The 72,089-nt window shown below is 22.8% G+C and overlaps 14 protein-coding genes and 4 pseudogenes across 14 annotated transcripts, besides 4 other annotated features; 6 read left to right on the forward strand and 12 right to left on the reverse strand.

The window, feature by feature from the left end:
* Positions 1 to 12,316: 12,316 nt before the first annotated feature.
* PF3D7_0100100 (erythrocyte membrane protein 1, PfEMP1) lies at positions 12,317 to 19,933 on the forward strand (the record flags this gene model as incomplete). Its single annotated transcript, XM_001350900.1, has 2 exons — positions 12,317 to 17,569; positions 18,695 to 19,933. 2 exons carry the CDS (start codon positions 12,317 to 12,319, stop codon positions 19,931 to 19,933), a joined length of 6,492 nt encoding a protein of 2,163 aa, XP_001350936.1.
* A 1,855-nt stretch (positions 19,934 to 21,788) lies between these two features.
* Positions 21,789 to 23,014, reverse strand: PF3D7_0100200 (rifin; the record flags this gene model as incomplete). Its single annotated transcript, XM_001350901.1, has 2 exons — positions 21,789 to 22,730; positions 22,961 to 23,014. 2 exons carry the CDS (start codon positions 23,012 to 23,014, stop codon positions 21,789 to 21,791), a joined length of 996 nt encoding a protein of 331 aa, XP_001350937.1.
* A 2,159-nt stretch (positions 23,015 to 25,173) lies between these two features.
* On the reverse strand, positions 25,174 to 29,314 carry PF3D7_0100300 (erythrocyte membrane protein 1, PfEMP1; the record flags this gene model as incomplete). The annotated part of the gene is made up of 2 exons (XM_001350902.1): positions 25,174 to 26,424; positions 26,582 to 29,314. The coding sequence occupies 2 exons, from the start codon at positions 29,312 to 29,314 to the stop codon at positions 25,174 to 25,176; spliced, it is 3,984 nt and encodes a 1,327-aa protein (XP_001350938.1).
* Positions 29,315 to 33,169: 3,855 nt separating this feature from the next.
* On the forward strand, positions 33,170 to 34,443 carry PF3D7_0100400 (rifin; the record flags this gene model as incomplete). The annotated part of the gene is made up of 2 exons (XM_001350903.1): positions 33,170 to 33,223; positions 33,379 to 34,443. 2 exons carry the CDS (start codon positions 33,170 to 33,172, stop codon positions 34,441 to 34,443), a joined length of 1,119 nt encoding a protein of 372 aa, XP_001350939.1.
* Positions 34,444 to 35,975: 1,532 nt separating this feature from the next.
* Positions 35,976 to 36,087, reverse strand: PF3D7_0100500 (annotated as a pseudogene).
* Positions 35,976 to 36,087: a sequence feature (erythrocyte membrane protein 1 (PfEMP1), exon 1, pseudogene).
* Positions 36,088 to 36,584: 497 nt separating this feature from the next.
* Positions 36,585 to 37,813, reverse strand: PF3D7_0100600 (rifin; the record flags this gene model as incomplete). The annotated part of the gene is made up of 2 exons (XM_001350904.1): positions 36,585 to 37,595; positions 37,745 to 37,813. The coding sequence occupies 2 exons, from the start codon at positions 37,811 to 37,813 to the stop codon at positions 36,585 to 36,587; spliced, it is 1,080 nt and encodes a 359-aa protein (XP_001350940.1).
* A 1,683-nt stretch (positions 37,814 to 39,496) lies between these two features.
* On the reverse strand, positions 39,497 to 39,700 carry PF3D7_0100700 (Plasmodium exported protein, unknown function, fragment; the record flags this gene model as incomplete). Its single annotated transcript, XM_024473424.1, has 1 exon — positions 39,497 to 39,700. One exon carries the CDS (start codon positions 39,698 to 39,700, stop codon positions 39,497 to 39,499), a length of 204 nt encoding a protein of 67 aa, XP_024328877.1.
* A 2,878-nt stretch (positions 39,701 to 42,578) lies between these two features.
* Positions 42,579 to 43,810, forward strand: PF3D7_0100800 (rifin; the record flags this gene model as incomplete). The annotated part of the gene is made up of 2 exons (XM_001350906.1): positions 42,579 to 42,632; positions 42,830 to 43,810. The coding sequence occupies 2 exons, from the start codon at positions 42,579 to 42,581 to the stop codon at positions 43,808 to 43,810; spliced, it is 1,035 nt and encodes a 344-aa protein (XP_001350942.1).
* Positions 43,811 to 44,993: 1,183 nt separating this feature from the next.
* Positions 44,994 to 46,207, reverse strand: PF3D7_0100900 (rifin; the record flags this gene model as incomplete). Its single annotated transcript, XM_001350907.1, has 2 exons — positions 44,994 to 45,992; positions 46,154 to 46,207. 2 exons carry the CDS (start codon positions 46,205 to 46,207, stop codon positions 44,994 to 44,996), a joined length of 1,053 nt encoding a protein of 350 aa, XP_001350943.1.
* A 2,416-nt stretch (positions 46,208 to 48,623) lies between these two features.
* On the reverse strand, positions 48,624 to 49,796 carry PF3D7_0101000 (rifin; the record flags this gene model as incomplete). The annotated part of the gene is made up of 2 exons (XM_002808552.1): positions 48,624 to 49,628; positions 49,725 to 49,796. The coding sequence occupies 2 exons, from the start codon at positions 49,794 to 49,796 to the stop codon at positions 48,624 to 48,626; spliced, it is 1,077 nt and encodes a 358-aa protein (XP_002808598.1).
* Positions 49,797 to 52,110: 2,314 nt separating this feature from the next.
* On the reverse strand, positions 52,111 to 53,224 carry PF3D7_0101100 (exported protein family 4; the record flags this gene model as incomplete). Its single annotated transcript, XM_001350910.1, has 2 exons — positions 52,111 to 52,971; positions 53,156 to 53,224. The coding sequence occupies 2 exons, from the start codon at positions 53,222 to 53,224 to the stop codon at positions 52,111 to 52,113; spliced, it is 930 nt and encodes a 309-aa protein (XP_001350946.1).
* A 1,206-nt stretch (positions 53,225 to 54,430) lies between these two features.
* Positions 54,431 to 55,233, forward strand: PF3D7_0101200 (exported protein family 3; the record flags this gene model as incomplete). The annotated part of the gene is made up of 2 exons (XM_001350911.1): positions 54,431 to 54,499; positions 54,610 to 55,233. The coding sequence occupies 2 exons, from the start codon at positions 54,431 to 54,433 to the stop codon at positions 55,231 to 55,233; spliced, it is 693 nt and encodes a 230-aa protein (XP_001350947.1).
* Positions 55,234 to 57,369: 2,136 nt separating this feature from the next.
* On the forward strand, positions 57,370 to 58,173 carry PF3D7_0101300 (Pfmc-2TM Maurer's cleft two transmembrane protein; the record flags this gene model as incomplete). Its single annotated transcript, XM_002808553.1, has 2 exons — positions 57,370 to 57,438; positions 57,535 to 58,173. The coding sequence occupies 2 exons, from the start codon at positions 57,370 to 57,372 to the stop codon at positions 58,171 to 58,173; spliced, it is 708 nt and encodes a 235-aa protein (XP_002808599.1).
* Positions 58,174 to 58,788: 615 nt separating this feature from the next.
* On the reverse strand, positions 58,789 to 59,616 carry PF3D7_0101400 (annotated as a pseudogene).
* Positions 58,789 to 59,616: a sequence feature (exported protein family 1, pseudogene).
* Positions 59,617 to 61,047: 1,431 nt separating this feature from the next.
* Positions 61,048 to 62,698, forward strand: PF3D7_0101500 (annotated as a pseudogene).
* Positions 61,048 to 62,698: a sequence feature (erythrocyte membrane protein 1 (PfEMP1), exon 2, pseudogene).
* Positions 62,699 to 64,571: 1,873 nt separating this feature from the next.
* Positions 64,572 to 65,913, reverse strand: PF3D7_0101600 (rifin; the record flags this gene model as incomplete). The annotated part of the gene is made up of 2 exons (XM_001350913.1): positions 64,572 to 65,627; positions 65,860 to 65,913. 2 exons carry the CDS (start codon positions 65,911 to 65,913, stop codon positions 64,572 to 64,574), a joined length of 1,110 nt encoding a protein of 369 aa, XP_001350949.1.
* A 1,684-nt stretch (positions 65,914 to 67,597) lies between these two features.
* PF3D7_0101700 lies at positions 67,598 to 68,959 on the reverse strand (annotated as a pseudogene).
* Positions 67,598 to 68,959: a sequence feature (erythrocyte membrane protein 1 (PfEMP1), exon 2, pseudogene).
* Positions 68,960 to 70,009: 1,050 nt separating this feature from the next.
* Positions 70,010 to 70,984, reverse strand: PF3D7_0101800 (stevor; the record flags this gene model as incomplete). The annotated part of the gene is made up of 2 exons (XM_001350914.1): positions 70,010 to 70,810; positions 70,916 to 70,984. 2 exons carry the CDS (start codon positions 70,982 to 70,984, stop codon positions 70,010 to 70,012), a joined length of 870 nt encoding a protein of 289 aa, XP_001350950.1.
* Positions 70,985 to 72,089: the final 1,105 nt, after the last annotated feature.

Raw genomic sequence — 72,089 nt, forward strand, 5'->3', positions numbered from 1 at the left:
CTTAGGTCTTGACTGGAGTAATGTAGGTCCTAACATTACTAGCTTTCGTCTTTGGGTTACTAACTTAGGTCTTACTTTCACTAACTAAGGTCATACTTCTACTAACTAAGGTCTTAACTTAACTAACTTAGGTCTTACTTTTACTAACTTAGGTCTTAAATTGAGTAACTAAGGTCATACTTCGACTAACCTAGGTCTTACATTAACTAACATAGGTCCTAACTTCACTAACATAGGTCCTAACATTAGTAATGTAGGTCTTACTTTCACTCATATAGGTTTTATGGTAACTAACTCAGGTCCTAACTTAACTAATATAGGTCCTAACTACAGCAACATAGGTCTATAGGTAAGTAATATAGGTCTTACCTGCACTAACATAGGTCTTAACTTGACTAACATAGGTCTTAACTTAACTAACTTAGCTCTTAACTTGACTAACATATGTCTTAATTTCAACTAACTTAGGTCTTAACTTAGCTAACATAGGTCCTAACTTGACTAACATAGGTCTTAGGATAACTAACTAAGGTCATACTTCTACTAACTAAGGTCTTAACTTAACTAACATAGGTCTTAACGTCAGTAACTAAGGTCTTAACGTAACTAACTAAGGTCATACAATTACTAACCTAAGTCATTAAGGTACTAACTTAGGTCTTAACTTAACTAACTCAGACCTTACTTTCACTATTATTGTTCTTAATTCATCTAACTTAGGTCTTAAGTTGACTAACTAATGTCTTAACATGACTAACATAGGTCTTAACTTCAGTAACTAAGGTCTTAACTTAACTAAATTAGGTCTTAACTCAACTAACTGAGGTCCTACTTCGACTAATGTAGGTCTTACTTTCACTAACTGAGGTCATACTTCTTCTAACTTAGGTCTTAACTTGACTAACATAGGTCTTAACGTAACTAACTAACGTCATACAATTACTAACCTAAGTCATTAAGGTACTAACTTAGGTCTTAACTTAGCTAAAATAGGTCCTAATTTGACTAACATAGGTCATACTTCGACTAACTAAGGTCTTACTCTCACTGATATAGGTCTTATGGTTAGTAACCTAAGTCATTAAGGTACTAACTTAGGTCTTAACTTGAATAACATAAGGTCTTATGATTACTAACTAAGGTCCTAACTTAACTAATATAGGTCATAAGGTTACTAACTTAGGTCATTAAGGTACTAACTTGGGTCTTACATTCACTGATATAGGTCTTAACTTAACTAACTTGGGTCTTATCTTCACTGATATAAGTCTTACCTTTACTAATATAGGTCTTCATTTAACTAAACTGAGACCTTACATTCACTAATATAGATCTTAAGATTACTAACATACGTCTTAACTTCAGTAAGTTAGGTCTTAACATGACTAACATAGGTCTTAACTTCAGTAACTAAGGTCTTAAGTTAACTAACTAAGGTCTTAACTTGACTAACATAGGTCTTAACATTACTCACTTAAGTTATTATGGTACTAACTTAAGTACTAACTTAACTAATATAGGTCTTAACGTTACTAACATAAGTCATTAAGGTACTAACTTAGGTCCTAAGGTAACTAATATAGGTCTTAACTACAGAAACGTAAGTCTTAAGTTCACTAACTTAGGTCCTAAGGTAACTAATAGAGGTCCTAACTACAGCAACATAGGCCTATAGGTAAGTAATATAGGTCCTAACATTACATACTTAGGTCTATAGGTAAGTAATATAGGTCCTGACATTACATACTTAGGTCTTAAGGTAAGTAATATAGGTCTTAAGGTTACTCACATAAGTCATTAAGGTACTAACTTAAGTCCTAACTTAACTAATATAGGTCTTACTCTCACTGATATAGGTCTTACTTTCACAAACATAGCCCTTAAGTTAACTAACTTAGGTCCTAACTTAACTAATATAGGTCACAAGTTTACTAACCTAAGTCTTACTTTTACTAACTTAGGTCTTACTTTCACTAACATAGTTCATAACTTAACTAATCTAGGTCTTAAATTGAATAACTAAGGTCTTACTTTTACTAACATAGATCTTACTTTCATTAATTGAGGTCTTGACTTAGCTAACATAGGTCTTACTTTCATTCATATAGGTCTTATGGTAACTAACTAAGGTCTTACGTTCACTAAGTGAGGTCCTTCTGTTACTAACATAGGTCTTAACTTGACTAACTAAGGTCTTAACATGACTAACATAGGTCTTAACTTGACTAACTAAGGTCATACTTCGACTAATGTAGGTCTTACTTTCACTAACATAGTACATAACTTAACTAAGGTCTTACTTTTACTAACTTAGGTCTTACTTTTACTAACTAAGGTCTTAACTTAACTAATATAGGTCATAAAATTACTAAGCTAAGTCATTAAGGTACTAACTTAGGTCTTACATTCACTGATATAGGTCTTACTTTCAGTAAAATAGGTCTTACCTTTACTAACTTAGGTCTTAACTCAACTAACTCAGACATTACTTTCACTAATATAGGTCCTATCATAACTAACATAGGACTTATCTTAACTAACTCTGGTCCTACTATTACTAACATAGGTCTTACTTTCACTAACTTAAGTCTTACTTTTACTAACATAGATCTTACTTTCACTAACTTAGGTCTTACTTTTGCTAACATAGGTCTTACTTTCACTAACCTAAGTTTTACTTTACTAACTTAGGTCTTACATTCACTGATATAGGTCTTAACTTGACTAACATAGGTCCTAACATTAGTAATGTAGGTCTTACTCTCACTGATATAGGTCTTATGGTAACTAACTAAGGTCTCACTCTCACTGATATAGGTCTTACTTTCACTAACATAGTACATAACTTAACTAAGGTCTTACTTTTACTAACGTAGGCCTCAAGTTAACTAACTTAGGTCTTACTTTTACTAACTAAGGTCTTAACATGACTAACTAAGGTCTTAAATTGACTAACTAAGGTCTTAACATGACTAACTAAGGTCTTAACATGACTAACTAAGGTCTTAACATGACTAACTAAGGTCTTAACATGACTAACTAAGGTCATACTTTTACTAACTTAGGTCTTACTTTCATTCATATAGGTCTTATGGTAACTAACTAAGGTCCTAACTTAACTAATATACGTCATAAGTTTAATAACCTAAGTCATTAAGGTACTAACTTAGGTCTTACATTCACTGATATAGGTCTTATGATTACTAACTAAGGTCCTAACTTAACTAATATAGGTCATAAGGTTACTAACTTAGGTCATTAAGGTACTAACTTGGGTCTTACATTCACTGATATAGGTCTTATTTTCAGTAAAATAGGTCTTACCTTTACTAACTTAGGTCTTAACTCAACTAACTGAGACATTACTTTCACTAATATGCGTCTTAGCTTAACTAACTTAGGTCTTACGTTCACTAATCTAGGTCCTAAGTTCACTAACTGAGGTCATACTTCTACTAACATAGGTCTTAATTTCACTAACACAAGTCTTAACTTAACTAACTAAGGTCTTACTCTCACTCATATAGGTCTTATGTTTAGTAACTTAGGTCCTAACTGAACTAATATAGGTCTTACTCTCATTGATATAGGTCTTACTTTCACAAACATAGCCCTTAAGTTAACTAACTAAGGTCCTAACTTAACTAACTCTGGTTCTGCGATTACTAACTTAGGTCATACTTCGACTAACTAAGGTCTTACGTTTACTAACATAGGTCTTAACTTGACTAACATAGGTCCTAACATTAGTAATGTAGGTCTTACTTTCACTAACTAAGGTCATACTTCGACTAACCTAGGTCCTATCTTAACTAACATAGGTCTTAGGTTTTCTAACTTTCGTCTTAACTTAACTAAACTTTGACCTTACTTTTACTAATATAGGTCCTATCTTAACTAACATAGGTCCTATCTTGACTAACATAGGTCTTAACTTCACTAACGTAGGTCTTAGGTTTTCTAACTTTCGTCTTAACTTAACTAAACTTTGACCTTACTTTTACTAATATAGGTCCTATCTTAACTAACATAGGTCCTATCTTAACTAACATAGGTCTTAACTTAACTAACTAAGGTCTTAACTTAACTAACTTAGGTCTTAACTTAGCTAACATAGGTCTTCATTTAACTAAACTGAGACCTTACATTCACTAATATAGGTCTTAAGTCATCTAACTTAGACCTTACATTCACTAATATAGGTCTTAAGTCATCTAACTTAGACCTTAATTTCACTAATATAGTTCTTAACTTCAGTAACTTAGGTCTTAACTTGACTAACATATGTCCTAACATTAGTAATGTAGGTCTTAACTTCAGTAAGTTAGGTCTTACTTTTACTAACTTAGGTCTTACTTTTACTAACTCAGGTCATACGTTTAAAAACATAGGTCTTACTTTCACAGATATAGGTCTTATGGTTACTAAGTTAGGTCTTAAGATCACTAACATAAGTCATTAGGGTACTATGTTTGGTCTTAACTTAGCAAATATAGGTCCTAGCTACAGTAACTTAGGTCTTAAGGTAACTAACATAGGTCTTAAGTTGACTAACTAAGGTCATACTTCAACTAACATAGGTCTTAACTTGACTAACATAGGTCTTATTTTCACTAACTGAGGTCTTACTTTCACTCATATAGGTCTTAATATTACTCACTTAAGTCATTAAAATACTAACTTAGGTCCTAACGTAGATGCTAACATAACCAATATAGGTCCTAACATTACTACCTTAGGTCTTAATGTAACTAACGTAGGTCTTACTTTTACTAACATAGGTCTTACTTTCATTAATTGAGGTCCTAACATTACATACTTAGGTCTTACGTTGACTAACTTAGGTCTTAACTTAACTAACTTAGGTCCTAACTTAACTAACATAGGTCTTACATTCATTAATTGAGGTCTTAACTTAACTAACTTAGGTCCTAACTTAACTAACTCAGACCTTACTTTCACTAATATAGGTCTTAACTTAACTAACTTGGGTCTTATCTTCACTGATATAGGTCTTACCTTTACTAACTTAGGTCTTAACTTAACTAATCTAGGTATGAACTTCAATAACTAAGGTCTTACATTCTCTGATATAGGTCTTAACTTGACTAACATAGGTCTTAACTTAACTAACTAAGGTCATAATTTTACTAACTTAGGTCTTATCTTCATTCATATAAGTTTTACTTTTACTAACATAGGTCATACTTCGACTAACATAGGTCTTAACGTAACTAACTTAGGTCTTACTTCTACTAACTTAGGTCTTAACTTGACTAACATAGGTCTTAACTTAAATAACTTAGGTCTTAACTCAACTAACTGAGGTCATACTTCGACTAATGTAGGTCTTACATTCACTGATATAGGTCTTATGATTACTAACTAAGGTCCTAACTTAACTAATATAGGTCATAAAATTACTAAGCTAAGTCATTAAGGTACTAACTTAGGTCTTAAATTCAGTAACTAAGGTCTTAACTTAACTAAGTAAGGTCTTACCTTAACTAACTTAGGTCTTAACTTCACTAACATAGGTCCTAACATTAGTAATGTAGGTCTTACCTTTACTAACATAGGTCTTACTTTCATTAATTGAGGTCTTAACGTGACTAACAGAGGTCTTAACATGACTAACTAAGGTCTTACGTTCACTAACATGGGTCCTAACTTGACTAACTAAGGTCTTACTTTCACTAACTTAGGTCTTACTTTTACTAACATAGGAGTTACATTCACTAACTTAGGTCTTATCTTAGTTAACATAGGTCTTAACTTCACTAACATAGGTCTTACTTTCACTAACTTAGGTCTTCACTTAGCTAACTTAGGTCTTAACTTAACTAACTAAGGTCTTAACTTAGCTAACATAGGTCTTAACTTCAGTAAGTTAGGTCTTACTTCGACTAACATAGGTCTTACTTGAACTAACTAAAGTCTTACTTTTACTAACTTAGGTCATACTTCTTCTAACTTAGGTCTTACGTTTACTAACTTAGGTCTTAAGTTAACTAACTCTGGTCCTACTATTACTAAGTTAGGTCTTAAATTGACTAACTAAGGTCATACTTCAACTAACATAGGTGTTAAGTTAACTAACTAAGGTCACACTTCGACTAATGTAGGTCTTACTTTCACTAATATAGGTCTTAAGTCATCTAACTTAGGTCTTACTTTTACTAATATAGGTCTTAAGTCATCTAACTTAGGTCTTACTTTTACTAACTCAGGTCATACGTTTAAAAACATAGGTCTTACTTTCACAGATATAGGTCTTATGGTTACTAAGTTAGGTCTTAAGATCACTAACATAAGTCATTAGGGTACTATGTTTGGTCTTAACTTAACAAATATAGGTCCTAACTTCACTAACTTAGGTCTTAAGGTAACTAACATAGGTCTTAAGTTGACTAACTAAGGTCATACTTCAACTAACATAGGTCTTAACTTGACTAACATAGGTCTTATTTTCACTAACTGAGGTCTTACTTTCACTCATATAGGTCTTAATATTACTCACTTAAGTCATTAAAATACTAACTTAGGTCCTAACGTAGATGCTAACATAACCAATATAGGTCCTAACATTACTACCTTAGGTCTTAATGTAACTAACGTAGGTCTTACTTTTACTAACATAGGTCTTACTTTCATTAATTGAGGTCCTAACATTACATACTTAGGTCTTACGTTGACTAACTTAGGTCTTAACTTAACTAATCTAGGTATGAACTTCAATAACTAAGGTCTTACTTTCACTAACTTAGGTCCTAACTTGACTAGCATAGGTCTTAAGGTAACTAACTAAGGTGTTAACATAACTAACTAAGGTGTTAACATAACTAACTAAGGTCATGCTTTTACTGACATAGGTCTTACTTTATCTAAAATAGGTCTTACTTTCACTAACATAGGTCTTACTTTCACTAACATAGGTCTTACTTTCACTAACACAGGTCTTAACTTGACTAACTAAGTTCTTACTTTAACGAACTAAGGTCGTACTTTTACTAACTAAGGTCATACTTCGACTAACATAGGTCTTAACGTAACTAACTTAGGTCTTACTTCTACTAACTTAGGTCTTAACTTGACTAACATAGGTCTTAACTTAAATAACTTAGGTCTTAACTTAACTAACTTAGGTCTTAACATGACTAACTTAGGTCTTACATTCACTGATATAGGTCTTATGATTACTAACTAAGGTCCTAACTTAACTAATATAGGTCATAAAATTACTAAGCTAAGTCATTAAGGTACTAACTTAGGTCTTACATTCACTGATATAGGTCTTATGGTTACTAACTGAGGTCTTACTGTTACTAATATTGGTCTTAAGCTTACTAATTTAGGTCATGTAGGTACTAACATAGGTCTTAATTGTACTAATGTAGCTCTTACTTTCACAAAAGTAAGCCTTGAAATGATTAATATAACACTTAGTATAAGTAAACTAGGTCTTACTATTACTAATATAGGTCTTAATAAACTAACCTAGGTCTTAGGTTAACTAATCTAGGTCCTAACATAACTAATATAGGTCCTAACATAACTAATATAGGTCTTAATAAACTAACCTAGGTCTTAAGCTTACTAATCTAGGTCCTAAGATCATGAAAGTAGGTCCAAAGTTACCTAATGTAGGTCCTAATGTAGGTAATATAGGTCCTAACATAAATAGTATAGGTCTTAATAAACTAACCTAGGTCCTAACATAAATAGTATAGGTCTTAATAAACTAACCTAGGTCCTAAGCTTACTAATATAGGTCTTAAGCTTACTAATTTAGGTCATAAAGGTACTAATATAGGTCTTAATAAACTAACATAGGTCCTAAAATCATGAAAGTAGATCCAGAGATACCTAATGTAGGTCCTAATGTAGGTAATATAGGTCTTAAGTTAACTAATCTAGGTCCTAAGGTAATGAAAGTAGGTCCAGAGATACCTAATGTAGGTAATATAGGTCTTAACATAACTAGTATAGGTCCTAAGATCATGAAAGTATGTCCAAAGATACCAAATATAGGTCCTAATGTAGGTAATATAGGTCTTAAATTAACTAATATAGGTCCTAAGATCATGAAAGTACATCCAGAGATACCTAATGTACGTCCTAATGTAGGTAATATAGGTCTTAAGTTAACTAATATAGGTCCAGAGATACCTAATATAGGTCCTAATATCATGAAAGTAGGTCCTAACATAACTAATATAGGTCTTAATAAACTAACCTAGGTCTTACCTTAACTAAACTAGGTCTTAAGCTCACTAATTTATGTCATAATGGTGCTAATATAGGTCTTAATAAACTAACCTAGGTGTTAGGTTAACTAATATAGGTCCTAAGATCATGAAAGTAGATCCAGAGATACCTAATATAGGTCCTAATGTAGGTAATATAGGTCCTAAGATCATGAAAGTAGGTCCAGAGATACCTAATGTAGGTCCTAAGGTAATGAAAGTAGGTCCAAGGTTACCTAATATAGGTCCTAACATAACTAATATAGGTGTTAATTGTGCTAACATAGGTCTTAGGTTAACTAATATAGGTCCTAAGATCATGAAAGTAGGTCCAAGGTTACCTAATGTAGGTCCTAACATAACTAATATAGGTCTTAGTAAACTAACCTAGGTCTTACCTTAACTAAACTAGGTCTTAAGCTCACTAATTTATGTCATAATGGTGCTAATATAGATCTTAATAAACTAACCTAGGTCTTAGGTTAACTAATATAGGTCCTAAGATCATGAAAGTAGATCCAGAGATACCTAATATAGGTCCTAATATCATGAAAGTAGGTCCTAACATAACTAATATAGGTCTTAAGCTTACTAATTTAGGTTATAGAGGTACTAATATAGGTCTTAAGCTTACTAATTTAGGTCTTCAAAGTACTAATATAGCTCCTAAGATCATGAAAGTAGATCCACAGAAACCTAATGTAGGTAACATAGTTCTTAGGTTAACTAATCTAGGTCCTAATATCATGAAAGTAGGTCCACAGAGACCTAATGTATGTCCTAATGTAGGTAATATAGATCTTAGATTAACTAATATAGGTCTTAAGTTAACTAATATAGGTCCAAAGATACCTAATGTAGGTCCTAATGTAGGTAATATAGGTCGTAAGATCATGAAAGTAGGTCCAGAGATACCTAATGTACGTCCTAATGTAGGTAATATAGGTCTTAGGTTAAGCAATATAGGTCCTAAGATCATGAAAGTAGGTCCAGAGATACCTAATGTAGGTCCTAATGTAGGTAATATAGGTCTTAAGAAACTAACCTAGGTCTTAAGGTAACTAATATAGGTCTTAATAAACTAACCTAGGTCTTAGGTTAACTAATCTAGGTCCTAAGATCATGAAAGTAGGTACAGAGATACCTAATGTAGGTAACATAGTTCTTAGGTTAACTAATATAGGTCCTAAGATCATGTAAGTAGATCCAGAGATACCTAATGTAGGTAATATAGGTCTTAATAAACTAACCTAGGTCTTAAGATCATGAAAGTAGATCCAGAGATACCTAATATAGGTCTTAATAAACTAACCTAGGTCTTAGGTTAACTAATATAGGTCCTAAGATCATGAAAGTAGATCCAGAGATACCTAATATAGGTCCTAATGTAGGTAATATAGGTCTTAAGTTAACTAATATAGGTCCAAAGATACCTAATGTAGGTCCTAAGGTAATGAAAGTAGGTCCAAAGATACCTAATGTAGGTAACATAGTTCTTAGGTTAACTAATATAGGTCCTAAGATCATGAAAGTAGGTCGAGAGATACCTAATGTACGTCCTAATGTAGGTAATATAGGTCTTAAAGTAACTAACGTAGGCCCTAATATACCTAATATAGGTCCTAAGCTTACTAATTTATGTCCTATAGGTACGAATATAGGTCTTAAAAAGTAGTGCACCTATGGTGCACCTTCAAAAAAATAGTGGATCTAAACCAAGTGTTCAAAAATAGTGCACCTATGGTGCACTTTAAAAATAGTATCTGTAAACGAAGTGTTAGATAAACACGGCTTCGTGGTAATACCACATATATAGTGATACCACACATGTGATGTGACCCCACATTTACTGCATAGTGGTGCAACTTATTATATTGTGCATGGTGGTGCGACTTATTGTGCATATTGGTGCGAATTTCTATTTTCGTGCATATTGGTGCGCTTTATAAAAAATTTTAGGATCTAGGTCTTGTCTCAAAAAAAAAAAAAAAAAAAAAAAAAAAAAATTTTTTTTTAAATCTTAAAAATAGGAAAAACAAATGTACGTTTTAAAAAAAAGAAAAAAAAAAGAAAAAAAAAAAAAAATTTTTTTTTCTATGTCTTAAAAAGAGAAAAAGGAAATGTACATTTTAAAAAAAAAAAAAAAAAAAAAAAAAAAAAAATTTTTTTTGTCTCAAAAAAAAAAAATAGTGGATCTAGGTCCGGCTTAAAAAAAAAAAAATAAGGACCTAGTCTTAAAAAAAGAGGACCTAGTATTAAAATAAAAGGATCTAGTCTTAAAAAAAAGAGGACCTAGTCTTAAAATAAAAGGATCTAGTCTTTAGGGTTTAGGGTTCCCATGTACCAGGGTTAAGGATATACTTTTTTGGGTTTAAGAATTTTTGGGGTTCCCATATACCAGGGTTAAGGGTATACATTTAGGGGTTAGGGTTTATATATGGATTATATCTATAATTATTGATTAGTTATATATTTTGTTTATATATTTATGTATGTTTTGTATCTCATATGGTTTTATTGTTATATATGTAAAGGATCTATAGCTACTATATAAAGATCTGTATTCTCATAGAACGTGAGGATCTATATGTTGTACCTAATTATATATGATAAAGATATATACATCCACCATGCAAGTATAAATATATATATGTATATGTATGTGGAAGTATATTGTTAAGGAACATATCTGTTCATCAAGGTAATTTCATACATATGTGATATTCATATTGCAGTGTCATAAAGATGAACAAATAATAATAAGAAGAACAATTAGGTGAAAAACCCTATACTAAAATATGGAAGTAACGAAAAGTATAGAAAAATGTAAGTACAAAAAATATGAAAATCGAAATGGAAGATACCATAAAATCGAAATCGTGCACGGACACATGCAGTAGCCGAGAATTATTATATATATATATATATATATGTATATTTTTGGTTTAAGAATACGTATGCCTTTATGTATATATTTATGTTGAGAGAATACGTATGCCTTTATATATATATATATGTTGAGAGAATACGTATGCCTATATGTATATATATATGTTGAGAGAATACGTATGCGCCTATATATTTTTATGTTCGAGAATACGTATGCTCTTATATATATACATTTAAGTTAGTATTTAGTAATATATAAAACATAAAATAAATATATATTTTAAAATTATTATAATTAATAATATAATATTTTTTTTTATCTCTTTGTTATTAAAATTCTTTTTCTTTTTTTATTTCGATACCCTTTTGTTCTCGATCTTATATATACGTTGTACTACAGGATATGTCATATATTATATAGTATATTATAAATTATAATATATAAAAAAAATAAGAATAAAAAATATTATATTTATAATGTATTATTTTTAATATAATGAAAAATATATATATACCTATACATATATATTTTTTTATGTAGATATATGATAGATAATATAGATAGAGAGAAACGGAAGAAGATATTTGCCTCTGTTGTTATCTCTAAAATATATATATAATTAATTAAAATAAGGCGAAAAAAAAAAAAAATATATTAAGGTTTATTATTAAATATATAAACATGTTGTATTCTTTTATATGTATGTATTTTCGTATTTTTTTTTTTTCTCATTTATAATTTTACAAAATATATAAAACATAAAAAAATAATATATATAATTAAATATAAAAATAAAAGAATACATGAAATATAATATTTTTCATAAAATGTAATTGTTGTTTTTTTTTTTTGTTAGAATATTTAAATTTATTATAAAAGTATTAATATATATTTTTTTAAAAATATATAAAACTAATAAGTATTATTATATACATATTAAATATTATTTATTAATATATATTATATATATATTATAATATTACTACTATTATAATTACTATATATATATAAATATATATATAATACTTATATATATATATTCCAACAAATATAATATAATTATTCTACGATATTACAATACTCCCATAACATACATACATACATACACCAAACCAAACCATGTATGCCACGATATAAACCACGTACCACGTATGACATAATGTAGTCATGAATAACCAAAATGGTGACGCAAAGTAGTGGTGGGGGTGCTGCTGGTAGTAGTGGTGAGGAAGATGCCAAACATGTATTGGATGAATTTGGGCAACAAGTGTACAATGAAAAAGTGGAAAAGTATGCTAATTCTAAAATATATAAAGAGGCGTTGAAAGGAGATTTGTCACAAGCATCAATTTTGAGCGAATTAGCTGGCACCTATAAACCATGTGCCCTTGAATATGAATATTATAAGCATACTAATGGCGGTGGTAAGGGTAAAAGGTATCCGTGTACAGAGTTAGGTGAAAAAGTAGAACCACGTTTTTCGGATACACTTGGTGGTCAGTGTACTAACAAAAAAATAGAAGGTAATAAATATATTAAAGGTAAGGATGTTGGTGCTTGTGCACCATACCGACGTCTACATCTATGTAGTCATAATTTGGAAAGTATACAAACAAATAATTATAATAGTGGTAATGCTAAACATAATTTATTGGTAGATGTGTGTATGGCAGCCAAATACGAAGGGGACTCAATAAAAAACTATTATCCAAAGTATCAAAGAACATATCCTGATACTAATTCTCAATTATGTACCGTGTTGGCACGAAGTTTTGCTGATATAGGAGATATCGTACGCGGTAAAGATCTGTATCTCGGTAATCCACAAGAAAGTACACAAAGAATAATATTAGAAAATAATTTGAAAGATATTTTCGCGAAAATACATAGTGACGTGATGTCAACGAGCGGGAGTAATGGGAGGGCGCTACAAAAACGCTACAAAGATACTGATAATTATTATGAATTGAGAGAAGATTGGTGGGCACTTAATAGAGACCAAGTATGGAAAGCTATCACATGCAATGCTGGGGGTGGTAATAGATATTTTCGACAAACATGTGGTTCAGGAGAATGGGCTAAAGACAAATGCCGGTGTAAGGACGACAAGGTCCCCACATATTTTGACTATGTGCCACAGTATCTTCGCTGGTTCGAGGAATGGGCCGAAGATTTTTGTAGATTAAGGAAACATAAATTAAAAGATGCTAAAAACAAATGTCGTGGAGATAGTGGTAACGATAGATATTGTGATCTTAATAGGTATGATTGCACACAAACTATTAGAGGAAATGAACATTTTGTTGAAAAGGATGATTGTAAAGGTTGTCAGTATTCGTGCGCTCATTTTGTGAACTGGATAGATAACCAAAAACTAGAATTTGAAAAACAAAAAGAAAAATATACAAAAGAAATTAAAAAAAAGCATCCAACAACCATAATAATAAAAACTGCAAATCGAAAAACAACTATTAATAACTTATATGTAAAAGAATTTTATAAAAAACTTCAAGAGAAATATGGAGATGTCGAAAATTTTTTACAAAAATTAAATGAAGAACAAATATGCAAAAATCAACCGTACAATGATGAAAGTAGTATTGATATTAATTTCAAAAGTATTAAAGATATTGACATATTTTCTCATACGGAATACTGTCAAGCATGTCCATGGTGCGGGGCCAAACGTAAAGGTAAAGGATGGGAACCTAAAGAAAAAACCTGTGGAAAAACAAAGACATACGATCCTAAGAAAACAACGAATATACCAATACTTACCCCTTATATATCACAGCAAAGTATACTAAAAAAATATAATAAATTTTGTAATGGTAATGGTGGAAATGGTGCACCTGCTACTGCAACTGGTGGTGGTCAAATTAAAAATTGGCAATGTCATTATGAAGGTGATAATAATGATAATTGTGTAGAAGGAGAATGGAAAGAGTTTAAAGAGGGTAAAAACGTTATGTCCTATAATGCTTTTTTTTGGAAGTGGGTTCATGATATGTTAATCGACTCTATGCAATGGAGAAATGAACATGGAAATTGTATAAATAAAGATAATGACAACACATGTAAAAATTCATGCAAAAGACCATGTGAATGTTTTAAAAGATGGGTAGATCAAAAAAAAAAAAACGAATGGGAGGCAATAAAAGACCATTTTAAAAAGCAAAATATTGCAGCTGAAACACAATGTGATCCTGGCGTAACTCTTCAATGGGTTTTGATATTAGACTTTTTGAAAGACGAATCCACAGAAGATAAGGAAAATAAGGTGAGTGCAGAGGAGGCAAAGGAAATAAAACACCTTCGCCAAATGTTGCAACAAGCAGGCGTTGATGATCCTGCTGCTTTTGCTCGTCCGTGTACTGAAGATGGTGTCGCTGAACAGGACACTATAATGGATAAATTGCTCAATCGCGAAGAAAACGATGCCACTGAATGCAAAAAATGCGACAAACCACCACCAGCACCCACTGCAGGAGATCGTGGCCCTGGAGCCCGCGCCGACCCCCACGACGTCCAACAGCCACGACCTCCTGGTAGTGGCCCCGGCACGGACGCCAACGACGAAGACGATGATGACGATGATGACGATGATGACGAAGAAGACGGTGAAGCCAAAGAAGAAGAAGAAGACGAGGAAAAACAAGAGGACGTCCACCAGGAGGAAAAGGCAAAGAAGGAAGAACCACAAAAAGAGGAGGTGGCACGAACACCAAAAGACGATGTAAATGTGTGCAATATAGTGAACAATGTGTTTACAGACGGCAGTAGTCTCCAAGCAGCGTGCTCTCTCAAATATGGCAAAAACGCACCCACAAGTTGGAAGTGTGTCACACCAAGTGGTAACACGAGTGACACCACTGTCAAAAGTGGTGACACCACCGGTGGTAGTATTTGTGTGCCACCCAGGAGACGACGATTATATGTCACACCACTAACGAGATTGACAGGTGGTGACAGTACCACACAGGCGTCACAGGCGAGTGAGGTACAGACACAAGCACGTGGTAGTAACACGGATAAGTCACCAGGTAGTAGTGAGGCAGCACAAGGTGACGGCGTGTCGAAAGACCCACAAAAGGCACTACTCAAAGCTTTTGTTGAGTCTGCAGCAGTTGAAACCTTCTTCCTATGGGATAGATATAAAAAAATAAAAGAGAAGGAGAAAAAGGAAAAAAAGAAAACATATGAACAAATATATGAATCAACCGACTATGACGATGAAGAAAAAGATCCACAAGAAGAATTAAAAAAAGGAATAATCCCTGATGAGTTTAAGCGTCAAATGTTTTATACGTTAGGTGACTACAAAGATATATTATACAGTGGTGATACGGTGAATGGTGGTAATGAGGACAAAATAAAAAAAGCTATAAATAACTATTTTCAAAAAATTCGTGAACAATCTTCTAGTGATAACAACCCATCTCCTCGTAGTGTCAAAACCCCTTCAACTAGTGACAAGGACCCTCAAACCTGGTGGAATGCACACGCCCCTTCCATCTGGAATGCTATGGTATGTGCTTTAACATATGATACAAACAGTGGCGGAGAGGGCAAAACCACAACTATTACGCAGGATCCTAATTTGAAAACTGCACTTTGGGACGAAAACGGCAAAAAACCCCTCAAAACCAAATACCAATATGATAGTGTCACAATTGGTGCTAGTGGTGCCAAACCCCAAACCAAAGCCAAACCCACTGGTGGTGACACCCCCCTCACCCAATTTGTGTTACGCCCCACCTACTTCCGATACCTTGAAGAATGGGGTCAAAATTTTTGTAAAAAACGAACAGAGATGTTGGAGAAAATAAAATATGAGTGTAAAGTAGGACAAGGTCGTGGTGGTCGTAAACAAAAAACCCCACAATGTAGTTGTTATGGGGAAAATTGTGACGATCAGCTTGACGACAATCCTAGTACTGATGCGGATTTAAAATGTCCTGGTTGTGGAAGAGAATGTAGAAAATATAAAAAATGGATAGAAAAAAAAAAAGAGGAATTTACTAAACAATCAAATGTATATGAAGAACAAAAAACAAAATGCCAAAAGGAAAGTAAGAGTGCTAAAGGTAATAACCACGGTAATGAATTTTGTGGAACACAAGGAACGTGCGATACAGCTGGAGACTTTTTAAATAGGTTAAAAAGTGGACCATGTAAAAAGGAGAATGGAAAGGATAATCAAGAGGATGAAATAAATTTTAAGGATGAAGATAAAACATTTGGACATGAAAATTATTGTGCTCCATGTCCTGTATTTAAAGATATATGTAAAAAAAAGGATTGCCGTAATGCTTCTAACAATATGTGCAATGGAAAAGATTTTATTACTGCAGAAGATATTAAAATAATGGACAGCAGTAGTGAAGAAGTTAATATGCTTGTGAGTGATAACGATACAAATAAATTTGATGGTGGTTTAGACGCTTGTAAAGATGCCCATATCTTTAAAGGTATTAAAGAAAATAAATGGTCATGTGGTAACGTATGTGGTTATAATGTGTGTAAACCGAAAAAAGTTAATGGGGAAAAAGGTAGTGGGGAAAACAATGATCAAATTATAACAATTAGAGGTTTGGTTACACATTGGGTACAAAATTTTTTAGACGATTATAATAAAATTAGAACAAAATTAAAGCCATGTAGGAATAATGGTGAGGTATCCAAATGTATAAAAGATTGTGTGAAAAAATGGGTAGAAAAAAAAACTGAAGAATGGCCAAAAATACGAGATCGTTACTTGGAACCATATAAAAGTGATGATGGCTATAACAAAAAATCTTTGGTTAGAAGTTTTATGGAGACCTTGATACCTCTAATGGATCTTACAAATGGTAAGGAAAAGATTCAAGAATTAAATAAGTTCCTTAGGTCATATGAATGTAATTGCGCTGATAACTCACAACAAAAAGGTGATACACCAAAAGACATCGTAGAATGTTTGCTTGAAAAGCTTGAAGATAAAGCAAACAAGTGTAAAACCCAAACTAGTGGTACCGACTGTCACCCCTCCACCCCCCTTGAAGATGACGATGAACCCCTTGAAGAAACAGAAGAAAATACTGTGGAACAACCGAACATTTGTCCAACAAAACAACCACAACCAGAGAAAGAAGACGGTTGTGAAGCAGCACCAACAACAGCAGAAGAAACGTCACCAACAGCAACTAGTGAAGGCACAGAGAACCAATCCCCTCCACCTCCTCCTCCAGCACCAGCACCAGCACCAGCACCGGCACCAGAAAAATCACAACCAAAAGAAGACAAAAAAGTGGAACCACAACCCAAACCACAACCAACAAACCCCCCCCCAAATTTGTTCAACAACCCCGCTGTTATACCCGCCCTCATGTCTTCTACCATCATGTGGAGTATTGGCATCGGTTTTGCTGCATTCACTTATTTTCTTCTAAAGGTATTATATATATATATGTATATGTGGGGATGTGTTTTTTTTATATGTATTTGTGGGGTGTGTTTGGATATATATATATGTATATGTGTTTCTGTATATGTGTTTTCTGTATATGTATGTGTTCGTATGTTTGGATATATATTTGTGTATATGTATGTGTTTTATATATATTTTATATATATGTATTTATATTGATAAAGAAAAAAATGAAAAAAAGAAAAAAAAAAATTTATTAAAATAAAAAAAAAAAAAAAAAAAAGGAGAAAAATATTTTAAAAATAATAAAAATTAAAATAAAAATATAAATTTTGATAAAATAAAAAATGAAAAATATTATCAAAAAGAAATTAAAAAAAATTTTATATATAAAAAAAATGATTATAAAAAAAATTTATTAGAAATAAAATAAAAAAAAATTTATTAAATAAAAACAAAAAAAAAAAAAAAGGAGAAAAATATTTTAAAAATAATAAAAATTAAAATAAAAATATAAATTTTGATAAAATGAAAAATGAAAAATATTATCAAAAAGAAATTAAAAAAAATTTTATATATAAAAAAAATGATTATAAAAAAAATTTATTAGAAATAAAATAAAAACAAATTTATTAAATAAAAAAAAAAAATGTTAAAAAAAAATATATATATCATAAAATAAAAAAAAAAGAAAAAAATATATTAAAAAAAAAATATATATCATAAAATAAAAAGAAAAGGGAAAAAATGTTTAAAAAAAAAATAAAAATAAAAAAAAAAAAAAAAAAAAAAAAAAAATTAAAAAAAAAAAATAAAATTAAAATAAAAAAAAATAAAAAAAATTTAATTAAATAAAAAAAAAAAAATTTAATTAAATAAAAAAAAAAAAATTAAATTAAATACATGCACATATACATATACGCATACATATACATATACACATAAATATATATATTATATATATATACCCATAACTACATTCACATATACACATACATATATATATTATATATATATATACCCATAACTACATACATATATACATTAACAAACACATAGATATACATAAATACATATATACATTAACAAACACATATATATACCTAAATACATATATACATACACATATATGTTCATTTTTTTTTTTAGAAAAAAACCAAATCATCTGTTGGAAATTTATTCCAAATACTGCAAATACCCCAAAACGATTATGGAATACCAACATTGAAATCCAAAAATAGGTACATACCATATAGAAGTGGTACATATAAAGGCAAAACATATATTTATATGGAAGGAGATAGCAGTGGAGATGAAAAATATGCATTTATGTCTGATACTACTGATGTAACTTCCTCAGAAAGTGAGTATGAAGAATTGGATATTAATGATATATATGTACCGCATGCTCCTAAATATAAAACATTAATTGAAGTAGTACTTGAACCTAGTGGTAACAACACAACAGCTAGTGGTAAAAACACACCTAGTGATACACAAAATGATATACCAACTAGTGATACACCACCACCCATTACTGATAATGAGTGGAATACATTGAAAGATGAATTTATATCACAATATCTACAAAGTGAACAACCAAAGGATGTACCAAATGATTATAAAAGTGGTGATATTCCATTGAATACACAACCGAATACTTTATATTTTAATAAACCTGAAGAAAAACCTTTTATTACTTCTATTCATGATAGGGATTTATATACTGGAGAACAAATTAGTTATAATATTCATATGAGTACTAATACTATGGATGATCCAAAATATGTATCAAATAATGTATATTCTGGTATAGATTTAATTAATGACGCACTAAATGGTGATTATGACATTTACGATGAAATATTGAAACGAAAAGAAAATGAATTATTTGGAACAAATCATGTGAAACAAACAAGTATACATAGTGTTGCCAAACTAACAAATAGTGACCCCATCCACAACCAACTGGAACTATTCCATAAATGGTTAGATAGACATAGAAATATGTGTGAAAAGTGGAAAAATGATAATGAGCGGTTAGCCAAATTAAAAGAAGAGTGGGAAAATGAGACACATAGTGGTAACACTCACCCTAGTGATAGTAACAAAACGTTAAATACTGATGTTTCTATACAGATAGATATGGATCATGAAAAACGAATGAAGGAATTTACTAATATGGATACTATCTTGGATGATTTGAAAACATATAATGAACCTTATTATGATGTGCAAGATGATATTTATTATGATGTAAATGATCATGATGCATCAACTGTGGATAGTAATAATATGGATGTTCCCAGTAGAGTACAAATTGAAATGGATGTAAATACGAAATTGGTGAAAGAGAAATATCCTATAGCCGATGTATGGGATATATAATATTTATGTAATGTTTGATTTTTTTTTTATGTGTGCATTATATTAAATTTTTTATTTGTTGATGTTATATTATATTTGATTTGTGTATTATATTATATTTTATATTTGTGTATTATGTTATATTTTTTAATTGTTCATGTTATATTATATTTTTTGTTTGTGTATTTTTTTTTTTTTTTGTATTTAATTTTTAGTGTTACAAATTATATTATATATATGTACATATATATATCATAATTATATTGTATTATATATATATATTTAATATGATAACAATAATAGTTAAAATTATTTAAATTAAAAAACATAAACTATTGGAAACGCATTGAATATAATAATATATTACTATTTGTATTATTGTTATTAATACTACTATTAATAGTAATATTATTAGAAGTAGTAATTAACAGTATAACTATTAATTTTATTAGTGATAACAGTACTTTAAAAATTTAATATTTTTATTTTTTATTTTATAATTTTTACTTTTTATTATATTAAAAAAAAAAAAAAAAAAATATATATATATATAAAAATTATTATTATAATTTTTTTTTCCTAAATGTGTTTACATATAAAATAATAAAAAAAAAAAAAAAAAAAAAGAAAAATTTGAAATATATCATATAAATTTCATATATATAAAAAATAACAAAAAAAAAAAAAAAAAAAAAAATTTTAAATATATCATACAACTTTCATATATATAAAAAATAACAAAAAAAAAAAAAAAAAAAAAAAAATATATAAATATAAATATAAACAAAAATGGAAAACATTTTACAGAAGAAAAAATATTTAATAAACAAATTTTTTTTTTTTTTTTCTTTTTTTGCCACTTAATATATATAAAAATATAATGATAATAAATCAATGCATACCGTAATATAGAAACAAATAACACTTAAAAAAAAATTAAAAAGAACAATATAAATTATGAAATATATATGAAATTATATCTCATAAATATATACATATTATCAAATAAATATATATATATAAAAACAAAAAATATCTACATATTATACTAAATAAAACAACATAATAAAAATTACAAAGGCAAAATAAAGAAAAAGTGTATTATTATATTAAAATAAAAAATATACATTATTCTTTTTTTTATTGTGTTTTATTTTTATTTATTTCATGCATTTTTTATATTTTTATTATTTTTTTTATGTATTGTATCTATTTGTTATATTACGTATAATTATTATATTTTGTTATATGTTGACTATTTTTTGAATTCATTGTATTAGTAGTATTTCTAATAAAAAATAATTAAAATAATAAAATATATTATGAAATAAATATAAATAACATAATATATAATATGATAGGTTTTTTAAGGATGATAATTCTGAATTGAAATAATATACTTATTGGTTTTAATTTAAATTATATAAATATAGATATAATATTTTGAATAATATGTTTCTTAAAATATTTATAATAATAGTAATCATAATAATCATAATCATAATAATCATAATTATAATAATCATAAGTTTTATTGTTTTTTTTGATATATATTCCTTTGAAAAACATATGAGGTATTTAAAAAATATACGTTACATTATGTTTTAAAAAAATAATATATTATAATACGTATAAGTATTTTATATAAATTAAAAATTACATTGTTTATTAATTAAAAGAGTTTTAGAAAATAAATAAATAAATAAATAAATAAAATTATAGAAAAATAAATTATATATAAAAGCGCAATACATATAAAAATATATAGTTATTTATAATGGAGAAAAAAAAAAAAAAAACACACGGTACATTCAAAGAAAAATACTACGTGTACCATACATCCTACCAACATCGAAAAATACCAAATACATCACATCTATTCTTCTAATAATTTTATATACTGTAATTTTTTCTTCATTTTTTTTTTTCGTCGATAACGTAAAATTAAATAAATAATTATCATAACCAAGACTATAACTACTATTGCAACAACGGACGCTGTTATAGCATTGGAATAAGTAGTAAGACCAGGTGTTGCTGCGTCTAATACTCCTCTTTCAGTAATTTTAGCCATATCTGCAGCATATTCTGCAATACCGGCAGCTCGCTTGGATAATGCATTTTCATTCGAAATATATGTGGAAAAGCAAAAACTGTGTTCTTTAACAGCACACTTTGTACTATTAACACTTTTAACAAATGTAATATATGTCTTTGCAATGTCATAATTTGTATGATTAATCAAATTTTGTATAACAGAAATAGGAATTAATTTACCCAGACCAGAAAAATCTCTTAATCCTTCAATCCCTGCTTTAACACCTGCTTCAATACCCTTTTGCAGAGCCGTTTGTGTAACATAATTTGTCCACACCGCATAACCTAAACCGCTGACCAGACTCCAACCTGGGGCAATACCACCTCCCAATACACCTGCACATCGCAAACATCCTTTTTCCACTTTGTCCTCCAAGGATTTTTCGCAAATGCAGGTAGGAATGGAGTCACTTTGTATATCAGTTTGTAATGTGGCAAATTTGTCCATTAATTCTTTTTCTAATTTGTCTTTTAAAATAATTTTTTGAATTTCTTTATCGCATTGTTCTTTACATTTTTGGCGTGTAGTTTTCATCCTTTCGTCATATTCGTGAAATCGTTGTGTTGTACGATCCTCAAATTGTTGCATCACCCTTTTCATTTCTGCATCATTATCATTATTGGCCGGTGAATATAATTCACATTCGCATAATAACCTGGTGGTTTGTGTATGATTTGGTGTATGTGGTGTGGTGCTTTTATGGTTCCTTTGATTATATATCTATACAAAATGGTCACATATATATGTATATTATAATTAGTTCTTTTTTATTTTATATATATATGTTATAAATATGTATGTTTTTATGTTTATATATATATGTATATTTGGACTATATATATATAAAAATTATATATACGATATCGTAATATATTTATATATAAATATATATATTATATTATAATATGATTATATTAATCCTCTTTAATATATATGTGACATGGAATTACCAATATATTTAATGGAAGCTCAAACAATAATATATTAATATAATGGATTTTCATTTTTTATTGTGATACGTATATTATTTTTTGATAAATATTATAACTAAAAAAATCACATAAAATACTTTATTTTATATTATAAATAAATTAAATAAAAATGTTTAACATAAAATATGATTATAATTTATTTAATATAATTAACAATTATTTTCCCATTATGTAAATATATTTTTTTTTTTATAGTGGATCCACATTTGCCATTTTATTTATTACAAAAAAAAAAAAACAAAAACGTAAAAAAATTAATATTAAAATAATTTATCAAAACATTCTGCATTTTTTATAATTTTTTTTAATTTTTAATTTTTAATGAAATTTAATTTTAAATCAACACAATAAATTATTATGGTTATTTTTGGTTTATTTTTTTTTTATTTTTTTCATTTTTCTCAATAATATCTAACGATATAGTAATAATACAACATATTTCTGTGTTGTAAATTATTTACAAATGTGCAAAACCAACGTTTTGGAAATTGTGTATGACATATATATAATACCAATTTATAATATATATATATGAAATACTTATGAAATAGTTATTAAAACATATAATTTCGTAACATTGTTGTTATAAAAACAATTAACAACAAATATTTTATAACATAATAAATGATATAAAATCTTCTTCAAATAATAATATATACATATATATTAATAAATAAATTTTCATATATTATGTTATTTGTTTTGTTCTAAAATTTATTGTATGTTATAAAATTCCCTCTAATTTATCTATGTTGTTACTAAGATTAATATTATTTTTTTTTTTTTATAAAAATATTACAAATAAATTAAAACGTTAATTTATCATTAAAGTAGTAAATTATATAATTATCGCAAAAAATATAAATATTTATTATTATTAAAAAAAAAACAAATAACAAAATAAGATATTATACGTACTATTACATAATACATTCTATTGTTTTATGTTATTCAAATATATTATAATCATAACGTGTATTATTATATATATATTTCTTAAAATAGAAGTTATGGTATTTTACAACTTATGATACATTAATTTTATTATTACATGTTGTAACAAAATAATTAATTACTACATATTTTAATAAATATATTATTATACAATAAACAAATAACGCGACATTATATATACTATGGAAAAACAAGGAATCATTTATTTTTATTTTATACGTAATTAGAAGCGTTAAAAAAAAATTCTTCATATTTCTTAAAAAGAATTTATTTCCTATATTGATGATGATAGTACGTATGAATACAAAAAAAAAAAAAAAAAAAAAAAGGATATCATATAAATATTGTTATTCCAATACAATTATTATATTTGATATATTATATTCTTACTATTTTATAATAATACTTATTGTAAGATTAGGTTAATTCATTATTGTTATATTATAATTTGTTCATATATCGGTATATGGTGTTGAAAACATTTTTGTGGTTAGTATATTAAAATATATATATATATAATAAGAAATATTTTAGTGTATTATATTAGTTTATTTTAATATGGAACCATATAATATACTACTATGAATATAATTTATATGGTATGGTATATTTTTCTATTTTTTTTTCTTTTTTTTTCTATTTAATCACATACATATTATACAAATAAAACAAATTTATATATACAAATATCCAAAAACAAATAATTAAAATAAATTCGAACAAAATATATATACAAATAATCAAATGTGTCAAATAAACACAAAATAAAACATATATATATATTATACAAATAAAACAAATTTATATATACAAATAATCAAATGTGTCAAAACAAAATAAAACATATATATATTATACAAATAAAATAAAAATTATATATTGAATTATGTACAATGACATTTAAAAAAAATTCAAAAAAATAAATAAAATAAAAATATTACTCAATAAATTTTGAATCCAATATATTTACAAATATTATACAAAAACAAATAAACAAATTATATATATATATATATATATTTACAAATATTATATAAAAGCCAAAAAAACAAATTATATATATATATATACAAATATTATTATACAAATATATCAAAATAAAAATATATATATACTATGAATATATATATTTATATTATACAAATGAATATACAAATAAAATATAACAAAAAAAAAAAAAAAAAAAATAAACAAGTAAAATAATATATTTTTTTTTTTTATATATTCCATACATCCGATATAGGAAATTGTTGTTCCAACGATCCATTAGATGTATTATTAAGGATTTTCATTTCAATATGTACTTTCTTAGGTACATCTACATCTACTTTATTATGATCCATAGATATATCATACACAGATGGTTGATCATTATCATCATCATTATCATTTACATCATAATATATATCATCTTCCATATCATCCAAGATAGTATCCATATTACTTAAATCCTTCTTTCCTTTATTTTCATCTATATCTATTTGTATAGAAACATCCGTATTCAACATTTTGTTATCATTTGGTATATCACCACCAACATTATTATCTTTATTCCATTGTTCATTCAATTTATTCAAAATATCCTCCTTGGTATTCCATTTATCGCACATATCTCTATGTCTATCTAACCATTTATGTAACAAATCTAATTGGTTCATAATTGGATCACTATTTGTTAATTTAGCTACACTATTGTTTGATGTATTTTTCGGATGATTAGTTCCAAATAATTCATTTTCTTTTCTTTTTAGCACTTCATCATATATATCAATATGTTGATTACCACTTAATGTGTCATTAATTAAATCGATACCAGAATATACATTATTTGATACATATTTTGGATCATCCATACTATTAGTACTCATATGAATATTATAACTAATTTCTTCCCCAGTATATAAATCCCTATCATGAATAGATGTAATAAAAGGTTTTTCTTGATTATTATCAAAATATAAAGTATTCGGTTGTGTATTGAATGGAATATCTCCACTTTTATAATCATTTGGTACATCATTTGGTTGATTTTGTAACATATTAGATATAAAATCATGTTTCAGTTCACTCCATTCCTCATCTGTAAATGTATTAGTGGTAGGTACCATATCATCACCTACTGTGTTACCATCACCCTTACTTGGTGTGTTACCATTACTTTTGGATGGTTCTAGTACCACTTCGATCAATGTTTTATATTTAGGTGACGTGTAGGGGTATATATCATTTATATCCATTTCTTCATACTCACTTTCGGACGAAGTAATATCAGATGAAGATATGTTTCCAATATATTTATCTTCATCTCCACTATCACCCTCCATATATATATATGTTTTGCCTTTATATCGTTGACTCGCATATGGGATATATTTGTTTGGTGATTTGGTTGTCGGGATACCATATTTGTTTTGTGACATTTGTAATATCCGTATCATATCTACTTCATGTTTTGGTTTTGTTCTCATCTATAAAAGAATATATATTTACGTATATATACGTATATATTGTGTGAAATATTAATATATATATATATATATATATATATATATATTTCTTTATTTCATATTTATATTGTGAGTAATTTTATTTAATTTATATATATCTATATATTTATATAATTACCTTAAATAATAACAATCCTAGAGTTAAGGCGACACCAATACCAGCAGGAACCATAATGTTGGGGTCTTCGTAGATATTAAGATTTTTAGATGATGTATCTAATTTTTTTTCAACAGGTTTCATAAATTCATTGTACAAATCTTGAATTTTTTTTCCAAGAAAATCTCCTGCTTGTAATCCAATTGCTGCAACTCCCATAGTACCGGCCAATCCATATGAAACTATATCTTTCGTAGTATCTACTGCTGTTTTTACACTTTTTGTATTTATTTCCATAGAATTTGATATATTTTGTAATTGAGTTCTATATTGATCAGTATCAAATTTAATTATATTAATCATTTCCTTCATTAATTCATTTTGGTTATTAATGTTTTTATGTATATCCTCCATATCTCTCAAATTACAAATACATCCATTGCAATGTTTTGTTACGTATGATGCAGCACATTCCTCAGAGGGTATATTCACTCCAGAATTTTTGCTCTTCTTAATCTTAATGTATTTTTCAGATAATCCCTTCCATTGATTATATCGGTAACGAAACCATTCTTCATAATCAATAAATAATCGTTTACATTCTACATCTGTTATATCAACCATACTTTTATGTTTTCTCCCTTCAACGATATCTTTACATTTTGTATTTATTATATGTGCTTTAATTAATTTTTCTTTACAATATTGTTGGGCCCATTCAGTTAACCATCTCAAAAATTGATCAATATTATCATCATCAGGTACATTACACCACGATGAATTCAATTGTTGATTTTCATTTTCGGTTTTATAGCCACATAACATAGCATTCCATACAACATTTTTATTATCATCCCACCATGTTTTACGATCCACAGATATATCTCCTTTTTCAGTTTCTTTAAGAAGTGTATTTAGTTCTTTATTTAATTTTTTTAAATCATTCATCATGTCGGTACCTTTCACGATATCACTGTAATCAGCATAACTGAACTTCATAGCCTCATATGCTTCATTACTGTAGTTACTATATTTCTTTCCTAACAATTTTCCTTGACTAAAAGCAGCATTAAGTAGATCCTCTTTGAAATCGTTTTCATCTTTCATTTTATAATCTTTTTTTGAAAACAAATTTATGCATAAATTTCGTCTTCTAGGAGGAACTAACACACCATTATTGTCATTTTCTTTATTTTTTACTCCTGAATTATTCCATTCGCTCAGGTCATTTTTAAAAGAAAGTGATGTACATGAATAAACCTTATCGAATCTTGTGCATACATTTTTGTTTTCTTCATTAGGACATTTTTCTAATGGATTAGGTATTTTACATTTGCAAGCCTTTTTAAACTTTTCTGGAGTTATTTCAAAAGCGTTAGATCTATTGGAACCTGGAGTATTATCATAATTAAAATTATAATTACCACAATGACTTGTTTTATCAAGATATTTTCCAAGGGACTCAACTTTACACTCATTATTTTCTATTACTTTTTTCAAAAATAATTGTACATTTGTATCATCATCGTAACCTCTACGTCTATGATTACGTCGATATCCACGTTCAGGTGCACTAGAGTTCTGTTTAGTTATATTAGTACTTGCTTTATTATATAATTCCATATATTTCATTGATTGTTTATCAAATTGGTTTTTCCATTTACTTACGAGCTCCTTGAATATTTGACATTGTTCTTTACATTTTTTACATTTTTCCCCTTCGGTATCATTATTGCACCTTCGGCTCATTTCACAATCTTTACATTGATTATTCATTTCATCTATTTCTTTATTTAATACATTACAGAAATATTCAGACCATTCGCTCATCCATCTTAAGCGTTGAGGGATATAATCAACAACAGGGGGATCAGTATCATGTCCACACTTTGGATGTGTCAAAATCAAATTCTCAATATCACCACCATCAATTCTTCTTTTTATAATATATGCATTTTCTGGCGCTTCACACGTTATAGCTTTCCATACTTGATCTCTGTTCGCTGTCCACCAATCTTCCCTTAATTTTATGTAATTTCCATTTTTGACTTCTTTGTAATGCTCTCTCGCCCCGTTATTCTTTAAACCCTCGTATATTTTCTTAAAAACTTCTCTTAGACCCTTTTCTATATTATCATGTTTATTACGTTTAAACATATCCTTTCCTCTAATAATATCTCCTATATCTGCAAAACTTCGTGCAAGAGAAGTACATATACTTGATTTATTACCCTTAATATCTTTATCTGGATGATTATTAACAATTGATTCACCTTCATATTTTGCTGTAACTAGTACATTTCCCAATAAGTCATGAGTATTTTCTGTGTTTTTATTGATCAAATATTCTAAATTTTTATCACACATATTTTGTCTTCGGAATGGTGCACATGCTCCAGCATTACTGTTATTTTCATTACCTCTTATTTTATCACTACCACATTTTGATTCACCATCGTTTGAAAAACGTTCTTGATTTCTACCATCGCAAGGATTTCTTGCGGGGGGATATCCATTATTTATATTAGTATGGAATTTGTGATCAAGACTACACGAATCGTAATAACCAGACCTTATGTCACCAAATGAACTACTCAATCCATCAGAAAATCGTGCTTCCCATAATGATCCCTTCAATTTATCATTATATTTTCTCTCATTTTCTCTTTTAACTTTTATCTCATTTGCAATATTTTCCAAAACATTCCTTGCACTAAGTTTACTTTCATTTATAACACCTTTTTTTAGTGCCATTTTTATAACTATATTATATAACTTTTGTACGAACTATTTTATATATACTCTTACATTGTACAAACAAACACATAGCAATATATGTTATCAAAAAGAAAACACCATAAATATCTTCATCTACAACAAATATAATAAATTGAATATTTTTTTCTATACCAAATGATTGCCATTATATATATTTTTTTTTGTTTAAGCTATATTTTAATTAATAATACTATGTAGCATGTATATATATATATATATATAATTTGAAGATAATTTATTGTAAGTTTATTATATTGAAACATACAGTATTCTTTAAACAAATATATATATTAATATTGTAATATCATAATATTATTTAACAATATCTACAAATTGTTATATTGATATAATATTAATATGATATAAATAACATAATAATATTATAAAATAATAAATGAACTTATCATATTATTAAAAAGAATCATTTATGAAATATTTATTATTCTTTTCATAATATTCATAATAATATTTACTCGTACCATGGTTGCTTATTAATATTAATTATATAATTTATAAAATTATTGAAAATATATGATTATAATAAAATACATATCATCCATTTATATAAATCTTAATTATATCCTTAATAGTATCGTTATAGTTTATAATTATTATTTTACGTATAACAAAAACATACATTTATATATATATATATGTGTTATTTATTTTACTTAATTTTGGTTACAATGGAGAAAATAGAACAATGTTTTTTTTATCTATCTGTATTATCCATAATATGTATTCTTATATAGATTAACATAATTTTTAACTCAAAATTCATCATATTTCTAAAAACATTATGTTATCACTTATCCAAATATAATAATATAATAAACTCAGAAAAAATTAATAATTCATAAAGATCACATATATATTTAATTATACTCTTATTAAAAAAATATATATAAATATAAATATATATATATATCCATTTTATACTTATCTAATAAAATTATATATATCACTTATATATATATATTTATATTTTCGTAATATTATAAGACCCATATATATACATATAAAGCATATAATAATATAATTAATTAATATATTAACACTTATTATATATTATTATTAATTTTTATAATACATATACATAATAAAATACTTAAAAATAAAAATTACTCAAAAAATATTTGTTTTTTCATTGATATAAATATTGTAGTTATATTTATATGAAAACATGTTTATTTAACTTTATATAAATGGAACATAGTATATATGTTCATTCGTAAAATAAGTATATATAAATTAAATATAATATGTTTACTTTTGCTAATTGTATATAATAGTTCTATTGTTATTTAAAAAAAAAAATTTACATTGAATTTATTATACTCATTATTATCATTATATATACATATATATATGTATTTTCATCTTTCGTATTCTCTTTACACCATAAATAACATATTAGGATATCACAAAAAAATGAAACGAAAAATGTTTTAGAAAAATACGTTTATTCCTTTTATTGTTAATATTATGTATACCTTTGTGTTCTATTCATTAAACATTTATAAAATTGACGTATTCTTAATAGGTAGTTGTATAATATGAATTATAAGGTAATATAATTACTATCATCATAATAATCATTATCATCTGTCTTTTATGACAGTTATACTGTCATATAAAATTTGCGAAAAAGGTTTCATTTAGATATATTGGAAAAATCTATTATAATATGTTATTATCTTATTATTAGGTTCATATTACTATACATATACATATATATATGTATAACTATGATAAATATCATGTCAATAAACATGTATAATATTAATGGTGCTACCACCATGTTAACAAAGCATGTATATCTATGGGTTTATATGGTCATCACTATATAAAAGATTTCAATGCAATTATAAAATTTGTTTTATTGTGATACATAATTTTTTATATTTTAGTAAAATTTATATTCGATAGATAACAGACCGTTACACCGATATTTATGTTTCGTTAGAATGGTTATTTTGTCTTTTAATAATATACATATATATATAATCTATAATTTATAAAAAGACAATAAAAGATTAAAATGATTAAATTTTAAAATAAGTTCACGCTAAATGTATCACAGCATTCATTATTGGAATAATATGCAATTTTTATATACTTAAGTATTTATCATTACCATTATTATTATATATATGTAAAATTAAGATAAAAATATAAATTAATTGCACGAAAAATTGTATATATGTATATATTAAGGCGATTAATATTTATTATTATAATAATAAAAACAAAAAATATAAATTAGGACGTAGAGTATATATATATATATATATATATATATATATATATATATTTACTGCTTTATAATAGTTATAGAACTATATATAATTATAATGTAATATATTATTATGTTAATATTCAATAATATATATATATAATTATTCCATACTATCTATAAATAAAATTGAAATTACGATGTGTTAACAAAATTATTCATTTACAAAATGTAAGTATGTGTTGTTTACTTTATATAATATTACAGAAAGTTCTTTTCTCATATGAACCAATATATTTTCTTTCTGTCATTATTTATAATATATTGTTTACATTATATATTTATATATATTTTTATTTATATTTTTTTAAATTATACATACTATTATTATTATAGAAAATAGCTACCATTTTAGAAACAATACGCAAACGATTATATATATATATAATATTAGTAATTGAACATAATAGAAAAATATATTTTTGTTTATCGTATTTATTATGTAAAGTCGTATATTTCTTTTCAATATATATATAATAATAATAATTAACATAATTTTTTTTTTATTTAAATATATATATGTATATTATTACAACTAGTAATCCTACAAATATTATATCAAGAAATTCTAAAATAATATATCTACAATTTTAATATTTAATATAACACATATATTATCAAAATATTACAATAATTTCTATATTATGAATAGTATATATTTGTATAACGCACAACACTACATAAAACTATACAATAGTATTTTATTAATCTTAATAATTTCTTTTTTCTTTAATTTATTTTTAATATTATATATAAATATTTTTTTTTTTAACGTAATATAATTTTAAAAATATATATATATATTTATATTTATATAATTTTAGATACATTAGAGAGAAACGTATAACATACAATAAATTTTAGAACAAAAGAAAAAAAAAAGAACATAAATACTTTGTTAAAATATATTTGGTTTAATTATTATTATTAAAAAATATATATTGTTTTTTTTACGTTTAATAACAAATATTATGATATGCAATGATTTTTATATGACAGCAATATAGTTAACATACATGTTGCAATATCAATTTCACTAATAGGTTTTTCCAAATTGTAAATTATATGTGGTATACACGTTCAACAGCCATTAATTTACACATATGTATATATTTTACAACAAAAAAATAGAAGTTCTTACTAAATCGTAACGTATTTTTGAAAAATATTAAAAAAACCTTTTTAATTGTAATTTATCGTATGATATAAAATTAAATTTTATTAAAAATTAAAATTCAAAATTATAAAAAATGTAATATATTTTGATATATTATATTTTTAATTTTTTTTTTTTTTTTTTTTTTTTTTTTTTTTTAGTGTTTTATATAAAAAGGCAAATATGGTTCCATTATAAAAAAAAAAAAATTATATATTTATATAATGGGAAAATAATTGTATATTATGTTATTAAATGTATTATAATAATGTTTTATGTTAAACATATTTGATGTATTTATAACACAAAATAAAATATTTTATGTGATTTTTTTAGTTATAGTTTTTATCATAAAATAATATACGTATCACAATAAAAAATGAAAATCCATTATACTAATATATTATTGTTTCCTCTAAAATTAAATATATTGGTAACATTATGTGATAAATAAATAAAATATTCATAAATATAATTATTATATCTATATGACTTATATATATAGTTTAAATATACATATTAATTACAAATATATAAAATCATAAACTACAAATAAACATTACATATATATGTCACCATTTTTTATAGGTAAATACCCACAAAAAACCATCAATTACATCACGTCATATACAAACTACCAGATTATTATGCGAATGCGAATTATATACACCCAATTATGACAACGATCCTGAAATGAAATCTGTGATGCAACAATTTCATGATCGTACAACACAAAGGTTTCATGAATACGATGAAAATTTGAAAGAAAAACGACAAAAATGTAAAGATAAATGTGATAAGGAAATCCAAAAAATTATTTTAAAAGATAAAATTGAAAAAGAATTAACAGAAAAGTTTTCTTCATTACAAACTGATATACATAGTGATGCCATTCCAACATGTATTTGCGAAAAATCATTAGCAGATAAAGTGGAAAAAAATTGTTTGAAATGTACGCAAAATTTGGGAAAGATTGTTGCACCCTCTTCAGGAGTATTAGCAGGAATTTCTGAAGCTGCGCTAAGTGTGTGGAAAACTACAGAAATTGCAGCGGCTATGGAATTAGCTAAACAAGCAGGTGCAGCAGCAGGTCTTAAAGCAGGACATTTGGCAGGTACTAATGCTGTTATTGAACAATTACGCACATTGGGTATATACTTTGTAGGTGATAAACTATTGGAAACAATTATTGATGTAACAAATTATATGAATGTGTCTTTCATTTATGATAAAGTTTATTCTCATTATACCACGTCATGTACACCTAGTTTAGTTAATGATCAGCTTGTCGGTACTTTTAACACTAGTGATCCTTTTTGCAATTTGGTTCATTCAAATCTTCAAGGTAGTTTTTATAGAAGTTCAGCACAAACTATTATATATGAAAAGGTAGAAGAAGCTGTTGCAGGAGCTGAACAAGCTGCTACTACCAAAACTGCGGTCATGACTCCTATATATACAACAGAATTTACAGCAAAAAACATAGCCGAAGTAGAAGCTGCAACTACTTCCTACTATACTCCTATAATAGCATCCATCGTTGCAATAGTAATCATAGTTTTAATTATGGTTATAATATATTTGATTTTACGTTATCGCAGAAAAATGAAATTGAAGAAAAAACTCCAATATATAAAATTATTAGAAGAATAAATATGTTTTGTTAGGTTGGTGTTGGTAGAATGTTTGGAACACATATTGTTTTTCTTTGAACTCACCATATTTTTCATTATTATTAATAATTTTTATATGTATTAAGTTTTTATATATTATTTATTTTTCTATAAACTTATTTATTTTCTAAATATATTTTATTTATTGAATAATGTAGTTTTAATTTATATTAAATACTTCACTCATATATATCATTATATCTAATCTTTTAAAACATTATGTAACTTATATTTATTAAATATCTCAGATATTTTTCAGTGAAATATATAATAAAACAAATAAAACGTATATTATATAATGATTACTATGATTACTATTATTATTAATATTATAAAAAACATATTATTAAAAATATAATTACATCTGTATTTATATAATTTAATTTAAAACCAATAATTATATTATTTCAATTCACAATTATCTTCTTAAAAAACATATCATATTATATATTATGTTATTTATTTATACTTATTTCATAATTTATTTTATTATTATTTTTTTTATAAATTCTACTAATACAATGAATTCACAAAAATATTTAACTTATAAGAATTATAATAATTACACGTAATATAACAAATAGATAGAATACATAAAAGAACTAATAAAAACAAAAAAAATACATGAAAAAAAAAAAAAAAAAAAAAGAAAAGAAAAACGAATAATGAATATTTTTTATTCTAATATAATAATACACTTTTTCGTTATTTTCTTCCTTTTTAATTTTTATTGTTGTTATTATTGTTTTTTTAGAATAATATGTAAATATTACTTTTTTATATATATTTATTTGATAATATGTATATATTTATGAGATATAATTTCATATATGTTTCATAATATATATGCTTTTTTATTTTTTTAAGTGTTATTTGTTTCTATATTACGTATGCATTGATTTATTACATTATATTTTTATATATATTAAGTGGCAAAAAGAAAAAAAAAAAAAATTTGTTTATTAAATATTTTTTCTTCTGTAAAATGTTTTCCTTTTTTGTTTATATTTATATTTATATATTTTTTTTTTTTTTTGTTATTTTTTATATATATGAAATTTGTATGATATATTAAAATTTTTTTTTTTTTTTTTTTTTTTTTTTTTTATTATTTTATTTGTATACACATTTAGGAAAAAAAAATTATAATAATAATTTATATATATATATATATTTTTTTTTTTCTACTGTTAATTTATTTGTTTTTTTTTTTTTTTTTTTTTTTTAAACATAAATTTTTTTTTCTTTTTCTTTTTTTTTTAATTTTAATTTAGTTCTCACTGTATAAAAATTTTTTTTTTTTTTTCGTATAAAATTTTTTTTTTTTTTTTTTTTTTCATATAAAATTTTTTTTTTATTTTTTTATTTTTATTTAAATTTCCATTTAATTCTCATTGTATAAATTTTTTTTTAATTTTTTTTCTAAATATATTTTTTTATTTTTTATTAAATGAGATTTTTTTTTTTTTTCTTATTCAATTTTAAATACATAAATATATATAAAACACATACATATTTCCAAACACATACACATATAAATACATCCATTTACCTTTAGTAAAAAGTAACTCAACGTAGCAAACGCAATTCCTACACTTAAAGGAAAAGCCGAAATCGACATCATTTCCGGTAATATGGAGATATATGTGGGTTTTTTTTATGTGTTTTTCTTTTTTTTTTTTGTATTTAATTTTTAGTGTTATAAATTATATTATATCATATATATGTACACATATATAACATGATTGTATTGTGTTATATATTATGATATATTTTTTAATTTTGTGGTCTCATTAAATACAATCATATGTATATGTATAGTGTTATATATATTAATTATAATCACATAAGTAGTTAATATTATTTAGATTAAACATATTAAATATTATAAAAATAAATATATAATTTACATTCGTTTCACTAAAAAAAAAAAAAAATAAATAAGTAAAAATAAATTAAATAATTTAATAACAACATAAGTATAAACAAAAAAAAATTTATAGGGAAATAAAAAAAAAATTATATAGAGTTATAAAAATTTAATTATCATAATATCCATGTATTGAAAAATCTAAAATTGACAAAACATTATTTTGAATTTAATATCATGAAACCATATATTTATTCATTTAATAATTTTGTGTATTGGGCTTTTTTCTTCATTTTTTTTTTTCGTCGATAACGTAAAATCAAATAAATTATTATCATAATTAAAACTATAATTAATATGGCAAGGATGGTGTAACCAATTGTGGTGTACCAATTGTAAATTGTAGCTTCCATAACTTGCTCTTGTGCTTCTTCAATAGCTAATTTATTAGCAGCTTCAGCAGTCTTAGCAGCGGCTTTAGCTGATACTTCGGCTTCTGACATCATAGTTTCTACAGTTCTTTTTATAACTTCTTCATGTGAAATATATTGTCCTCTTTGTGATACAGCTGAAATTTGTTTCCACACCGAATTGCAAATACCAATATGACGGTTAACGTCACCGAAAGAGGATAACAGGTTCCTTGAAGGATCATATACACATATCTCATAATGTTGTCCATAAACAGCTTTAGTAATGCTCGAGACATTTTTATAAGATATTGTTCTAAAAAAGGATTTCAATGTCTGACCTTTTAGAGTTGATATACCCATTTTTTGTAATTCTGCAATAACTAATGCCTTACCTATAACCTCACCCGCAGCATTAGCGGCAGCCGCAATCTTAACAGCATTTGCATTTAGAGCTGCTGTAATAGCGGCATCAAGTGCCGCAGGTTTCCATATATTTATAGCAACCGCACCAAATAATCCAATACTTCCTGCAACACTTCCTAGCCCACATCCACACCTAAGACAACCTTTTTCTATTTTTTCTGCTAAGTTTTTCTCCATTTTATCTTTATGAATAATTTTTTGTATATTTTTGTCACGTTGTTCTTTGCGTTTTTGTCGTTTTTCTTGCAACCTTTCGTCATATTCTCGTAATCTTTGTGAGGCTTGTCGTTCGAAAATTTCCTTCACTGAATCGATTTCATCATCACTATCATAAATTGACGATTCTGTGTCATATTCGCTTAACAATCGTGACGTAGTACTTCGTGTATGATGTGGTGTGATGGATGGTTTATTTTTATTATGTGCCTATAAAGAATGTAATATATATATATATGTATGTTATAATTAATTGTTGTTTACTATTTTATAAATTTGTAATGAATATGTATATTGTTTATTTACCATAAATTATAAAATACTATATATATATATATTTATAAATATTTCATTCATACATGATATGATGTTAACAATATATTTAATGTAAAGAAAAATAATAATAATTTAGTGTAGTGCAGTTTCATATTTATTGTGATACTACTATTATTTTATGATTAAAATTATAACTAAAAAGATTCATATATAATAATATATTTTATTGTTCTATATAAGAATTACATATTTTTAATCTGAAATATTATTATAGGCTTCTGCTATAATACACAATTATTTTCCCATTATATAAAAATATATTTTTTTACTGCAACCATATTTTTCCCATTTATTCAGAACAGAAAAAAAAAATAAAAAAATAATAAATAGGAAGAAAAAAATAAATAATATAGTAAAATATTTCCATATTTTTTATAAATTCCCATCTTAATTTCTAACAAAACCTAATTTTATATCATACGATAAATTATAATATTAATTTTATTTTAATATATATGTATATAATAAATAAAACTATAGTTACAAATAAATAGTTTTTCGATGTAAATAAAATAAAAATGTGTACAGAATTAATTTTTAAAGGTATACAATAAGTATATAGGAACTTATTACAACATATATGAATATATATTACAACATAAAATTGGCATTATTTCAATTTTATAAAACAATTATAGAATAAACATTTTGTATCATAATAAAAGAAATAAATATTTTTCAAACTAATAGTAATTGTATTTCTTTTAGGTTTTGTTATTATTTTTTTTTGTTCTTCTAAAAATTGTTGCATGTTATAACTTTCTCTCTAATTTATCTACGTAGTTGCAAAGGTTAATATTATTATTTTTATAAAAATATTTGAACTTATTTTAAAAAAATATTAATTATTAAATTATTTAATTATATAATTATCACAAAAAAATATTTTTAATATTTATTATTATTAGAAAAAAAAATTAAAAAAAAAAAAAAAAAAAAAAAAAAAAACCATTAATGAAATCAGAAATTATATATACTATTACACAATATATTGTATTGTTTTATGTAGTGTTTTATCTTATACAAATATATTCTATTTATAATAATTATTATATATATATATATTAAAATTATCATAGTATATTACAATTTATCATACATTAATTATATTATTACATCTTGTAACAAAATAATTAATTACTATATATTTTAATAATTATATTATTATTATATATTAAATAAGTAACACAATGTTATACATATTACCAAAAAAAAAAAAAAAAACCGAGTTATTTATTTTTAATTTATACATAATTTATAACTATAAAAAAAAAAATTCTTAATATTTCTAAAAATAAAATTGTTAACTATAATGATGATGATAGTACGTATTAGTACAAAAAAAAAAAAAAAAAATTAATAACTAGAACAAAATAAGTAAGCAAGAACAAAAAAAGAACAACGAAAATAGAAAACATTAAAATATTGCTACAATAGTATGAATCTTATACGTATATATATATATTTTTTTTTTTTTTTTTTTTAAAACACTTTTTAGCAATATGTGTAATAATTAACTGATGGATGAATTTCATAAATTAATAGATACATTAATACTATTAAAATTTAATTTTGAAATTGTTTAAGAATACTCACGAATAATTATATGTTATAATATATTTTATATTTGTGTTATTAGTTATTGCTTTATATACGAACTAATATAATGCATTTAATGAATATACGTTATATTAAGTTTTTATAAAATAGTGTAATACTATACATAAATGTGTTTTCCCATATAACTATATAATTGACACTCATATAAATTTAATTTACCTTTGTGTATTTTTTATCCTTTCTGTAAATATTGTCTTATGTTCATTAAATAAATCATTTTGTAATGTATCATAATACTTTATAAAAGCATAAATACAATTTTTCATTTCATCAGTTGATTTTCCATCTTTAACTAATTTATAAAAATTAAGAGTATGTTCAATGTCTGTAGATGATAGTGCCACTCCAATATCATGCATTGATGTATACAATGTAGATTATTTAATATTTCAACATATACATTTTTTACCCCCGAAAATTATGATAACATTGATATTTATATGTAAGTAAATAATCTTCTATATAATAGGATAAATTCCTTCATCCTTTTTTTCACTTTTATCATATATGATTATACTCAGAAGAAAAACAAAATAATTATTATAAAAATCAAAATGAATGTCACATATGTATATATATAATAATTTACGTATTTAAATATAATACAAAATATATAGTTAATATACATATGTGTCATTTACAAAAATTGATACTACAAATATTAATATGATTATTATATATTATTATATATTATTTCATAGAAATAAGTTATATTTTAAATAAAAATTAAAGTGTATCTAATAACCATCACAACTAAATAACTACTATTATGCTATGAATTTCGTTTTACATATTTTATATAATTCTAATTTTCATAATACATATATATATATATGTGCGTTATTATATATATATATTATATATATATTAAGATAAAATCATAAAAAAATATAACAAAAAATATTTTAGAAAAATCCATTTATATCTTTTATGGTTAGTATTATTTATACCTTCCTGTTTTATTTATTCACGTTTTATAAAATTGACGTATTCTTAATAAGTAGTTGTATATTATGAATTATAAGGTAACATAATTGCTATAATTATAATAATCATTATCATAATAATTATCATCGTTTTATTATGACAGTTTTACCTTCATATAAAATTTGCAAACGAATTTTCATTTAGATATATAAAATAAGCCAATTATAATATTTTATTGTCTTATTATTTGATACTTGTTACTATACATATATATAGATTAATAATTAACTATATCATATCAATAAACATTTATAATATGAATGGTGCTACCACCATGTTAACAATCCATGCATCACTATATAAACCTTTTCAATGCAGTTGTAAAATCTGTTTTATTGTTATACATGTTTCTTTATATTTTAGTAAAATTATTATTCGATAGATAAGAGACAGTTATAAGTATATTTACGTTTCGTTAAAATGGTTATTTTGTTTTTTAATAAAATATACATATAATCTATAATTTATGAAAAGACATTAAAAGGTAAAACTATAAATGATTAGATTTTAAAATAAGTTCACTCTAAATATATGTCACCATTTATCATTCGAATAATATGGAATTTTTATATACTTAAATATTTGTCATTACCATGATTATTATATATATGTAAAATTGACATAAATGTATATATTAATTGGACGAAAAATTCTATATATATATATTAATATTTATTATTATTATTATTATTATTATTATTATAAAAATAAATACTATAAATTAGAATTTACAGAATATAGATATATGTATTTACTTATTAATAATTGTTATAGAACTATATCTAATAATAAAATATATTATTATATTAATATTTAATAATATATATGTAATTATTCCATGCTATATATAAATAAAATTAAAATTAAGATGTGTTAACAAAATTATTCATTTAAAATATGTAAGGATGTTTTGTTTATTATATATAATGTTAAAGAAAGATCCTTTCTTATATAAACCAATATTTTTTTTTTATCATTATTTATAATATATTTTTTACATTATATGTGTTCTGTCGTGTTTTTTATTTTTATAGTTTTTTAATAATACGTACTATTATTATTATTATACGAGATATCTACTATTTTAGAAACAATATGCAAACTTTATATATATATTTTTAGTAATTTAACATAAGAGAAAAATATATTTTTTTATCGAATTTATTATATTATATAAAGTTGTATATTTCTTTTCAATATACATATGATAATAACAATTATTATAATTTTTTTTACTTAAATATATATAGATATATTGTTACAACTAGTAATCCTACAATTATTATATTAATCAATTCTAAAATATTATACCTACCATTTTAATATTTAATATAATACATATATTATCAAAATGTTACAATAATTTCTATATCATGAATAGAACATATTTGTATAAGGTACAAAATTACATAAAACTATACAATTGTATTTTATTATTTTAATACTTTCTTTTTTCTTAAATTTCTTTTTAATATTAAATATAAATATTTTTTAATACAATATAATTTTAAAAATATATATTTATACATTTACTTAAATTTATATAATTTTAGATACATTAGAGAGAAGCCTATATCATAGAATAAATTTTAGAACCAAAAATTATATAAAAATAAAATTATTAAAATATATTTGGTTTCATTACTATTAAAATATATATTGCTTGTTTTACGTTTAATACCACATATTATGATATACAATGATACTTATACAATAGCCATATTGTGAACATACATGTTGTAATATCAATTTCACTTATATGTTATTCCCAATTGTAAATTATATTTTATGTACACGTTCAAGAACTATTACTTTACACATATGCATATATTTTACAACAAACAAATATAAGTTCTATTGTTACTATATGTTAACGTGTTATTGTAAAATATAAAACAATATTTTAATGGTAATTTATCGTATGACATAAAATGAAATTTTATTAAAAATTAAAATTATAAATTATAAAAAATGTGATATATTTTGTTATATTATTTTTTTATTATTTCAATTTTAATTTTTTTTTTTTTTTTTTAGTGTTTTAAATAAAAATGCAAAAATGGTTCCAGAAAAAAAATATATATTGGTATAATGGGAAAATAATTGTTAGTTATATTAAATAAAATATAATAATATTCTAGATTAAACATATTTAATTTATTTATAACATAAAATAAGGTATTATATATATCAATTATTTGGTAATAATTTTTATCATAAATTATTATAAATATAATAACAACAATAAAAATGAAATTCCATTATATTAATATATTTTTATTTGCTCTTCCATTAAATATATTGGTAACATTATGTGATAAATGAATAAAATATTCATAAATATAATAACATATATATTTATTACGATACCATATATATTATTATTAAATCTTTATATGTATATAACTTATATATAACCAAAATATATATATTTATTACAAATATATATAATCATAAATTACAACTAAATATTACATATATATGTGTCAACATTTTAATAGGTGCATAATAAAAGGAACCATATGAAAACTATAATTTGTACACCCAAAACTAAACAAACAAAAACACATAGAACATTATGCGAATGTGAATTATACGCACCATCTAACTATGAAAATGACTCTGAAATGAAAGAAGTAATGGAAATTTTCGATCGTCAAACGTCAGAACGCTTTCGCGAATATGACGAAAGGATGCAACATAAACGAAAACAATGTAAAGAACAATGTGAAAAAGATATACAAAAAATTATTTTAAAAGATAAAATCGAGAAAGAATTAACAGAAAAATTCGGAGCATTACAAACCGATATAAGAACTGAGGATATACCCACATGTGTTTGCGAAAAATCAGTAGCAGATAAAACAGAAAAAGTTTGTCTTAACTGTGGAAAAACTATGGGAGCGGTTGCACCTGCTTGGGGATTCGTCAGCGGTATAGGGTATGTCGCATGGACACAATATGTTGCTGCAAAAATCCTTGAAGTGGGTATAAAGAAAAGTGTGCAAGTGAGTTTGGATAAAGTCATGGAAATAGTAACACAAATACATAGTCTTACTACAGCTGAAATACCCAAATTTTCTGCGGCACAAATACTTTCCTCAGGTAACTTTACTAATAATATATCACTCATTGATATGGTTCAATACCTAAGAAATAATATGTACGGAGTAATAGAATCTCAAAAGTGTGAACGTTTTGGATTTATATTAGATACTATGGGTAAAAACACGCTTAAGGTTTTTAATAGAAACTATCACATACAAGTAGAAGCAGTTAAAAATGCTGTCGATGCTGCTGAAGCAGCCGAAAGTCTTAAATTAGCAACAAATACTAGTATATTAACTAATACTATTATTGCTTCGGTTATTGCAATATTAGTTATAGTTTTAGTTATGGTAATTATTTATTTAATTTTACATTATCGAAGAAAAAAAAAAATGAAGAAAAAACTACAATATATAAAATTATTAAAAGAGTAGATATAATATGGTATTTTGATGTTTGTAGGTTGTTTGATACATGTAAGATTTTTCTTTGAATGTATCATATTTTTCATTATTATTATTAATATCTATATTCATATATGTATTAGGTTATATATATATATATATTTTATTGTGCTATAATTTTATTTATTTATTTTCTAAAACGCTTTATTTTTTAATAAATAATGTAGTTTTTAATTTATATTAAATTCCTCACTCATATGTATTATTATATTTAATTTTTTTAAAACAATATAACGTATATTTGTTAAATACCTCGTATTAGTTATTTTTCAATGAAATATATAATAAAAAAAATAAAACTTCAATTATATTATAATTATTATGATTACTTTTATTATTAGTATTATACGAAATATATTTATAATATAATTACATCTATAATTATATAATTTAACTTTAAACCAAAAATATATTATTTCTATATACAATTATCTTCCCTAAAAAGCGAATAATATTATATATTATATTATTTATTTATATTTATTTCAAAATTTATTTTATTATTATTTTAATTATTTTTTATTAGAAATTCTCTTAATACAATGAATTCAAAAAATAGTTAATATACAACAAATATAATAATTACACGTAATATAACAAATAGATTCAATACATAAAAAAATCATAAAAACCCAAAAAATACATAAAATAAATAAAAATAAAACACAATAAAAAAGAATAATGAATATTTCTTATTTTAATACAATAATACACTTTTTCTTTTTTTTTTACTTTGTAATTTTTACTGTTCTTGTCTTCTTTTGTATAATATATAAATATAATTTTTATATATATAATTATTTGATAATATGTAGATATTTGTTTTGAATATATTTTTATATATTTTTAATAATATATATTATTTTTTATATTTTCTTAAGTGTTATTTGTATCATATATTATGTACATATTGATTTATTACCATTATATTTGTATATATATTTAGTTTGGAAAAAAAAGTTTAATATAATAGTAAATTAATACAATAAATAATCAAAAAAATTGACACATAACAAAATAGATTATATATATAAAAACGTAAGACATATAAAAATAATATAGTTATTTGTAATCGAAAAAAAAACATGGTACATTCAAAGAAAAACAGTACGTGCACCAACGTTCCTGTCAACATCAAAATACCAAAACATTTCTATTCTTTTAATAATTTTATATATTGCAGTTTTTTCTTCATTTTTTTTTTTCGTCGATAACGTAAAATCTTATATATTATCACCATAATTAAAACTATGACCACTATTGCAACGATGGAAGCAATAATAGCAGTCTGGTAACTGGCATATGTAGCTTTTACCATATCCACATTTGCTGTTTCAAGTGCTTCTTTTTGTAATGTATATGTTGCATTATATTCAGCAATACCAGCTTTTGCGAAAGGTTCAAACGTAGTTTTCTCACCGTTGTATAGTGTATTACAAAAAGAACTGTTTATTCCACGTCCTTCAAAATCACAGGATTTATTAGCTAGTGCCATAGCACTTTTATGTAGAATAGCACCATTATTATATGTTGATGGAGTAACAATTTTTGTCAAATCAACTAATACTTCTTTTTCAGTAAAAGAGGCAAGCAATCCTTTAATTTTAGAGACAACAGTATTTATACCAGCTTCAATAGCGGCATCAGTAGCCTTAGCTATGGCCGCATCCTTAGCCGCTGCAATTTCCAAAGGTTGCAACACACTTATAGCACCTAAAAGACTTCCATCTATCAATCCCATTCCAGGCATCACACCACCTCCCAATACACCTGCACATCGCAAACATCCTTTTTCCATTTTGTCCGCGATCGACTTTTCGCAAACGCATGTTGGAATAGCATCACTTTGTATATCTGTGTGTAGTGTGGCAAATTTGTCCATTAATTCTTTTTCTAATTTGTCTTTTAAAATAATTTTTTGTATATCTTTTTCGCATTGTTCTTTACATTTTTGGCGTGTAGTTTTCATCCTTTCATCATATTCGTAAAACCTTTCTTGTGTCTGTTTAATGAAATTTTCCATGACTTCTTTCATTTGTGGGTCATTATCATAGTTGGCAGGTGAATATAATTCGCATTCGCATAATAACCTAGTAGTTGGTCTTTTTGGTGTATGGAGTGGTGTGATGGATGTTTTCTTGTGGGTATTTACCTATAAAAGAGTATTTATATATGTATATTATAATTAGTTGTTTATGATTATATATATTTGTTATAAATATATATATCGTGCCTATATATATATTATATATGGATATAGAGATATAATAATTATATTTATGAACATTTTATTCTTTTATCGCATAATGCTACCAATATATTTAATGGAAGAGCAAACAACAATATATTAATACAATGGATTTTCATTTTTATTGTTGCTATATTTATAACAATTTACGATAAAAATTATAACAAAATAATTGATATATCATAATATATTGTGTTTTATAAAAAGAATTACATATGTTTAATTTAAAATATAATTATGTTTTTTATTATATATCACAATTAACTGCCATTATAAAAATATATTGCATCATTGGTACATAAATAATTATTCCATTACAAAAAAAAAAAAAAAAAAAAAAAAATTATTAAAATTAAAAATATAATATATCTCAATATATTACATTTTCTATAATTCTAAATTTTGATTTGTAATAAAATTTAATCTTGTTTCAAATAATAAATTACAATTAAAATTTATTTTTATAAATCTACATAATAAGTATAACGTTAGTTACAAACAGCTTGTTTTTTGTTGTAAATAACATAAAAATGTGTAGAACAGTAGTTGTTATGGGTGTAAACCACACATATATATATATAATAATAGCCCTCATAAATTTTATCGAATAAATATCCTAAAATATATTCTAATATAATTAATATTATGGAACTAATAATAAATTTTCTTGTAATTAATAAAATATAATAATAATCTTAAAACTAATATAATAAATATTTTTTATGTATATTTTTATATTTATATTTCTTCTTTTTAATTTATTCTATTTTTGTTGCTAAGAGTTATACTATGTTATAAAATTCTCTCTATTTTATCTCTTATTTTATGTTACATAATTATATTATAATAATTTATAAATAATTGTATGTAAATATATATATATATATATAATTAATAGGAATTTTAAATGAATAATATATTAAAAAATAATAAATTATAAATTATGAATATTTTAGAAATATACTATAATTACAATAACATAATTTAAAGTATTTTCCACACATGCCAAATAGTGAGATACTGTGATTTATATTTCTGTGTACAAATATAAGTAATATAATTATTTTTGCATTTATAAATAGTATCTTGTAAAACATTAAATATATAAATTGTATTAATATAATACTAATTAACATATAATATTTGTTCATTACATAAGAAATTAATTGTATTATTACATTATAATAATACTTTTCTTAAAGATGTACGTTTTAAAAATAAAATAATTTTAATTTTTGCTATGTTATTATATTAATAATAAATTCTTTATAATCTTATATAAATAGAAAGAATAAATTATATATATTAATTTTTAATATTTTACAAGTTACTAATATTTATATATTTTTTTAAATACCATATCATATTAATTGTATGTATTATAATAGTTAAATAAAAAGGATATCATGTAAATATAATTATACTAACACAATTATAATTATTACATATAATATATTGTTACTATTTTATAATAATACTTATTGTACGATTAGCTTAATTCGTTACTATTTTACTATAATGTGTTAATATATAGATATATGCTATTGAACACATTTTTGTGATTAGTATATTAAAAACATTATATATATATATATATATATATATAACATACGTTTTTTACTAATTTAATATTAGAGAGTTTTATATTTGTAGCATAAAACATATTAACTATGATATAATATACCAAGTAATATATGAAGTTATATATAAACAATATCAAAATAGAAATGACAGAGGAAAAAAAATATTATGTTTTATATTAATAAAAATTATTTTATTATTTATTTTAATTTGTTTGTTTGTTTGTTTGTTTGTTTGTTTTGTTGTTGGCAATTCTCTCTTATGTTATTATTTTTTTAATGTAACTGTTCTGCTGTCGTATTTTGTTAGCGCTCTTTTATATATATATATTATGTATTTTCTATATTTTGTCCACTTTTTATATTTATTGTATTATGATTTTTTTAATAATATATAAAACTTACATAACAAGATATGAAATATATAAAAGAATACATATATTTATATAATATGATAGGTTTTTGTAAGTAATATATTTGTCAAAAAAAAAAAAGTGTTTATTTATATTAATTTCTTTATAGTATAAATATAAACTAATTTTTTTTTCAAAAATATGTTTCCTACAATTAATAATTATTATTATTACATATATATTTGTTATGTTTTGTTATATAATATTTAATATGAAGTATTATATAAATATATATATATATGTGTGCCATATTTTATTGTCCTAAACAATTACCTATACCTACACTTATGAGTTTAGTATACAATATATATATTTAAAAAAAAATATGTAATTTATTAAAGAATAAAAGTCTTTGAATAAAAACATTTATACAATAACTAATGAAAAAATTGACACATAACAAAATACATTATATGTGTACACTTAATACATATAAAATTATATAGTTATTTATAATGGAAAAAAAAAACATGATATATTCAAAGAAAAACAGGACATGCACAGAACATCCTGCCAACATCTATATAACAAACACATTATATTTATTCTTCTAATAATTTTATGTACTGGAGTTTTTTCTTCATTTTTTTTTTTCTTCTATAACGTAAAATTAAATATATTATTACCATAATTAAAATTATGACCACTATTGCAATAACAGAAGCAGTTATAGCAGTCTGACAACCACCATATGTAGTGTTTACTTCACCCACCTTTGTTGCTTCAAGTGTTCCTTTTTGGGATGTGAATGCCGCCTCATATGCATCACTACCAATTTTTCCGAAACCCTTAATGTTAGATGGACCCGGGTAATCTATTACGGTATTATAAAAAACAGGCATTCTATCAAGTCCTTCTAATTTACCGGATTCAACAAATAGTTTCTTAGCACTATCAACTAGAGCAGAACCATTTTTATATGTTGATTCCTTAACAATTGGTAGCAAATCAACATATCCTGGTTTACCAGTAAACATCTCAAGTAATTTTTTAATTTCAAGTCTGACAGCATTCATACCAGCTTGCGTAGCAGCATCACTCGCAGCTTTAGCGGCCGCAGCCTTAGCAGCCTTAATTGCCGCAGGTTTCCACACAATTAGAGCACCTTCAGCAATTCCTGCTAATACGCCTGAAGAGGGTGCAACAATACCTCCCAAATTTTGTGCACATCTCAAACATTCTTTTTCCATTTTATCTGCTATTGACTTTTCGCAAACGCATGTTGGAATAGCATCACTTTGTATATCTGTGTGTAGTGTGGCAAATTTGTCCATTAATTCTTTTTCTAATTTGTCTTTTAAAATAATTTTTTGTATATCTTTTTCGCATTGTTCTTTACATTTTTGTTTGTTTTCGAGCAAGCGTTCATTGTATTCTTCAAAACGTTGTGATGTTTGTCGATCAAAATCGTGCAATATTTCTTTCATTTCTGGGTCATCATCATACATGGATGTATATAGTTCACATTCGCATAATGATCTATATGATTTTATTGGTTCTGTGTTTTTCATATGGGCTGTATTGTAATGGTTCATTTGGTTATTTACCTATAAAAAATGGTGATATATATATGTGATATTTAAATGTAGTTTATTTTATATATATATATTAAATTATTATAAAAATATTTATTAGATCCATACCTGCGATGATGACAATAACAATATAATTAATGTAAAAGAAAATAATAATATGTTATAGCAGTGGACTTTCATTTTGATTGTTATTCGTATATTATTTTATGATTATACATATAATTAATTTAAAATATAATACCTTATTTTATTTTGTAAATAAATTAATTATGCTTAAACTAAAATTTTTATATAGCCTTATAATATAATACACGATTATTTTCCCTTTATGTAAATATATATTTTTTTACTGGATCCATATTTGCTTTTTTATTTAAAACACAAAAAAAAAAAAAATAAATAATTAATTAATTAAATTTTAAAAAAAAATAATATAATAAAACATTTCAATATTATTTATAATTTTGAATTTGTATTTCTAATGAAATATAATCTTATGTCATATCATAAATTGTAATAATAATTTTTTTTCTTTTTTACTTTTTATTTTTTTATTTTTATACATGTTAATAACAAGTAAATGTGTAGTTACAAAAAAAAACATGTTTATATTTACTTTTTAAATTATATGAAAATGTGTACAGTAATATTTGTAAAAGATGTAAAATACATATATTAGAACTTATTATAACATATATGCAGGTAATAAATATCCCAACAGAAACCTTGTATCATTACTATTATATAAAAAAATTAAATACAAACATATTATATCATAATATATGATATAAAAAAAAAAATTTAAATAATAGTAAAAAAAATAATTAAATTTGGTTATTTTCATAATTTTTTTTTTTTTTGTTCTAATATTTGTTGTACGTTTACGTTTCTCTCTAATTTATCTATGTTATTACTAAGATTAATATTATTACTTCTATTTTGTACAAATATATTACAAAGTATTTAAAAAATATATTTATTATTAAAATACAAAATATATGTAAAAATATATATATATATATATATATATATATATATTTATTTATTATTGTTAGAAAACAAAAAATTAAATAAAAATATTAAGAAAAAGAGAAATTACACAAACTATTACATACTATAATGCATTTTTTTCTTTAGTGTTTATGTTATTAAAATATATTTTTTTCATAATATATATTAAATCACGTCATATACTATTTTACAATTTATCTTATATTAATTGTATTATTACTTGTTCTAAAATTATAATTCTAAATATGTTATTTTAATAATTATATTATAATAATTGCTATTATAATAAATTACATATTATATTAAACAAGTAACACGATATTATTTATATACTATAAAAATACAAGGAATCGTTTATTTTTGTATTTTATACGTAATTAGAATATTTAAAAAAAAATAATAATGGAATACACATATTACATTATATGTTATATTTACATATAACATAGTAATGCATATTTTATAGTAAATTAGTTTGCAAAACCTTATAAATAATAATAAATATAATTTAAATAATCATCTTATACTTAATAAGCAATAATAAAATCCAATCATATATAAACTTAAGCAAGGAAATTTAAATGAGGTGTAACTTAATTTTCCTTTTTGGTTCTCATGAGAAATATGCAAGGGGGGAATAATACAATTTTTTTTTTTTTTCTTACTCCTCAGTAACTTTATCATATTTTTGATTAACATATAAAGAATGAAATTATGACATATAATAATATATATATATATATATATATTTATATATTTACATATTGTACAATATAAAAATAATTAATTTATAAACAATCTATAATATAATATTTTGACACAAATGTGTATGTATTTCTTATTTTATTTCAAAAAAATTATTAATATTAAATAATATAAATTTTTCAAAATATATATTTCATATTTATACTACTGTTTTTTTAAATAAAAATATATTTACTTAAAATGTTATTAGTATTCAAAAAAAATGACAATCATAAATAAAATATACACATGTTCATATAATAGATCTAATAAATGTTAATTATTATTTTATATTTCATTAATTAAAATAAAAAAAAAACAATTAAGTTCTACTATATAACAATGCTTATTTTATATTATTTATTTATTATTTGTTCTTTGGTTTACTATAAAAATATATTCTCCATACCATTTATATTAATCATAAATAATATGGATAATAATTATCTATTCATTGTAAATTTTACACTTTAAAAATTAAAAATATTACTTTAATTATATATGTATATATATTATACGTAGATATAAATATATGTATATATATAATTATAAAACAAGCAAAAAAAAAATATTTCAACGGAATCATATATAAAACTTATAATATATTAAAATTTACAACAAACTTAGAACAACTTAATTTCCATTTTCCTATTTTTTTTTTTTCTTTGCTGTTAATTTGTTTTTTTTTAATAAAATTAAATAATTCCATATTCTAACAAAAATATATATATATATATATTTATGTATCACTTTTATTTTCTGTTTTATCTTTACCCATCAATTTCCCTCTTGATGGCCACAACCACACAAGAAGACAAATAACAATTATAATGCTTAATAATATTATTCCTACAAAACTACTGAATGCTATAAATGAAGGAACAGCTGAAAAATAAATTGAAAAATTCATAACAGAAAATGTTCCGAATTGCAAAATACCTGCTAAAATCAATTGCCCTAGTGTAGCACCTGACAATGTACCTAAATATATTCCTAGACCCTTCCAAAAATTAGACCCTTTAAATATTATGCTATATAATGAATTTTTAATTTTTGCCATAGTACCAACTGAATTAATTGTTTCTATCTGTTTAAATATTTCTTTGTTTTCATTTTTCATTAAATCCTTGACAAAATTTTCTTTTATTTTTTGAACCATTTGATCGTCATTTATTTCGTTTTGATTTAATATTACATTCGAATTTATATCTTTACATATTATATTTTTTTCTTCCATCTGTGTATTACTTGAAATATTCTCAACTCCTTTATCATTTTTATTTTTATTTCGTATTCTTTCATTCGTCATATTTCGTTGTTTATTTATTTCTTCATTATTTAAATTTTTTAACACATTATTATTATTATTATTGTTGTTGTTTTTTTTTTTTTTTTTATTTATTGATTTAATACTCATAGGCTTTTGTCTTTCTTTTTTTCTTCCCTCTTCAGTATTTTTGTCTTTTAATAAAACACCAGATTTGTCTTTTTTCTCAAACGGTTCTTCAACCATATGTTGTAATAAGCATCTCTTACTTGAAAAAAAGTAAAAATGATATTTACAACAATTTATATGTTTCTTCCATTTTATATCACTATTCTATAATGAAAAAAGGTACACAGATAATATATTTTTTATCATTATTATAAAATTTTTAAGAAAAAAAAAAATAAAACAAATATATATATATATATATATATATACATTTATTTGTATGTATTTATGTATAATAACTATATTTTATATATATTTTTTTCTTTTTTTTTTTTTTTTTTTTTTTTACTTTATAAATGATTAAATATAAGCATATTACAATTCCAACATCTAATATTATTACATGAAAAAAATTCATAATAAATTATTTTTTATTATTTTAATAACACTTCATTTAAAATAAATTAATAGAACAAAAATAAAATGATTATGTAATCCATTAGATTTATCATTATATCCGTTACATAATTATAAATAAAAAATAAAATAATTAATAATTTATTCTTTTACAAAAACATAATACTATATATTTAACATACTTTTTTTTTTTTTTTTTTTTTTTTTTTTTTTTTTTTTTTCTTTATATATTTCATTTTATTAAACTTTTTAACTTTAATCATATAATAAAAAATATGTAGCTATTTTTTTTAGGATCAAGTAATATTTTTTATTTTTTTATTATTATTTTTCTTTATCTTTTTCTTTTTTTTTTAATTAAAATTATTTTACAAAAACTAAAAAAAAATCCCAATAATTCTTACATATATAATAAAATTTTATGTTATATATATATATATATATATATATAAAGATATATTATTACATGGTATTATATATTTTTGATGAATTATTCTTTTTACCTTTTTTTATTATAAAAAAATAATTATTATATATAACTATAGATATATATATATATATATATATATATATATATATATATATGTATATATATAATATATGTAGTATCATATATAAGTTCTTTAAGTATCTATCTCTAAGTGGCTTATTAAATTATTCATATAAATAAAATATATATATATATATTAGCTTTTATAAATTTATAAAGGCGAAAAAAAAAAAAAAAAAAAATATGGCATATATAATAAAAGATATATAATGTATTTTGTAATATAGAAAATAAACAGTCTAAAAAAAAAAAAAATAAAATATTTATAATAATACAATAATTAAAAAATTCATTTATTATAAAATATATTATTACATTAAAGTTAAGATTTTCTAATATTAAAAATAATGATGTAGATTTTATAATATATATAAATATATATTTATTTGTTTGTTTATTTATTTTAAAATAGTGATATAATATAAATATATTATAATTTTATATCATACAAACAATAAAAATAATTGTACAAGTCTAAAAAAAATTAAATCCTTTATCCATTTATATAATAATACAATTCAATATAACGCACTCTTATTTTATAAAGAAAACATATATATTTGTATATTTTTTCTTAACATATTTATATTTTATAAAATGATCACATTCATTTATCATTTTATATTAATTTAAAGGTATTAATTTATAATATACATAATGAACTACTTTCTGTCACTTTTTAATGTATCCTTATTTTTTCTCTTAATATTTAAATATTCATACAAGGTAATAAATAAATAAATAAATAAATAAATAAATAAATAAATAAATAAATAAATAAATAAATAAATATTGATATATTAGTATTAATATATATTTTTTTCTTTCTCTCTCAGAATATAGTAAAAAAAGATCTACAAGATAAATTTAACAAATCCATAATAACAATAAATATAGCAAGTCGAATACTAACAGAAAATAATAAAAAATGGTATAAGAAATATATTTATACATCAATATTTAGTGGAAATAAAAATCCACAAAAAAGAGAAAGAAAAAATGAAGAGGAAAATCAAAAAGACAATACAAAAGTGGATAATGATAATAATATGGAAAATGAGATGGAAAATCATATAGATGATTCTATAGACGACCCTATGGATGATCTTATGAATGATAAATGGGAACATCATAATTCATTGGAAGATAGAATAAAAGAATACTATACATTAACAGACCCATCAGATGGCGAAGAAAATAATTCATTTTTTAAAAAACTTAAATTAATTATGAATATATTAGATGAAGTGCATTCTGATTTATTAATAAATAATAGTGTTACAGATGGAAGTATTTTTTCTCCCGAACTTGTACCTATAAGTGTTTTATCAACCATGACATTAGCCTGTCCACCTATAGGAACTGTCACTCTTCCTTATATTACTAACAGAATAAATTTTTTGAATAGATATGAAGGACAAAATATACACACAGAACATGATTTAAAAATATTTAAATGAAATATATATATATATATATATATGTGTGTGTATATATATGTATACTTTTTTGTGTGAATTTTTAACATATATATATTTATTTATTTATTCATTTGTTTAGCTTATATATTCCTACGATTAATATCATATAAATTAATGATATAATGTAGTATCATTAATCCAATTAAAAAAAATTATTTTTTTTTTTTTATTTTTATTTTACATGATCATAAAATATTACTTTCTCAAATATCATAGATTCTACTAAGGTTATTTTTATTGGGGCTCATGTTATATAGATATAAAATATTTACTATTAATTAATATTGTATCTATTTCGTTATTTTTTTTTTTATAGGGATTACATATATTATAATTAATTATAATATGTGCATATCACTAAATATATTATATATATATAATATTTTATTAATATAATATTTGTTTAAAAAATTTATAATTGTATAATTAATTTTTCGACATAACACTTTTACAGTCATATATCAATAAAAAAAAATTACATGAAATAATAAAATTTGTTCTATCCTATAAATAAAAATAATATATATGTATATATGTGTAATTGTCATTTAAATAAATAAAAGTAAGAAAGAAAGAAAGAAATTATTTTATATATTTATTATATTATATAATTATATTTAGGTACAATTCATAGAATTAACCTAAACGTTACAACGTAATAATTTATCTACACGCATAATAAAGGATAAATAAATAAATAAATATATATATATATATATATTATTTATTCAATAACATAATATTATATCCCAACATATATTTATACAATTTAATAAATAAATCAGCAAATGTTATATTTTATATGATTTTATGCAAATTTTATATTTTTTTTGTTTTTAATTTATAGCTCGTTATATATCTTATTAGGACATGTACGTTTAATGTATTTTGGATCTTTGTTATGACTAATATAATAAAAAGTTCATTTTTTTGTTAATTATATATTTACATGTAATACATAATTATATATATGTGTATTATTATTTATATTATTATACATGCTATATATCTTTTACTATGTATATAGATACTAACCCAAATAATAATATAATATATATATATATATATATTTATGTGTCATAACATTTTTATATATATAATAAAAAATAAAATAAAATAATAAAAAAATAAAAGAAATATGTACTATATAATATTATATTATATAGCATTGATCTATGAATTTATTCTTATATAACAATATTGTAAGTATAATTATACAGCATAATTACATGTTATAATAATAATAATATATATTATTCAAGTAATAGTACTAATAATAAACATACGTAATATAATTTTTATTTTTATTTTTTCCCTCTTTCCTTTTTTTAATTTAACACAATAGCTTATATTACTATAAAGATATATGTTTTCTCTTTTATTTTATATTTCTTGTATAAATTAACAATAAAAAAAAAAATAAAATAAATATATAAATAATTAAATAAATAAATAAATATATATATATATATATATATATATATATATATAATAGTTGTGTTTTATTATAATATAACAACATAGTTGTTATTTTTAATATTATCTATGAATATTTTTTATAATTTATAGTAAAACGAAAAATAATAAGAATAACGCATGCACATATAATATAGAAATATACTTATGTATAATAGTTGTATAATAGGATAATAAATAACATATAATAATACAAATATATATATATATATATATATTTATAATTATTTGTTATTATTTTTATTTATTTTTTTTTTAATTATTATTTTTTTTTTTATTTTTTTTTTTTAATTAATATTTTTTTTTTTATTTTTTTTTTTTAAATATTATTTTTTTTTTTTTTTTTTTTTTTTAATTATTATTATTTTTTTTTTTTTTTTTCTTTAGAATCCAGCACTTTTTCATATATCACATACATGTAATAATATAGCATTACATGAAATTTATTATTTATAAAATTATAATTATTATTATTTTAATTTATATAATATACAAATATTTAAAAAAAAAAAATCAATGATAAAAAGTATTTTTTTTATAATATTATTACATAATATACATAATTCAAAAGAATAGATAATATAAATAATTCACATCTATATATTAGAATACACTATAAAGAAATAATAATAATAAAATATGTTTCATTATATTTATAAAATATATATTTTTACCATAATACTATGTGCATCGAATCTATTTAATAACGTAATATATAATAATATTTTATATGTTTTATTTAAATATTTATTTATATATAAAATATACATATATATATATGTATGTGTGTGTATTAATTTATAGAACGGAGTAGAAAATGGAACATACAAACTATCATACCATAATGGAGGGATACAATTCAGAATGTTAGCTCAAAAAAACACAAATAAAAAATCAAATGGAAATGCCTTAAAGAATATATTGTTAAAAGATAAAAGCAAAAAAGGTAGTAAAAAAAAAAATCCTGATGCTGAAATTTCAGATCTAGTTAATTTAGTGGATAATATGAATATAACTCAAGAAAAAAAAGATAAAATCAAAAATCTCTCATTAAAATATATAAATAGTAGAGATGTAAAAGAAAAAAATGAATCAATTAATGAACTTCAAAAATATAGTAATAACGAAGAATGTAAAGAATATATGGATAGTTATTTAATGCATCTTCGTATGCAAAATGATATAAAATGTTTAAAAAGAAAAAATTTGTGGAATAATATTTGGATTGTTTCAACGACCTTATTATTAATCATTATAATGATAGCATGTGTATATTGGCTTGCAAGTACTCCACCTCCTGGATTATTTTGCCTTCCATTTATTGTTTTAATTTTTATTATCTATATAGTTGCTCGTTATTTTCCTGACATGAAAATAGGTTTTAAAAAATTAAAAACAAAATTGAACACATTTTTTCAAAACAAAAAGCAAATAACAAAATAAATATTTTGTTATTTATTTAATCTAATATTACTATCTATAATGTAATTAATTTTTATACGTTTTTTTATTTATTTTCATTTATTATAAATATTATAAATTACTTATTCACCCATTTGTTATTTTTTTTTCTTAAGTTTATAATATAACTAGCCAATGTATCACATAATTTTTTTTTTTTTTTCTAAATAATAAAACAGCTAGATGGCTAGCCAAAATAAATAATTATAAATAAATAAATAAATAAATATATATATATATATATATATATATATATATCTGTGAAAATACTTAAATTGTTATAAAAATGAAAAAAAAAAAAATTATGATAAAAAAATAAATTGTTCACTTTTAAGTTTATATAAAAAAAAAACTTTTGTAAATATAAATTTAAAAGTAAAACATTTATATATATATATATGTGTGGGTGGTGGTGGGTGGGTGCTTCTATTATTATATTATGAAAAAATGTTATTTCTAATATTATTTAAAAAAATAACATATTCATTTATATGTACATTTTTCCTTTAATAAAATTTAATTTTTTTATTAATCCTTTATATATATATATATATATATATATAATCCCTTATATGTGTGTGTACATATAATATATCCTCAATTAACCTTCTGTAATATCATTTTACCCAATGATTGTAATCCTTTAGCTCTTTTAAACATCAAATTTGTATCTCCTTCTGCATTTTGTAATACTTTTTGTGCTGATCTTCTTACCGTTGTTTCAACATCACATAAAATAATTTTTAGAATATTCCTTAATATTTCTTCTAGTATTTCATTTTTTTCTTCCTCTAATAAATTTAATATATGTTCATAGTATAAATTATCTATAGCTCTATGTATATTATCCATACTATAGTCCATATTATTTTTTATATCATCCAATACATAATTAGATGAGGATACATATTATGCCTTCTTTATAAAAGGATAATAATTTTTTATTATAGATATAAAACAACTTTTACATTGTCTCAAAACAATTGAATTTCTAATCATTCTCTCATTAGCTTCTTTTAAATATATATCTTTTTTATTTATACCAGAATTTGCTTTTTCTTCTAAAAAAATATTAGAAACATTCTCATATGTCCATCCTATAGATTCTAATATAAAATTAGAAAATGAAGACTTTAATAACATGCTAATTTCATTTTCCATTAACTTCTCCCATTCATCTTCATTATCTATATATAAATCTAATCTATCTTTTAATAATTCAGCTACTTCCTCTTCTCTTATATTTTGCCCTTCCATCATTTCTTTCATAATCATACCAACATAATAAAATATATCTTCAATAAAAATACTTTTCCCAAAAAATAATTTAACAAAAATAGGTACTTTGGTATTTTCAATATATTCATACATCATATCAGAGGTAAATATTAAATTAAAAAATATAAAAGGAACAATAATTATCATTTTATCTCATTCATCAAAATCACCGGAATCATATAATTTTCTTCTATTCTGATAACTCAATATTTTATATGTCTCATTTGTATTCTCAAATTTATTATGAAACACTAAATTATTACTTTATTCATCTTAGATAATATTTTAAAGATAAATTATAAAACTTTCTTTTAATTTCATTTATATCGAAATCTGGTTTTACATATAAAATTTCATAATAATTTTTTTTCATGTTTTTTTTTTTTTGTATTATGTAATTTTGATCATCCAAAATATCTTCATCTGAACTACTATGTATTTTATTATTGTTATTATAAGAAAGATATTATTCAAAAAATAATTATTTGTCTATAATATAAATTTAATACAAATAAATATATTACTTCAATTCACAATTATATTCCTTAAAAAACATATCATATTATATATTAAATTGTATATATATATTTATTCAATAAACCATTTTTTATTATAATTTTATTTCTTTTTTATTATAAATACCACCAATACAATCAAAAAAAAAATATAACATATTACGAATACATAAAATTACAAGTAGCATAAAAAAGGGATACAATATATAAAACATAACAAAAACGATATAGTACAAAAATTCACGAAATAAATTAAAGAAAAAGAAAATGAAAAAAGTTATAAAATGTTTTTATTTCAGTATAATAATACTCCTTTTTTCCACTTGTAATTTTTATTGTTGTTTTTTTTTTTTTTTTGTGATTTTTTAACTTTAATTTATCTATATATATTACTTTTTATATATTTTTTAATATTTTCCTTGGTAAATATTAATGCTTAACTATTCTATGCTATTAATATAAAATTTTTCATTATTACATTAATAAAAAATATATTATATATGTATATTTGTATAATTCTTTTCCATTAGAATAAAAAACAAAAAAAAATTATTTTATTAAATTATCTACAACATGTACTACATATATATTTGTTTTAGGATAGATACATCATATGTATATATTTATATAATGATAGTATCTATCCTTTTATATTTTAATAACATAAATTATTTTTTTATAATACGTGTGTGATACAAATTTTTTTTTTTTTTTAGTATATTTTAGTCATACGTATTCTTTGAAAAAATATATTATTTATCAATTATTACACATGTATTCTAATATTTTTTTTTTTTGAATATCATAAAAAAGAAAAATGAACAAAAATTAATTCTTAATATTAGTACTATCACAAATAATACTTATATTGATACTACTATTAATACTAATGGTATTTTATTAGATATTTATATATTAATCTAAATAATATATATGTATATTTTATTGTTTTTCATAACTATGGAAAGATATATATTCATATATATAACATGCATATAATAAACATTCAAGCCTAAAAACAAAAAAGAAAATTATATAAAATTAATAATATTTATATATTAAAATGGCAAAACCTTACAAAAGAGGCACATATATAATATATTTCAAATGTTGTGGATAAATGGAAAAGTAAAAATGTAAGTGGATAAATACATATTTATATGAGTAGACGTAGAGATCATAAATTTATATTCTATAAAAATTGTTTTTATTTTTTTCAAATAACGCCACAAATAATATACATATATATATTACTATATTTTGTTATACTACAAGAAAATGGCGAGAAGTAGTGCTGTTGGTACCCAAAAAACAGTGATGCAAATCGCAGAACAGTTTCAACAGGAGGAGAAGCAAAAAGCGAATGGTATTTAGTGGTTTGACGGCTCAAGCTCACAAATGTCAATACAACAAAGGGGGTCAAGGAAATGGCCTATAAATTAATATTTGCATCATTGACAAAGAAAAACATACGAATGATAAACGTGAATATGGTAAGGGTGATGACAAATATCATCGTCCATGTACTGGAAAAGGTACAGGTCAATAAAAAAGATTTGAAATAGGAACGCCATGGGAAACGAAGAAGGATGATGTAAATCAAAACCAACAAAATGTCCTATTACCACCTCGCCGTCGTCATATGTGTACATCAAACTTGGAGAATTTAAATGCAGATAGCGAGGGACTTAGTGGTAATCATGTGAGTGACTCATTATTAGGTGATGTGTTGTTGACAGCAAAATATGAAGGATATACATAAAAAAATAATCTTAGTAATGATGTTTCAGGAATTTGTACTGTTATGTAATATAGTTTTGCAGATTTTCGTGATATAATTAAAGGAACAGATTTGTGGGATCAAAGCAAAGATGCAGAACGATTACAAGAAAATTTGAAAACCATATTTGGTAAAATTAAAGGTACAATTGGTGCCAAATATGCCCGTGATGATCCCCCATATACAAATTTACGTCAAAACTGGTGGGAAGTAATGAAATGTCGCATACCAGATTTACGTGCAGTACCAGATAAACAAGGTTACTTACGACATAAATTTGAATGTTACCGAAAATATTAATAGGACTACTAATATTATGGGAAATCCAAAATATGTTTGAAATAATATATATACCGGAATTGACTTAATTAACAATTCACTAAGTACTAAACATAATGTTGATATTTATGATGAAGTTCTTAAAAGAAAACGAATTATATGGAACAAATAATACTAAAAATACGACTTTTAATAGTTTTTCCAAACAATCACATAGTGATCCTATAATGAACCAACTAAATATATTTCATAAATGGATAGACGACATAGAGATATGTGCGAAAAGTTGAAAAATGATAATGAGCGGTTAGCCAAATTAAAAGAAGAGTGGGAAAATGAGACACATAGTGGTAACACTCACCCTAGTGAGAGTAACAAAACGTTAAATACTGATGTTTCCATACAAATACATATGGATAATCCTAAACCTATAAATCAATTTAATAATATGGATACTATCTTGGAGGATCTGGATAAATATAATGAACCTTATTATGATGTGCAAGATGATATTTATTATGATGTAAATGATCATGACACATCAACTGTGGATAGTAATAATATGGATGTTCCTAGTAAAGTACAAATTGAAATGGATGTAAATACCAAATTGGTGAAAGAGAAATATCCTATAGCAGATGTATGGGATATATAATATGTATTTATATATGTTTGAATTTTTTTTTTTTTTTTTTTATGTGTGTATTATATTATAATTTTTATTTGTTGATGTTATATTATATTTGATTTGTGTATTATATTATATTTTATATTTGTGTATTATATTATAATTTTTAATTGTTCATGTTATATTATATTTTTTGTTTGTGTATTTTTTTTTTTTTTTTGTATTTAATTTTTAGTGTTACAAATTATATTATATATATGTACATATATATATCATAATTATATTGTATTATATATATATATTTAATATGATAACAATAATAGTTAAAATTATTTAAATTAAAAAACATAAACTATTGGAAACGCATTGAATATAATAATATATTACTATTTGTATTATTGTTATTAATACTACTATTAATAGTAATATTATTAGAAGTAGTAATTAACAGTATAACTATTAATTTTATTAGTGATAACAGTACTTTAAAAATTTAATATTTTTATTTTTTATTTTATAATTTTTACTTTTTATTATATTAAAAAAAAAAAAAAAAAAATATATATATATATAAAAATTATTATTATAATTTTTTTTTCCTAAATGTGTTTACATATAAAATAATAAAAAAAAAAAAAAAAAAAAAGAAAAATTTGAAATATATCATATAAATTTCATATATATAAAAAATAACAAAAAAAAAAAAAAAAAAAAAAATTTTAAATATATCATACAACTTTCATATATATAAAAAATAACAAAAAAAAAAAAAAAAAAAAAAAAATATATAAATATAAATATAAACAAAAATGGAAAACATTTTACAGAAGAAAAAATATTTAATAAACAAATTTTTTTTTTTTTTTTCTTTTTTTGCCACTTAATATATATAAAAATATAATGATAATAAATCAATGCATACCGTAATATAGAAACAAATAACACTTAAAAAAAAATTAAAAAGAACAATATAAATTATGAAATATATATGAAATTATATCTCATAAATATATACATATTATCAAATAAATATATATATATATAAACAAAAAATATCTACATATTATACTAAAAAATAAAACATAATAAAAATTACAAAGCAAAATAAAGAAAAAGTGTATTATTATATTAAAATAAAAAATATACATTATTCTTTTTTTTATTGTGTTTTATTTTTATTAATTTGATTTGTTTTTTGTGTTTTTATTGGTTTTTTATGTATTGTATCTATTTGTTATATTACGTGTAATTATTATATTTTGTTATAGGTTGACTATTTTTTGAATTCATTGTATTAGTAGTATTTCTAATAAAAAATAATTAAAAAAAATAATAAAATATATTATGAAATAAATATAAATAACATAATATATAATATGATAGGTTTTTTAAGGATGATAATTCTGAATTGAAATAATATACTTATTGGTTTTAATTTAAATTATATAAATATAGATATAATATTTTGAATAATATGTTTCTTAAAATATTTATAATAATAGTAATCATAATAATCATAATCATAATAATCATAATTATAATAATCATAAGTTTTATTGTTTTTTTTGATATATATTCCTTTGAAAAACATATGAGGTATTTAAAAAATATACGTTACATTATGTTTTAAAAAAATAATATATTATAATACGTATAAGTATTTTATATAAATTAAAAATTACATTGTTTATTAATTAAAAGAGTTTTAGAAAATAAATAAATAAATAAATAAATAAATAAAATTATAGAAAAATAAATTATATATAAAAGCGCAATACATATAAAAATATATAGTTATTTATAATGGAGAAAAAAAAAAAAAAAACACACGGTACATTCAAAGAAAAACAGGACATGTACCAAACGTCCTACCAACATCAAAATACCAAACACATCATATCTATTCTTCTAATAATTTTATATATTGGAGTTTTTTTTTCATTTTTTTTTTTCGTCTATAACGTAAAATTAAATAAATAATTACCATAATTAAAACTATGACTACTATTGCAATAACAGAAGCTGTTATAGCAATCTGCCAACTAGTATATGTAGCATTTATCACAGCGGTTTGTTCTTCTGTGATTTTAGCAGCAACACTTTGACTTGTATCCTTGGCGACTTCAACAGCAGCTTGATCAGCTTGTTCAACAAGTCCGCTTATCTTTTGTGGTATTTCAATATTTGGTGGACCAGCAATTGGTGTGCCATATTCATCACTTAGACCAAATTTAATATCAATTTTTCGGCACATAGCAGGATTCTTAAGGAGGCCATCCGCACAGATCTGAGCTTTTTTTGTAATAATAGCATCAGCAAAATCTTTGACTTTACTATAATGGCTTATTTTAAGAATGGATTCAAATATTTCAGAAAAAAATTCATTTACACCCCAATATTTCAAAAAATTAATAACTACTTCCATACCTTGGGCATTACCTGCAATAGCACCCTTAGCAGCACCCTCAGTTAAGGCATATTCTGTAGCGGCTTTAAGTGCCGCAACTTTCCAGGCACTCATAATTGCTTCGCCAATTCCTCCCAATATACCAACACTTGGTGCAATACCACCTCCCAACACACCTCCACATTTTAAACATGTTTTTTCCACTTTATCTGCTAACGACTTTTCGCAAACACATGTAGGTATATCTTTAGTAGTTATGTTTGTTTCTAAAGTGGTTAACTGTTGTGCCAATTCCTTTTCGATTTTATCTTTTAAAATAATTTTTTGTATTTCTTTATCGCATTGTTCTCTACATTTTTGGCGTGTAGTTTTCATCCTTTCATCATATTCGTGAAATCGTTGTGTTGTACGATCCACAAATTGTTGCATTACCCTTTTCATTTCGGGATCACTATCATAGTTCGTAGGTGAATATAATTCACATTCACATAAAGATCTGTTGGTTTCTGTATGACGTGGTGTAATGTAATAGTTCCTTTGATTATATACCTATAAAGAAATGGTGACATATATAAATATGTAATGTTTAGTTGTAGTTTATTATTTTATATATTTGTAATAAATATGTATAATTTTTTGGTTTATAAATATGTATATTTTGACTATATATATATTATATATGGATATATAGATACAACAATTATATAAATGGTATCGTAATAAATATATATATATTTTATAACATTAATAAATATTTAATACATATGTAACATGGAATTACCAATATATTTAATGGAAGAGCAAACAATAATATATTAATATAATGGTCTTTCATTTTTTTTAATTGTGATACGTATATTATTTAATGATAAAAATTATAACTAAAAAAATCACACAAAATATTTTATTTTATTTTATAAATAAATTAAATATGTTTAACCTAATATATTATTATAATTTATTTAATATAATTAACAATTATTTTCCCATTATGTAAATATATATATTTTTTTTTTTACAGTGGAACCATATTTGCTCATTTATTTAAAACAAAAAAAAAGAATAAAAAAAATTAATTTTAAAAAAAATTTAAGAAAACATTTTACATTTTTTATTAATTTTTTTTTTTTTTTTTTAATTTTTAATAAAATTTTATTTTATATTACACAATAAATTATAATGGTAATTTTTTTTATTTTTTTCATATTTTTTAATAACACGTTACCATATAGTATTAATACAATGTATTGTTTTGTTGTAAATTATGTACAAATGTGTAAAACTATAGTTTTGCGAATTCTCTATGAATTATATATATAATACTATTTTAGAACATATATATGAAATACATATGATATAGTTATTCTAACATATATGTTTCTAATATTGTTATTATAAAACAATTTAACAACAAAAATTGTGCATTATAATAAATAATACGATGTCTTTTGAAACTAATAGTAAATATACATATTTATAAATTAATTTGGTATCCTCTATTTTTTGTTATTTTGTTTTGTTCTAAAGCTTGTTGTATGTTATACCATTCCCTCTAATTTATCTACGTTCTTCTTAAGTTTAATAATATTATTCTTATAAAAATATTTAAAAACATTTAAAATATTTATTTATTCTTAATGTAATAAATCATATTATTAAGATAAATATATATTTATATTTATTATTAAGTAACAAAAAACAAAAACAAAAATTATGGATGTGAAAACTTATACATATAATAAAATGCTATGTTTTTTTAGTTTTATGTACTTTTGTATGTTATCCTAATATATTATATTGATAATTTAACGATTGTAATATTTTGACAATATACTATTTTTACATATATATTATATAAAATATTAAAATGGTAGATATACTATTTCAGCATTTATTGATATATTAATTGTATTATTAAATGTTCTAGGGATGTATTTAAAAACATAAATTTTAATAATTATAATAATTGTTAGGATAATAATATATATGTAAGATGTAACAAGATATTATATATAGTAATTAATATAAGGAATAATATAATTTAATATTATTTATAATTAGTAATTATAAATGGAAAACTTAATTTTTATATAAAATGTTTTCAATACTATATAATGATAATTAGGTGTATGAATATCAAAAAAAATAAAAATAAATTTATAATAATTATATAAGTAAATAATTTGTAATTCATATTAAATGTTTTGTAATTTTTTCTACTATATATATATATGTGAATGAATTTAAATATATTCCAATATGTTATAAGATAATTTTTCCCACATTTATAATAAAATAAAAACACATGGTTTTTACAAATTTATATATTTTCCCTATATTTTTATATATTCCATATATTATATATATTTTGTTGTTTTTCATCATTCAAATTGGTTTTAATTCTTATAAGTTATTGATTTGTATATATATATATATATATATATATATAAATCATCACCTAAATTATTTTCATTTCCTTATATGCTTCAGGATAATTATTTCCTATATCGTCAAAAATTCTACGAATTTTGCACCTCATCATCTTCATATGTTATATTCCTGTTTTCCAAATTATTATTTTGTTCATCAAAAGGTATATCCATAGATATATTTGTGCGCAGTCCATTATTTTGGTGCTTAATAATACCACTAGGTATGATATTTGGCAATCCGAGTTGGTGTGGGGTTATATCATTATTTTCATAACTATATAAATTGTTTGTACTAATGATATTATATGTTTCATCCTTAATTTTAAGAATATCATCATGACTTGATGATGGTATATCCAACAGATCTTCATTATGTTCTATAGTCCATTCTTCATTCAATTTATGTAATATATCCTACTTGTTTTTCCACTTATCTCACATATCTCTATGTCTATCTAACCATTTATGGAACAAATCTAACTAACTATCTATAGGATCACTATATGTTTGTGTAGCGACACGATTAAACGTTATATTTTTTGTATGTTTGGTTCCAAATAATTCTTTTTCTTTTCTTTTGGGCATTTCATCATATATATCAATATTACGGTTACGACTTAGAGAATCATTAATTCAATAAATTCCAGAATATAAACTATTATCCTTAGGAGCATGGGTAATGTTAAAAGATATATATAAGTGTTTATTCGAATATTCCAATCAATATTATAAGTAACTTATTGATGACCACTACCAAGAAATCTATCTTATATTGATGTAATAAAAGGTTTTTCATCCATAATAACATGTAAAATATTAGTTTGGGTATACATATACATATTATCAGTTTGTAACTCATGTATAATGGTACAGCAGATCCTATATGAGTTAAATATTGTTCAATAAAATCCTGTTTCCATTGATTCCATTCATTATCTGTAAGTTTATTGGTAGATGTGTTACCACTTGATAAATTAAATGTATCCCTATTTAATGGTTCTAGTACTACTTCGATAAACATTTTATATTTTGGACTACCCGATACATATATATCATTTAAATCTATCTCTTCATACTCACTTTCTGATGAAGAAGTAATATCAGAGGAAGATAAGTCAGAACATAACTGTAATCGTCCGTTTCTTCTCCTTCCATGTAAATATATGTTTTGCATTTATATCGGCCACTTTCATACGGGACATACCTATTTGGTGATTTCGTTGTAAATATCTCATAAGCGTTTTGAGATATATCAATGACACGAAAAAGATTTGTACGTCCAGACGTAATATTGGGTTTTTTCCTATATATAAATATTAATATATATGTATTGGTATATATGTAAGTATGTATACAAGTAGGTTTGTGCATATATGGATATATAGGTATATATAAATGCAATATATATGTATATACATGTATATTTTTTTTTTTTTTTTTGCGTTTCATATTTTTAAACAAAACTGTATTTATTTTTTAAAATTTATTTATAAAACATTTTTCATATTTATTTTTTACATACTCAAATGTTTTAATTTTTTATATAACAAAAAAGATTACTATATATATATGTGTGTGATATAAATTATAAAATTTTCAGGGGATTTTTTATTATTCTTAACTCTCATAAAATCATATTTCAAAAAAATATTTATGTATTGTAAAAAATATATTTTATAACAAAAAAAAAAAACATTTAAATAACTAAAATAACAAATATAAATATTAGATATTTAAATTATTAAATATTTTAATATTACGCAAATATTTTATTAGAAATTATTTATTTGATAAATATAAAAATGCTTTAATATATTCTTTTTATTTGATTTCCAAATATTTACTATATTTTTCGATACAACATATATTTTTATATAAGGTTTGAAATATTCGTTGTGCGAATTATGAAATGAACCTGTACATTTTTCTTAAATAAAGTATAAGAAAAAACAGATAGTAAACATAATATTATAAGATTTAATATATTAAATAATACTATAGTTTTATTAGTTAAAAAACGTTGAAGATTTAGTTTATGTACAATAGAAATATGTATATACTATTTTTCAATTATATATACATAAATGATCATTAATAATTATTTAATTAGGAGATTAATTTTTGTATGTTCATTATATAATATTAATTTAATATAAAAATATAATAGGAAAGCATAAAATAAATTTTATATAAATACATCAATAAATAAAAATTATAAAATGAATTATATATTATAATAGTTATTATTTTAACAGAGAAAAATATACATTTGGTTAGAAATGTAATAAAAATAAAATATGTAAATTGATCAACAGATATATTATAACACAATATAATATAAGACTTTTAATACTTTTGTTTATTTATTTATAAATAAATATATATATTTTCTTTAAAAACAAATAATTCTAAAAATATTACTTCTGTAAAAAATAATTATTATAAAATATAATGTATATTCGATTCACATGTTACATAATTTATATATTTAAAAATACATTACTTACATAAATGTTTCTTGCATTCATGTTTCCATGATCTTTTTCTTCTTCTATATAACCATATATATAATATTATAAGTAAAACAGCTAATATAAGTAAAACCAAAGCTGTAATACCACAAGGAACAAAAATTGTAGCAGCAGAAGTTGCAGCAGGTACTGTTAAATCAGCAGCACAAACTGCACTACCTGCAATCATATTAAATATATTGATAGAGTCTACACATATTTTATGGCTTGTTGCATAACTAGCAAGGGCATCAACCGCAGCCTTTTTTGCTAATGCCAAACCTATCAATGTTAATAATGTACTACCTATTGAGCAAAAACCTATACCATGGATACATCTGTGTTTTAAATGTTTTAAATACTTATCTCTTCCTTTTGTTTTTGCTAATTTCACACCATTAATATCAGTACATTCACATGTTGAAGATTTTTCATCAACATTTGGACTCATGCCCGACTTCAACATATCACTTTCGTTACCAAACATTTCTTCATATGTTTCCAATAATTCTTTTTCTAGCGTTGACATAGGTTCTGCATCTTTACCACCTGTATATTTTGTTCCATTTTTTTCTACTACATCTTTCAATTGTTTATATGGATCATGAGTTTGTTGGTATTTTTTGATTGCTTCCTCGTTCATTTTATCAATTATTTCTTTGAGTTCTGGGTCATTATGATAATGCGGATTATGATTTTTTGTTTGTGCTAATAATCTTGAATTTATCGTTGTTCTTTGTGCTCTATATTGTATTAGGTTTATATTATAATGGCTATTTTGATAATTATCCTAAAAAAAAAAAGAGGATTAATGAATATGTACTGAAAATGTAATAATTGCTTTATTATATATTTATGTCATTCTAGTAATTATATATTTTTTCTTTTTACATACATAATGTGGTAATGCTAATGTATTTATTAAAAAGGTAAACAATAACATTTTAAGGTTATACATCTTCATTTTTAATTCAAAAAATAATATATTATATTTCAAATTGTATTAATCTAATTTATAAAAAATGATCTATTTTGTTTTATAATATATATTTTATATAATGTATTGAGAAGCGGAAATTTTGTTGTAATTTTATGATATAATAACCTTATAATTTCATCATACGTATAATTTAATTTATGACTATATTCTTTTATTATTTAAAAAAAAAAATTTTAATATGATATAAAAGAAATAATTTTTTTTTATTTTATATTATATTATTTTTATTTTATTTATTTTTTTTTTATTTTTCTTAAAATAATTCTCTCATATATATATATATATATATTATAAATGTTTCATAAATAACAATATATTTTCCTTTAAATACACATAAAAATGTGTATAAAAATAGTTGTTATGGGTGTAAACCATATATATATCATAATAGCTCTCATGTTTTTTATAGAAAAAAATATCCTAAAATATATTCTAATATAAATACTATTGTGGAATTAACAACAAAAGTTACTTGTAATTATTAAAATATAATAATCATCTTAAATCTGACAAAATAAAATAATTTTATATGTATTTTATTATATATATTTGTTCTTTTCAGTTTATTTTGTTTTTGTTTCTAAGCCTTATATGATAGAAAATTCTCTCTATTGTATCTATTAGTTTATGTTATTTAATTATGTTATTTTAATTTATAAATAATAATATATAAATATATATGCACAATTAATAGGATATTTAAAGCAATTATATATTAGCATATTACAAAATATAATTTAATAAATTAAAAATATATTATTATTACAAGAATACAATTTAAAAGCTTTTCAAAAGATACAACATAGTGACATACTGTATTTTATATGGTTGTGTATAAATATATATAATATAATTTTAATATTTTTATAATTTATATGTTGTAAAACATTACATATATTTATTGTATTTATATAATAAAAAATATAATATATTATTTGTACAATATATAAAAAAAACTAATAGCATGATTATATTAGAATAGAAGTTTCTTAAAGTAGTAATTTTTTAAAATAAACTTATAGTAATTGTTACTATTCTATAATAATAATGATAAATTCTTTATAATCGT

Source organism: Plasmodium falciparum (assembly GCF_000002765.6).
Source record: "Plasmodium falciparum 3D7 genome assembly, chromosome: 1".
Lineage (NCBI taxonomy): Eukaryota > Apicomplexa > Aconoidasida > Haemosporida > Plasmodiidae > Plasmodium > Plasmodium falciparum.